The 72,089-nt window shown below is 46.9% G+C and overlaps 3 protein-coding genes across 7 annotated transcripts in view; 1 reads left to right on the top strand and 2 right to left on the bottom strand.

The window, feature by feature from the left end:
• Positions 1–9,922, bottom strand: part of iqch (IQ motif containing H) — a 111,516-nt gene extending 101,594 nt beyond the window's left edge. Inside the window, exons 1-6 of one of the 4 annotated variants that reach the window (XM_036968629.1) lie at positions 9,623–9,922; positions 9,260–9,382; positions 8,914–9,011; positions 8,757–8,832; positions 7,232–7,351; positions 1,527–1,644 (exon numbers count right to left, since the gene is read on the bottom strand). In XM_036968629.1, the coding sequence (XP_036824524.1) occupies positions 1,527–1,644; positions 7,232–7,351; positions 8,757–8,832; positions 8,914–9,011; positions 9,260–9,382; positions 9,623–9,676 (589 nt within the window). In that variant the 5' untranslated portion in view covers positions 9,677–9,922. The remainder of the gene's footprint in view (positions 1–1,526; positions 1,645–7,231; positions 7,352–8,756; positions 8,833–8,913; positions 9,012–9,259; positions 9,383–9,622) is intronic. The other 3 variants (XM_036968627.1, XM_036968630.1, XM_036968628.1) reach the window with 3 other exon arrangements.
• Positions 9,923–10,343: 421 nt separating this feature from the next.
• Positions 10,344–26,785, top strand: aagab (alpha and gamma adaptin binding protein). Of its 2 annotated transcripts, XR_005040863.1 has the most exons (11): positions 10,344–10,556; positions 10,856–11,046; positions 12,731–12,827; positions 12,949–13,038; positions 14,692–14,775; positions 22,406–22,491; positions 22,938–23,037; positions 24,169–24,267; positions 26,213–26,262; positions 26,546–26,690; positions 26,751–26,785. XR_005040863.1 is itself a non-coding variant. In XM_036968632.1 (10 exons), exons 1-10 carry the CDS (start codon positions 10,448–10,450, stop codon positions 26,621–26,623), a joined length of 984 nt encoding a protein of 327 aa, XP_036824527.1. In that variant the 5' UTR covers positions 10,344–10,447; the 3' UTR covers positions 26,624–26,773. The 2 variants fall into 2 exon arrangements, 1 of the variants encoding a protein (XP_036824527.1); XM_036968632.1 differs by having other exon boundaries at positions 26,546–26,773.
• Positions 26,786–35,040: 8,255 nt separating this feature from the next.
• Positions 35,041–58,081, bottom strand: smad3b (SMAD family member 3b). The gene is made up of 9 exons (XM_036968631.1): positions 57,627–58,081; positions 54,580–54,773; positions 44,703–44,837; positions 43,008–43,082; positions 42,835–42,915; positions 41,834–42,046; positions 40,305–40,442; positions 39,886–40,030; positions 35,041–35,685 (listed from the first exon to the last, which is right to left on the bottom strand). Exons 1-9 carry the CDS (start codon positions 57,830–57,832, stop codon positions 35,562–35,564), a joined length of 1,311 nt encoding a protein of 436 aa, XP_036824526.1. The 5' UTR covers positions 57,833–58,081; the 3' UTR covers positions 35,041–35,561.
• Positions 58,082–72,089: the final 14,008 nt, after the last annotated feature.

Here is a 72,089-nt window from a genome sequence, read left to right as displayed (position 1 = left end):
GGCTGCGATAATGATAATGATCATGTGGTTACGGCAATGATAGTGATGGTGCGGTTATGATAATGACAATGTGGCTGTGATAATGATAGTGTGACTATGAAAATGATCATGATAATGCGGCTGCGCTAGTGACAATGATAGTGCGGCTGCGATAATGATAGTGTGGCGGCGATAACGATAATGATAGTGCGGCTGCGATAATGATAGTGTGGCGGCGATAACGATAATGATAGTGCGGCTGCGATAATGATAGTGTGGCGGCGATAACGATAATGATAGTGCGGCTGCGATAATGATAGTGTGGCGGCGATAACGATAATGATAGTGCGGCTGCGATAATGATAGTGGGGCTGCGATAATGATAATGATAGTGCGGCTGTGATAATGATCGTGTGGCTGCGATAATGATAGTGTGAATGCGATAATGATAATGATAGTGCGGCTGCGATAATGATAGTGCGGCTGCGATAATGATAGTGGTAGTGCGGTTGGGATAATGATCGTGTAGTTGTGATAATGATAGTGAGGTTGGGATAATGATAGTGGTAGTGTGGTTGTGATAATGATAGTGTGATAGTGTATTTGGGATAATGATAGTGGTAGTGTGGCTACGATAATGATAGTGGTAGTGTGGTTGGGATAATGATAGTGGTAGTGTGGTTGGGATAATGATATTGGTGGTGTGGTTGGGATAATGATATTGGTGGTGTGGTTGTGATAATGTTAGTGTGGTTGTGATAATGATAGTGGTAGTGTGGTTGGGATAATGATAGTGGTAGTGCGGTTGGGATAATGCTACTGTTATAGTGATAATGTGACTAGGATGATGATATTGGTAGTGTGGTTGGGATAATGCTAGTGTTATAGCGATAATGTGGCTATGATAATGATAGTGGTGTGTGGTTGGGATAATGATAGTGGTAGTGTGGTTGGGATAATGATAGTGGTAGTGTGATTGGGATAATGATAGTGTGGTTGTGATAATGTGGCTACGATAATGATAGTGGTGTGTGGTTGGGATAATGATAGTGTGGTTGTGATAATGCGGATATGATAATGATAGTGTGGTTGGGATAATGATAGTGGTAGTGTGGTTGGGATAATGATAGCGTGGTTGGGATAATAATAGTGTGGTTGGGATAAGGATAGTGTGATAGCGATAATGTGGCTATGATAATGATAGTGGTGTGTGGTTGGGATAATGATAGTGCGGTTGGGATAATGATAGTGTGATAGTGATAATGCGGCTACGATAATGATAGTGGTGTGTGGTTGGGATAATGATAGTGTGGTTGGGATAATGATAGTGTGATAGTGATAATGTGGATATGATAATGATAGTGGTAGTGTGGTTGGAATAATGATAGTGTTATAGTGATAATGTGGCTATGATAATGATAGTGGTGTGAGGTTGGAATAATGATAGTGTGGTTGGGATAATGACAGTGGTAGTGTGGTTGGGATAATGATAGAGTGATAGTGATAATGTGGCTATGATAATGATAGTGGTGTGTGTATATGATCACCTGCTGTCATGTCTTCTTCAGACAGAGGTGGTACCAGGTACAGGTTGTTGCATGCTCCTCCTGGCACTATAGCCAGACTGCCCACCGTGGGACCAGTCACTACCCTTTGAGTGGGCCCCTGGAGACGAGAACAAAGGCAATGCTTTCCATTTTATTATTGACTGAGACGTTTTCTTGAGAGAGCTGGACTGGCTAGGTATGTCCAGATTATATAAATATGGCATCACAGATCACTGAAGTACCCTAAATGAGAGCATATGCCCAAATCATCCAAGTAGACATTATCCCTGTGATACAGTAGACACTAGTCCCTCCCTGTATCATCCAAGTAGACATTAGTCCCTCCCTGTGATACAGTAGACATTAGTCCCTCCCTGTGTAACAGTAGACATTAGTCCCTCCCTGTATCATCCAAGTAGACATTAGTCCCTCCCTGTGATACAGTAGACATTAGTCCCTCCCTGTGTAACAGTAGACATTAGTCAATCCCTGGACTGTGTAACAGTAGACATTAGTCCCTCCCTGTACTGTGATACAGTAGACATTAGTCCCTCCCTGTGATAAAGTAGACATTAGTCCCTCCCTGTACTGTGATACAGTAGACATTAGTCCCTCCCTGTGATACATTAGTCCCTCCCTATACTGTGTAACAGTAGACATTAGTCCCTCCCTGTGATACAGTAGACATTAGTCCCTTCCTGTGATACATTAGTCCCTCCCTGTACTGTGATACAGTATACATTAGTCCCTCCCTGTACTGTGTAACAGTAGACATTAGTCCCTCCCTGTGATACAGTAGACATTAGTCCCTCCCTATGATACAGTAGACATTAGTCCCTCCCTGTGATACAGTAGACATTAGTCCCTCCCTGTGATACAGTAGACACTAGTCCCTCCCTGTGTAACAGTAGACACTAGTCCCTCCCTGTGTAACAGTAGACACTAGTCCCTCCCTGTGATACAGTAGACATTAGTCCCTCCCTGTGTAACAGTAGACATTAGTCCCTCCCCGTGACACAGTAGACATTAGTCCCTCCCTGTGATACAGTAGACATTAGTCCCTCCCTGTACTGTGATACAGTAGACATTAGTCCCTCCCTGTGATAAAGTAGACATTAGTCCCTCCCTGTACTGTGATACAGTAGACATTAGTCCCTCCCTGTGTAACAGTAGACATTAGTCCCTCCCTGTGTAACAGTAGACATTAGTCCCTCCCTGTGTAACAGTAGACATTAGTCCCTCCCTGTGATACAGTAGACATTAGTCCTTCCCTGTCAATCCTACTGAGATGCCCAGGACTTCTGACGAGAAAACCTGGGAATTTTGTAGAAGTTATCAGACTTGTGCAACCCTAGCATTGAAACTTTAACTATAGGGATTCATGTTTCAAAGGGATGAAAGACTATAAACGTGTTCCTCTCCTTCACACAGGCAGGAAACACCTGCCTCAAAACACCTGCCTCAGAACACCTGCCTCAGAACACCTGCCTCAGAACACCTGCCTCAGAACACCTGCCTCAGAACACCTGCCTCAGAACACCGGCCTCAGAACACCGGCCTCAGAACACCGGCCTCAAAACACCGGCCTCAAAACACCGGCCTCAAAACACCGGCCTCAAAACACCGGCCTCAAAACACCGGCCTCAAAACACCGGCCTCAAAACACCGGCCTCTTGTGATTACAACCAACAGATGTCTCTGCATTCATTAACCAGAACAGGCGAATTACATTGTAAACCGGCCAATAAAGCCACTATCCCCTGCAGCAATCAATCACAACGCTGGCAATGCTTTGGAGAAAACAGTGGAAACATAGCAGGTTTGGTTTTAAACACGTGTAAACCTGTATCTGTCCTGTATGAGTTGGCCTTGACGTCTGTTCCTCCAGACTCCCGCCTTGGCCATGTTCAGATGACAAAACCTTGTTGCAAAGTTGCAGAGAGAAATACCAAGAACAGATCCGACATGATTCCTTGTTCTACACGGTCAGAGAGGCATGTGTGTTCTACGTACTATATTTCTATCTCGAACAGTTCCTAAAAATGATGTGTCCTGCTGAATTTTGCCCTGACGTTCAGCCTGCTTGTTTCAGTTCAGATTATTGATCTCTCTGACAGACCAGGCTGTCGGCAGCCAGGTGCTCAGGGAGACTCCCTTCTCCTCAAAGTCACACAGCTTTTTTAGGATGTGTCACAGTGGAAAGGTAGCCTGGGGTCCAGATATGTTTGTGTCCATCTCCTTTATGTTTAGCATGGCAAGACAGCACCAACCGATCTGACACCCAGGCTGGAGGAAAAGGCTAGTTTTCACCCCGGCAGGCAGGCAGGGAAACAGGGGAGGAGAGGAGGACATGAGGAGAGGAGCTGGGCACATCTGAGGTTTTAGGAGAAGGCAGAGAACAGGCTGGGCAGAGAGCCAGTGGTTACCAGAGGGTAGGCTTATCTACGGGCTACAGCTGTCTTGTCTTATTGGTATGCAGGAGGGAGGCAGCCAGGTACCCACTCCTCCACTCTTCCTCCTCCTCTCCTGTCCGGAGACAGCTGTAAAGCACCAGCCCATATCACAGCAATCAGGCAGCTCAGGGTTCCTGCAGAGAATGTTGATGTTCTGCAAGCTGCTGCTCTCCGGTGTCTCAGCTTCCAGCAGCCAACTCTTACAACTTCCTGTGTCTCCTCTTCCAGCAGCCAACTCTTACAACTTCCTGTGTCTCCGCTTCCAGCAGCCAACTCTTACAACTTCCTGTGTCTCCTCTTCCAGCAGCCAACTCTTACAACTTCCTGTGTCTCCACTTCCAGCAGCCAACTCTTACAGCTTCCTGTGTCTCAGTGACAGCAGCCAACTCTTACAGCTTCCTGTGTCTCAGCTTCCAGCAGCCAACTCTTACAGCTTCTTTTGTTTCCGCTTCCAGCAGCCAACTCTTACAGCTTCCTGTGTCTCAGTGACAGCAGCCAACTCTTACAGCTTCCTGTGTCTCAGCTTCCAGCAGCCAACTCTTACAGCTTCCTGTGTATCAGTGACAGCAGCCAACTCTTACAGCTTCCTGTGTATCAGTGACAGCAGCCAACTCTTACAGCTTCCTGTGTTTCCGCTTCCAGCAGCCAACTCTTACAGCTTCCTGTGTCTCCGCTTCCAGCAGCCAACTCTTACAACTTCCTGTGTCTCCGCTTCCAGCAGCCAACTCTTACAACTTCCTGTGTCTCCGCTTCCAGCAGCCAACTCTTACAGCTTCCTGTGTTTCAGTGACAGCAGCCAACTCTTACAGCTTCCTGTGTATCAGCTTGCAGCAGCCAACTCTTACAACTTCCTGTGTCTCCGCTTCCAGCAGCCAACTCTTACAGCTTCCTGTGTTTCAGTGACAGCAGCCAACTCTTACAACTTCCTGTGTTTCAGTGACAGCAGCGAACTCTTACAACTTCCTGTGTATCAGTGACAGCAGCCAACTCTTACAACTTCCTGTGTATCAGTGACAGCAGCCAACTCTTACAACTTCCTGTGTCTCCGCTTCCAGCAGCCAACTCTTACAACTTCCTGTGTATCAGTGACAGCAGCCAACTCTTACAACTTCCTGTGTATCAGAGTGACAGGCTCACTGCCCTTCCTAGTGTCATTACCAGAGAGGCATCCTAAATGGCCACCTATTCCCTACATAGTGCACTATTTTTGAGCAGCGCCCATCGCCGTGCTATGGGCTACTGCTCTACAGCTGTCCCATAGGGCCGTGGTCAATTTGTAATTTATTTTACCAGGTAAGTTGACTGAGAAAACGTTCTCATTTACAGCAATAACTTGGGGAATAGTTACAGGAGGAGGAGGGGGGGGGGGGGGGGGGGGGGTGACGGGGTAAAAGTAATGCATTATGTATGGAATAGAGGGTCATTTGAGACACGCACCAGGTACGGGAGCAGGGAAGAATGACAGAAATTAGACAGGAAAGCTGCTGTTGCAGGAAAAATAAAGCAACTGATCCTAAACTAATGGTGGAGAGATGAATGTGTTTTAACAAGAGACGTGCTGCCTGCTAGCTGTCTTCTCTGCCTGCTAGCTGTCTTCTATGCAGGCTAGCTGTCTTCTCTGCCTGCTAGCTGTCTTCTATGCCTGCTAGCTGTCTTCTATGCCTGCTAGCTGTCTTCTCTGCCGGCTAGCTGTCTTCTCTGCCGGCTAGCTGTCTTCTCTGACGGCTAGCTGTCTTCTCTGACGGCTAGCTGTCTTCTCTGCCTGCTAGCTGTCTTCTATGCAGGTTAGCTGTCTTCTCTGCCTGCTAGCTCTCGTCTCTGCTGGCTAGCCGTCCCTAATGGCACCCTATTCCCTATATAGTGCACTACTTTAGACCAGAGCCCTATTCCCTATATAGTGCACTACTTTAAACCAGAGCCCTATTCCCTATATATTACACTACTTTAGACCAGAGCCCTATTCCCTATTTAGTGCACTACTATAGACCAGAGCCCTATTCCCTATATAGTGCACTACTTTAGACCAGAGCCCTATTCCCTATATAGTACACTACTTTTAGACCAGAGCCCTATTCCCTATATAGTGCACTACTATAGACCAGAGCCCTATTCCCTATATAGTGCACTACTTTAGACCAGAGCCCTATTCCCTATATAGGGCACTACTTTAGACCAGCGCCCTATTTCCTATTTAGTGCACTACTTTAGACCAGAGCCCTATTCCCTATATAGTGCACTACTTTAGACCAGAGCCCTATTCCCTATATAGTACACTACTTTAGACCAGAGCCCTATTCCCTATATAGTGCACTACTTTAGACCAGAGCCCTATTCCCTATATAGTACACTACTTTTAGACCAGAGCCCTATTCCCTATATAGTGCACTACTTTAGGCCAGAGCCCTATATAGTGCACTACTTTAGACCAGAGCCCTATATAGTGCACTACTTTAGACCAGAGCCCTATATAGTGCACTACTTTAGACCAGAGCCCTATATAGTGCACTACTTTAGACCAGGGCCCTATATAGTGCACTACTTTAGACCAGAGCCCTATATAGTGCACTACTTTAGGCCAGAGCACATAGGTCTCTGGTGAAAAGTAGTAGCCTTGTTTGACCGTCCTGATCTTGAAAAACTTTAAAGTACATTTTGTTTCGCTACAACAGTCAGGGCTCAGTGGATCAGATCAGGCTACAAAAAGGTAGCGTACTATGTAGGGAATACTGTAGGATGCTATCTGATACACAGATAGCCTCTTCTCTGAGCAGAGTGACTACAGTCATCTGTTACTGTATCAACCTGTCCCATCACTCTTCACTCCAGCATGGGACAACAGATCAGCCTCGGGGTTAAAAAGCAACGCACGAGTCTGGGATGAAAGTCCCCCAACGAGTCCCTCAATTAACAATAAAAAAAAACATCCAATTTATCACAATAACAATTCCTGTAATACGTCCTAATCAAATCTTCCCCGGGAAGGTTGTTTTATGTTGGTATTGATTCGCTTTATCGATATTAAGGCTCAGAGAGCTGGGAATCAATAACTCACAATGTAGAAGAAAAGAAAACCAAAAGTAAAGTGAAATAGTAACAACATGGTCGGAAGCTCCCACATTCAATGATACCTCAAGTGTGGCACAAACCTCTACACTAAACTGAATGGAGGGAAGGGGATCACTGGTAATATTGACGTTTTGAATGCAGGGTAGCGCATGGGAAGATATGTTGTATTTACTCAGGTTTACTCACTGTCGTAGCCGATCTCTTACGTAGATCAGGAAGCTGAATTCCATAGTTTTGGTGCATCAGAGTCCTGTTCTTTGGATGAACGGGATTATACAGCAGACGCATGGCCAACGCAGCCTTGTGCTGAGAAAGAGAGAGAGAGAGAGAGAGAGAGACCGAGTGAGAGAGAGAGAGAGACAGAGTGAGACAGAGAGAGAGAGAGAGAGAGACAGAGACAGAGACAGAGAGACCGAGTGAGACAGAGAGAGAGAGGGAGAGAGAGAGAGAGAGACCGAGTGAGAGAGATAGAGAGAAAGACAGAGAGACCGAGTGAGACAGAGAGAGACAGAGAGAGAGAGAGAGAGAGAGAGAGAGAGAGACAGAGAGACCGAGTGAGACAGAGAGAGACAGAGAGAGAGAGAGAGAGAGAGACAGAGAGACCGAGTGAGACAGAGAGAGACAGAGAGAGACAGAGAGAGAGGGAATCACTCAAACAAGGAACAAAATCCCTCAAATCGTTGGTCTATCTTAGGTGCTAGTGCTACTGTCCCTACAGTATGACTTGCATTGTAGCCCACAGACTGCAGTACGACTTGCATTGTAGCTTCTTGACTTTAGTGCTATGTTATAGCCCACAGACTGTAGTGCTATGTTATAGCCCACAGACTGTAGTGCTATGTTATAGCCCACAGACTGTAGTGCTATGTTATAGCCCACAGACTGTAGTGCTATGTTATAGCCCACAGACTGTAGTGCTATGTTATAGCCCACAGACTGTAGTGCTGTTATAGACCACAGACTGTAGTGCTATGTTATAGCCCACAGACTGTAGTGCTCTGTTATAGCCCACAGACTGTAGTGCTCTGTTATAGCCCACAGACTGTAGTGCTCTGTTATAGTCTACTGACTGTAGTGCTATGTTATAGCCCACTGACTGTAGTGCTGTTATAGCCCACAAACTGTAGTGCTATGTTATAGCCCACTGACTGTAGTGCTATGTTATAGCCCACTGACTGTAGTGCTGTTATAGACCACAGAATGTAGTGCTATGTTATAGCCCACTGACTGTAGTGCTGTTATAGCCCACAGACTGTAGTGCTATGTTATAGCCCACTGACTGTAGTGCTATGTTATAGCCCACTGACTGTGGTGCTATGTTATAGCCCACTGACTGTAGTGCTGTTATAGCCCACAAACTGTAGTGCTATGTTATAGCCCACTGACTGTAGTGCTATGTTATAGCCCACAGACTGTAGTGCTATGTTATAGCCCACTGACTGTAGTGCTATGTTATAGCCCACTGACTGTAGTGCTGTTATAGCCCACAGACTGTAGTGCTGTTATAGCCCACAGACTGTAGTGCTATGTTATAGCCCACTGACTGTAGTGCTGTTATAGCCCACTGACTGTAGTGCTATGTTATAGCCCACAGACTGTAGTGCCCACAGACTGAAGTGCTATGTTATAGCCCACAGACTTTAGTGCTATGTTATAGCCTCCTGAAAATTGACAGGTGTGAGCAGTGAATGACTAGGCATATAGTATTTACCTTCTCCCCGGGTGAAGCCCCCACACTCTGACCTCTCTGATGATGCATGTCAGGGATACTCCCCAGGGGGGGCCTCCTGTATGACAAACTGCTGGTCAGACTCATGCTGTACTCAAATAATAATACTAATGTAGGTCGTCCTGAGAAAACCACTTACCATTTGGGAATCTGTACAGTCTTCTTCTCTAGGTCTTCAATGCTGGGAAGTGTCAGTACCTGCCTATTGACTGTCTTCTGATACTGCTCTGCACGCCTCTGAAAACAAATGTTGACGGGTTAGGGTTATATTGTAATGCTATTGACATCAGCGCTCAGTGTATTGTGTGAGAGAGAGAGAGAGAGAGAGAGAGAGAGAGAGAGAGAGAGAGAGAGTATTGTGTGAGTGTATTGTGTGTGTGTATGCTTAATGAACTTTCAAGAAGGTTATAAAGCCTTGTCTTTAGGTGACTTAGGTATAATGAAGATGTTTTCAGATGTGTACAGAAGACAGGTGTAGTCCTAACCCTGATCCCACTCTCTGTCCTGCGGATGGCAGCGTCCAAGGCCTGGAGGTCCACGGTTTCTCCCTTCTCGTGGAAGGTGATACGGCCAAGGCTACGCTTCAGCTGTCTCAAATCATCCTGGACCTGATGATGAACACCAAATTGCCAGACACAACATTAAAAAAATCTATACCATCACTGTTGATTCACCTTCAACATCCCAAAACAAGACAAACTCTTCATAAGACAAATGTGTAGCCTAACTTTAGCTAGATAACTATAAATAACTAGCTAATTCATACAAAATATAAACAATATAAACCAGTTAGCTAGCAAGAAAACAACAACACAACAAGTGTAGCTAGCTAACGTTAACGTCGTTACCTGGACTAAAACGTTTCCAAGCTCATCTGAGTGTTTATTAAGAATGTCAGCCATTTATTTGACAGTTTCTGTAAAAACACTTTCAAAGGATCAAAGTCTCATTGCATGTGACATGCGGCAATGGTTTGCTAATTGGCTAATTGGCTAGCTATTTATTGTGGTGGAAAGCGTTGACAACTTCCCATGTCAACAAACCCTTTCTCATCCTCTGCCTGGCCCCAGACGAAACGCTGTAACTAAGGCAACGAGACGCTACGTTCACGAAGTGGGGCGAATGGGAGAGGAGAAAAGAGAAGGTAAACAGACTACATATGTAGTTTTGCTAGGTTTTTTTTGTTGCTTTATAGTGTCTGAAAAATAATAATCGCATGAAATTTGCACTTTTATTAAATAGATAGCACATAAATCAGAAGTAGAATCCATGTTTTTTTTCTCATTTCGCGGTGGAATGTGATTGTTGGTCGTCACTAGTTACCACAGACACAAAGCCGTAATTATGGATAAACCCCGCATATTTTTTTTATTTTTTACAATTTATCTTCTTAAAATCTTATTTTAAGCCCAACCCTAATATAAACCACACTGCTAACCTTATGCATAACCCTAACATTAAATTAAGACCAAAAAAAGCACATTTGAGTTTTCATGAATTTTTTCGAAAGAGCAAACGTTAACTTTGTGTCTGACGTAACTATTTAGCAACCGTGATTTTACCTTTTGCACCGGAAGTGATAATGCGGTTTGAGTTGAAAGGTCATACTGACTAGGAAGGTTTGTTGTGCTAACTAGTTTTGCCATCTTTTTACAGCAAGGAACGCTTCAAATATGTCCGCGTCTGAAGATTACGAAGAACAAGAAGACACAGCGACCACTGTTCCATCCGTCCTCATTACGAGCTGTGACATTGGCTTTAATGAACAAGATTTGATAAAACGTAAGTAGATGCAGGGTAGCAAAATGGCCTAACTAGCTAACGTTAGCTAGCTTTAATAAAGCGCAAAATCACTCTTAACAGGCTGCCTAAATAGAAACACACAAACATGTATTATTGTTCATAGAAGCGGTTCATTACTTACATTGTGAATATGTAGTGAAGTTAGCTACTGTAACTAGTTGCTAAGTGATGTAGCCAGCCAGCCCTAGAGCTACCAGCTGACTGAAGCTAAATGTGGGAATAACGTTACAGCTTGTGTGACTGGGAAACATTGAAAAATGTCTGGGTTTTTTCCCCAGAGATTCTAGGCACCACATCGTTGCCAGAGCCGTCCAAGCAGGAGGATACGGTAGTGTGGTACCCATGGACTATCAACAACAAGTATTACACAGCAGACGTCAGCCTCTGTGTGGTGCCCAGTACCTACCAGATGACCTCGGAGATAGCCCAGTCCATGCAGGCTTTCATTGCTTACTTTGACAGCACAGTGGTAAGTTGTGTGTGTGTGTGTGTGTGTGTGTGTGTTCAGACCCCTTTACTTTTTCCACATTTTGTTATGTTACGAACCTTATTTTAAAATTGATTAAATTGTTTCCCTGCCCTCAAATCTACACACAGTAACCCAAAATGACAAGCAAAAACAGGTTTTTAGAAATTTTTGCAAATGTATTAAAAAAAAGACTGAAAAAACTATTGAAATATGACATTTACATAAGTATTCAGACCCTTTACTCAGTACTTTGTTGAAGCACCATTGGCAGTGATTACAGCCTCGAGTCTTCTTGGGTATGATGCTACAAGCTTGGCACACCTGTATTTGGGGAGTTTCTCCCATTCTTCTCTGCAGATCCTCTCAAGCTCTGTCAGGTTAGATGGGGAGCGTCACTGCACAGCTATTTTCAGGTCTCTCCAGAGATGTTTGATTGGGTTCAAGTCTGGGCTCTGGCTGGGCCACTCAAGGACATTCAGAGATTTGTCCCGAAGCCAGTCCTGCATTACCTTGGCTGTGTGTTTATGGTCGTCGAACGTTCCCCCAAGTCTGAGGTCCTGAGCGCTCTGGAGCAGGTTTTCATCAAGGATCTCTGTACTTTGCTCTGCTCACCTTTGCTTCGATCCTGACTAGTCTCAGTCCCTGCCGCTGAAAAACATCCCCAGAACTGTGTTGGTGCCCTTCCCCAGAATTGTGTTGGTGCCCTTCCCCAGAATTGTGTTGGTGCCCTTCCCCAGAATTGTGTTGGTGCCCTTCCCCAGAATTGTGTTGGTGCCCTTCCCCAGAATTGTGTTGGTGCCCTTCCCCAGAATTGTGTTGGTGCCCTTCCCCAGAATTGTGTTGGTGCCCTTCCCCAGAATTGTGTTGGTGCCCTTCCCCAGAACTGTGTTGGTGCCCTTCCCCAGAACTGTGTTGGTGCCCTTCCCCAGAACTGTGTTGGTGCCCTTCCCCAGAACTGTGTTGGTGCCCTTCCCCAGAACTGTGTTGGTGCCCTTCCCCAGAACTGTGCCTCGACACAATCCTGTCTCGGACCTCTACAGACAATTCCTTTGACCTCAATGTGGAGTCTCAAAGCAAAGGCTCTGAATACTTAAGTAAATAAGTTATCTCTGTTTTTATTTGTAATACATTTGCAAACATTTCTAAACCTGTTTTCGCTTTGTGATTATGGTTATAGTTGTGTGTGTAGATCGCTGTATTTAAAATAAAATTAAATGTTATGTTTTATCCGTTTTAGAATCAGGCTGTAACGTAAACAAAATGTGGAAAAAGTCAAGGGGTCTGAATACTTTCTGATGGCGCTGTATATCGGTGGGGTTGGGTACAGCAGGCTGCATCTCAATCGGTGATTCCTCGTATCCTTGCCTCCTACCTACTCAACCCCCGTCCCCTCAGACCTTCAGTGCATTTTGAGAAGGGAGGACCCAACAAGTGTAGGAAAGATATTAATTGAGAGAGCCAAAGACAGACCCGGGTATGTCTATGCTTTAGTAAATCACAGCTGTATTGGCTGGAAACCAAACGGAACCAAACTGGGAAATTTGTCCAATGGAAGCTCTCATTTTTGTTTTGCAAAACATTTTCCATTGCAAAAAGCTTTGCAAAAAAAGTCTGAAAGGTTTTGCAACAGTGTGCAACTAATGAACACACCCCAGGTAACCCTTGTCTCTCTGGGGTCCGACAGAAGGATGGTTTGGAGCGGCTGTCTCCCTGGATATCTGTGGTGGAAGACTTGGCTCCAGAGGTGCTCATCCTGGTCTGTGACCGCGTGTGTGAAAGCGGTGAGTGTTACACAACCTGGGTGGGTGTGTGTACCAGTGTGTACGAATTACTGTGTGTGTGAGGGAGAAACTTGTTCCAAAATTGAACTATACTACAACAACAACAACATCTCTTCTACAGGTGTCAGTAGACATGAGGCACATCAGTGGTGTTTAGCACATGCCTTTGAGTTGGTGGAACTCAGCCCTGAAGACCTGCCAGATGAGGAAGGTAAGAGTATTTGTGTGCTGTTTTTCAAGTAGCAGCAACATTCTGAATTGTGACCACATTTTAATTAAGAGGCTGACCTGCCCATGATACTGCCTCCCGAGTGGCGCAGTGGTCTAAGGCACTGCATCGCAGTGCTAGCTGTGTCGCTACAGATCCTGGTTCGAATCCAGGCTGTGTCGCTGACTGCTGTGACCAGGAGTCCCATGAGGTGGCGCCACAATTGGCCCAGGTTAAGGGAGGGTTAAGGGAGGGTTTGGCCTGGCAAGGATGTCGTTGTCCCATCGCGCTGTAGCGACTTCTGTGGCGGGCCGGGCGCAGTGCACGCTGACACGGTCGCCAGGTGTACGGTGTTTCCTCCGACACATTTCGGCTTTCGGGTTGAGTGGGCGTTGTGTCAAGAAGCAGTGGGACGACCCTCGACCTTCGTCTCTCCCGAGTCCGTTCGGGAGTCCCTGCCGCAGAAAAACATCTACACAGCATGATGCTGCCACCACCATGCTTCACTGTTGGGATGGTGCCAGGTTTCCTCCAGATGTGACGCTTGTTTCTGATGGTCTGAGAGTCTTTAGGGGCCTTTTGGCAAACTCCCTGACCAAGGCTCTTCTCCCCCAATTGCTCAGTTTGGCCAGGCGGCCAGCTCTAGGAAGAGTCTTGGTGGTTGCAAACGTCTTCCATTGAAGAACGATGGAACTGTGTTCTTGGGGACCTTCAATGCTGCAGAAATGTTTTGGTACCCTTCCCCAGATCTGTACCTCGAGACAATACTGTCTCGGAGCTCTACGGACAATTCCTTCGACCTCATGGCTTGGTTTTTGCACTGACATGTACTGTCAACTGTGGGACCTTATATAGACAGGTGTGAGCCTTTCCAAATCATGTCCAATCAGTTGAATTTACCACAGGTGGACTCTAATCAAGTTGTAGAAACATCTCAAGGATGATAAATAGAAACAGGATGCACCTGGGCTCAGTTTCGAGTCTCATAGCAAAGGCTCTGAATACTTATGTAAATAAGGTCTTTCTGTTTTTTATTTTTAATAAATGTGCAAAAATTCTAAACCTGTTTTCCCTTTGTCATTATGGGGTATTGTGATGTCATTATGGGGTATTGTGATGTCATTATGGGGTGTTGTGATGTCATTATGGGGTGTTGTGATGTCATTGTGGGGTGTTGCGAGGTCATTGTGGGGTGTTGCGAGGTCATTGTGGGGTGTTGCGAGGTCATTGTGGGGTGTTGCGAGGTCATTGTGGGGTGTTGCGAGGTCATTGTGGGGTGTTGCGAGGTCATTGTGGGGTGTTGCGAGGTCATTGTGGGGTGTTGCGAGGTCATTGTGGGGTGTTGCGAGGTCATTGTGGGGTGTTGCGAGGTCATTGTGGGGTGTTGCGAGGTCATTGTGGGGTGTTGCGAGGTCATTGTGGGGTATTGCGAGGTCATTGTGGGGTATTGCGAGGTCATTGTGGGGTATTGCGAGGTCATTGTGGGGTATTGCGAGGTCATTATGGGGTGTTGCGTTTAGATTGAGGATTGTTTTTTTTACATTTTAGAATAAGGTATTACATGAATCAGTCGAAGGCCACAGCTGTAGGTGTTCAGATCAGACTCAGTCTGAATGGTTGGTAGTTTACCGTCTGTCTGTCTGTCATTCCTACCAGATGACTTCCCAGAGTCTACAGGAGTGAAGAGGATTGTCCAGGCTCTCAGCGCCAACGTGTGGTCCAGTGTGGAGATGAAGGATGGTGAGATGGTTTCACAATATTATTTTTATATTGTCTCTGTCATGTTTATTTAAAAATATATATATATTCTACTGAACAGATGTAGGTGGACAGTAGGGATTGAATTGTAACCACGACGACACGGTAGACCAGCCAGACCACTGACATCACAATCTTTCCCTAGCAGGTGTGGTTTGGTGAAGCGGAGGTTGATGGACTAACTGTCACTCCTATGCAGACTCAGTGTCATCTCCTCAGCCGTGATCTGAAGCTTTGCCTCCGACTGGTGCTGCTGGGGAGAGAACCGCAGAAATAGAAAACTACTGTATCTCTATGGACAGAACATCTGAGCTCTTGTGTATTTCCAACACACATAATTAGTCTAGTCGAACATACAGACCGCTGTACAGACACTATGGAGACTCTAGTCTAACAGACACTATGGAGACTCTAGTCTAACAGACAGATTGCTGTACAGACACTATGGAGACTCTAGTCTAACATACACTATGGAGACTCTAGTCTAACAGACACTATGGAGACTCTAGTCTAACATACACTATGGAGACTCTAGTCTAACAGATACTCTGGAGACTCTAGTCTAACAGATACTCTGGAGACTCTAGTCTAACAGACACTATGGAGACTCTAGTCTAACAGATACTCTGGAGACTCTAGTCTAACAGATACTCTGGAGACTCTAGTCTAACAGATACTCTGGAGACTCTAGTCTAACAGACACTATGGAGACTCTAATCTAACATTCAGACTGCTGTACAGACACTCTGGAGACTCTAGTCTAACAGACACTATGGAGACTCTAGTCTAACAGACACTATGGAGACTCTAGTCTAACATACACTATGGAGACTCTAGTCTAACAGACAGACCGCTGTACAGATACTCTGGAGACTCTAATCTAACAGACACTCTGGAGACTCTAGTCTAACATTCAGACTGCTGTACAGACACTATGGAGACTCTAGTCTAACATACACTATGGAGACTCTAGTCTAACAGACACTATGGAGACTCTAGTCTAACAGACAGACCGCTGTACAGATACTCTGGAGACTCTAGTCTAACAGACACTATGGAGACTCTAGTCTAACAGACACTCTGGAGACTCTAGTCTAACATTCAGACTGCTGTACAGACACTATGGAGACTCTAGTCTAACATACACTATGGAGACTCTAGTCTAACAGACAGACCGCTGTACAGATACTCTGGAGACTCTAGTCTAACAGACACTCTGGAGACTCTAGTCTAACATACACTATGGAGACTCTAGTCTAACATACACTATGGAGACTCTAGTCTAACATACACTATGGAGACTCTAGTCTAACAGACAGACCGCTGTACAGATACTCTGGAGACTCTAGTCTAACAGACACTATGGAGACTCTAGTCTAACAGACACTATGGAGACTCTAGTCTAACAGACAGACCGCTGTACAGATACTATGGAGACTCTAGTCTAACAGACACTATGGAGACTCTAGTCTAACAGACACTATGGAGACTCTAGTCTAACATACACTATGGAGACTCTAGTCTAACAGACAGACCGCTGTACAGACACTATGGAGACTCTAGTCTAACAGACAGACCGCTGTACAGACACTATGGAGACTCTAGTCTAACATTCAGACTGCTGTACAGATACTCTGGAGACTCTAGTCTAACAGACAGACCGCTGTACAGACACTATGGAGACTCTAGTCTAACAGACAGACCGCTGTACAGACACTATGGAGACTCTAGTCTAACAGACAGACCGCTGTACAGACACTATGGAGACTCTAGTCTAACAGACAGACCGCTGTACAGACACTATGGAGACTCTAGTCTAACAGACAGACCGCTGTACAGACACTATGGAGACTCTAGTCTAACAGACAGACCGCTGTACAGACACTATGGAGACTCTAGTCTAACAGACAGACCGCTGTACAGATACTCTGGAGACTCTAGTCTAACAGACAGACTGCTGTACAGATACTCTGGAGACTCTAGTCTAACATACACTATGGAGACTCTAGTCTAACAGACACTCTGGAGACTCTAGTCTAACAGACACTCTGGAGACTAGTCTAACAGACACTATGGAGACTCTAGTCTAACAGACAGACCGCTGTACAGATACTCTGGAGACTCTAGTCTAACATTCAGACTGCTGTACAGATACTCTGGAGACTCTAGTCTAACATACACTCTGGAGACTCTAGTCTAACAGACACTCTGGAGACTCTAGTCTAACAGACACTCTGGAGACTCTAGTCTAACAGACACTATGGAGACTCTAGTCTAACAGACAGACCGCTGTACAGATACTCTGGAGACTCTAGTCTAACAGACACTCTGGAGACTCTAGTCTAACATTCAGACTGCTGTACAGACACTATGGAGACTCTAGTCTAACATACACTATAGAGACTCTAGTCTAACAGACAGACCGCTGTACAGATACTCTGGAGACTCTAGTCTAACAGACACTATGGAGACTCTAGTCTAACAGACAGACCGCTGTACATACACTATAGAGACTCTAGTCTAACAGACAGACCGCTGTACAGATACTCTGGAGACTCTAGTCTAACAGACACTATGGAGACTCTAGTCTAACAGACACTATGGAGACTCTAGTCTAACAGACACTATGGAGACTCTAGTCTAACATACACTATGGAGACTCTAGTCTAACAGACAGACCGCTGTACAGATACTCTGGAGACTCTAGTCTAACAGACACTATGGAGACTAGTCTAACAGACACTATGGAGACTCTAGTCTAACAGACACTATGGAGACTCTAGTCTAACAGACACTATGGAGACTCTAGTCTAACAGACACTATGGAGACTCTAGTCTAACAGACACTATGGAGACTCTAGTCTAACAGACACTATGGAGACTCTAGTCTAACAGACACTATGGAGACTCTAGTCTAACAGACACTATGGAGACTCTAGTCTAACAGACACTATGGAGACTCTAGTCTAACAGACACTATGGAGACTCTAGTCTAACAGACAGACCGCTGTACAGATACTCTGGAGACTCTAGTCTAACAGACACTCTGGAGACTCTAGTCTAACATTCAGACTGCTGTACAGACACGATGGAGACTCTAGTCTAACATACACTATAGAGACTCTAGTCTAACAGACACTATGGAGACTCTAGTCTAACAGACAGACCGCTGTACAGATACTCTGGAGACTCTGGTCTAACAGACACTATGGAGACTCTAGTCTAACATACACTATGGAGACTCTAGTCTAACAGACAGACCGCTGTACAGATACTCTGGAGACTCTAGTCTAACAGACACTATGGAGACTAGTCTAACAGACACTATGGAGACTCTAGTCTAACAGACACTATGGAGACTCTAGTCTAACAGACACTATGGAGACTCTAGTCTAACAGACACTATGGAGACTCTAGTCTAACAGACACTATGGAGACTCTAGTCTAACAGACAGACCGCTGTACAGATACTCTGGAGACTCTAGTCTAACAGACACTATGGAGACTCTAGTCTAACAGACACTATGGAGACTCTAGTCTAACATACACTATGGAGACTCTAGTCTAACAGACAGACCGCTGTACAGATACTCTGGAGACTCTAGTCTAACAGACACTATGGAGACTCTAGTCTAACATACACTATGGAGACTCTAGTCTAACAGACACTATGGAGACTCTAGTCTAACATACAGACTGCTGTACAGATACTCTGGAGACTCTAGTCTAACAGACACTATGGAGACTCTAGTCTAACATACACTATGGAGACTCTAGTCTAACATACACTCTGGAGACTCTAGTCTAACAGACACTATGGAGACTCTAGTCTAACATACACTATGGAGACTCTAGTCTAACAGACACTATGGAGACTCTAGTCTAACAGACACTATGGAGACTCTAGTCTAACATTCAGACTGCTGTACAGACACTATGGAAACTCTAGTCTAACATACACTATAGAGACTCTAGTCTAACAGACAGACCGCTGTACAGATACTCTGGAGACTCTAGTCTAACAGACACTATGGAGACTCTAGTCTAACAGACACTATGGAGACTCTAGTCTAACAGACACTATGGAGACTCTAGTCTAACATACACTATGGAGACTCTAGTCTAACAGACACTATGGAGACTCTAGTCTAACATACACTATGGAGACTCTAGTCTAACAGACACTATGGAGACTCTAGTCTAACATACAGACTGCTGTACAGATGCTCTGGAGATTAGTCTAACAGACACTATGGAGACTCTAGTCTAACATACAGACTGCTGTACAGATACTCTGGAGACTCTAGTCTAACAGACACTATGGAGACTAGTCTAACATACACTATGGAGACTCTAGTCTAACAGACACTATGGAGACTCTAGTCTAACATACAGACTTCTGTACAGATACTCTGGAGACTCTAGTCTAACAGACACTATGGAGACTCTAGTCTAACATACACTATGGAGACTCTAGTCTAACAGACACTATGGAGACTCTAGTCTAACATACACTCTGGAGACTCTAGTCTAACAGACACTATGGAGACTCTAGTCTAACATACACTATGGAGACTCTAGTCTAACATACACTATGGAGACTCTAGTCTAACAGACACTATGGAGACTAGTCTAACATACACTCTGGAGACTCTAGTCTAACAGACACTATGGAGACTCTAGTCTAACAGACACTATGGAGACTCTAGTCTAACAGACACTATGGAGACTCTAGTCTAACAGACACTATGGAGACTCTAGTCTAACAGACAGACCGCTGTACAGATACTCTGGAGACTCTAGTCTAACAGACACTCTGGAGACTCTAGTCTAACATTCAGACTGCTGTACAGACACTATGGAGACTCTAGTCTAACATACACTATGGAGACTCTAGTCTAACAGACACTATGGAGACTCTAGTCTAACAGACAGACTGCTGTACAGACACTATGGAGACTCTAGTCTAACATACACTATAGAGACTCTAGTCTAACAGACAGACCGCTGTACAGATACTCTGGAGACTCTAGTCTAACAGACACTATGGAGACTCTAGTCTAACAGACAGACCGCTGTACAGATACTCTGGAGACTCTAGTCTAACATACACTATGGAGACTAGTCTAACAGACAGACTGCTGTACAGACACTATGGAGACTCTAGTCTAACAGACACTATGGAGACTCTAGTCTAACAGACACTATGGAGACTCTAGTCTAACATTCAGACTTCTGTACAGATACTCTGGAGACTCTAGTCTAACAGACACTATGGAGACTCTAGTCTAACATACACTATGGAGACTCTAGTCTAACAGACACTATGGAGACTCTAGTCTAACATACAGACTTCTGTACAGATACTCTGGAGACTCTAGTCTAACAGACACTATGGAGACTCTAGTCTAACATACACTATGGAGACTCTAGTCTAACAGACACTATGGAGACTCTAGTCTAACATACACTCTGGAGACTCTAGTCTAACAGACACTATGGAGACTCTAGTCTAACATACACTATGGAGACTCTAGTCTAACATACACTATGGAGACTCTAGTCTAACAGACACTATGGAGACTAGTCTAACATACACTCTGGAGACTCTAGTCTAACAGACACTATGGAGACTCTAGTCTAACAGACACTATGGAGACTCTAGTCTAACAGACACTATGGAGACTCTAGTCTAACAGACACTATGGAGACTCTAGTCTAACAGACAGACCGCTGTACAGATACTCTGGAGACTCTAGTCTAACAGACACTCTGGAGACTCTAGTCTAACATTCAGACTGCTGTACAGACACTATGGAGACTCTAGTCTAACATACACTATGGAGACTCTAGTCTAACAGACACTATGGAGACTCTAGTCTAACAGACAGACTGCTGTACAGACACTATGGAGACTCTAGTCTAACATACACTATAGAGACTCTAGTCTAACAGACAGACCGCTGTACAGATACTCTGGAGACTCTAGTCTAACAGACACTATGGAGACTCTAGTCTAACAGACAGACCGCTGTACAGATACTCTGGAGACTCTAGTCTAACATACACTATGGAGACTAGTCTAACAGACAGACTGCTGTACAGACACTATGGAGACTCTAGTCTCACAGACACTATGGAGACTCTAGTCTAACAGACACTATGGAGACTCTAGTCTAACATTCAGACTGGTTAGAGCCTGTAACTAAGCATTTCACTGTAAGGTCTACGCCCGTTGTATTCGGCGCATGTGACTAATGACATTTGTTTTGAGAACAGAGGGAAGAGGTGGCTGGTGTTCCCTTCGTCTTAATCTCACCAGGATCCTGCCCAACTTACTAATAAAGTACAAACTAACTGTTCGCAGGTGTAAGGATCATAGAGCGCTTGTGGATTTATATGAGAGAGATCTCCTGGCATCCGCCAAACCCAGATTTTTGTCCGTCGGACTGCCAGATGGTGAAGCGTGATTCATCACTCCAGAGAACGCGTTTCCACTGCTCCAGAGTCCAATGGCGGCGAGCTTTACACCACTGCAGCTGACACTTGGCATTGTGCATGGTGATCTTAGGCTTGCGTGCGGCTGTTCGGCCGTGGAAACCCATTTCAGGAAGCTCCCGACGAACAGTTCTTGTGCTGACGTTGCTTCCGGAGGCAGTTTGGAACTCGGTCGTGAGGGTTGCAACCGAGGACAGACGATTGTTACATGCTATGCACGTCAGCACTCGGGAATTCCCGTTCTGTGAGTTTGTATGGTCTACCACTTTGCGGCCAAGCCGTTGTTTCTCCTCAACGTTTCCACTTCACAATAACAGCACTTTCAGTTGACAGGGGGCAGCTCTAGCAGGGCAGAAATTTGACGAATTTACCTGTTGGAAAGGTCACTGAGCTCTTCAGTAAGGCCATTCTACTGCCAATGTTTGTCTATGGAGATTGCATGGCCGTGTGCTCAATTTTTATACACCTGTCAGCAACGGCCGTGGCTGAAATGGCTAAATCCACTCATTTGAAGGGGTGTCCACATACTTTTGTATATATGTGCATTTTACGTTTGTTTAAAATACATCTTAAACTGTTTCTTCATATTGGTTATTGATTTGCACATGTTAAAACTTGTTTGACATTGGCATTTATCAAAATGTCTCGTCAACAGGAAGCCACAACATCATTTTCAAGTTTTAGGAATAGAAATTGATATTTGTATTGTACTTGAATCAGGTAAAAACTGCTGAATGAGTCAAAAAGAACCGCGATTGTTTGATTTTGATATACCAAAACGGTTTTGGTCTGATTCATTCTCTCTCTCTCTCTGTGTGTCTCTCTGTCTCTCTGTGTGTCTCTCTGTCTCTCTGTGTCTCTCTCTGTCTCTCTCTGTCTCTCTCTGTCTCTCTCTGTCTCTCTCTGTGTCTCTCTGTGTCTCTCTGTGTCTCTCTGTCTCTCTCTGTGTCTCTCTGTCTGTCTCTCTGTGTGTCTCTGTGTCTCTCTCTGTGTCTCTCTCTCTCTCTCTCTCTGTGTCTCTCTGTGTGTCTCTCTGTGTGTCTCTCTGTCTCTCTGTGTGTGTGTGTCTCTCTCTCTCTCTCTCTCTCTCTGTGTGTGTCTCTCTCTGTCTCAGAACACAGTGGGGGCTTTGGTCTTATGAGCAGCTTGGTGGCCTCCAGACATAACAACCCACGGCCCAGGCAGGATACACCCCCACCGGTCAGTGAACCAAAGCAGCCTTTATCAAACCTTTCCTCAGGGACCCCCAGCCGTTCCATCCATTTGGCCTGACATGTTCAACATGTCAACCAATCATCACACCTGATTCAACATGTCAACCAATCATCACACCTGATTCAACATGTCAACCAATCATCACACCTGATTCAACATGTCAACCAATCATCACACCTGATTCACCAATCATCACACCTGATTCAACATGTCAACCAATCATCAAGCCCGTCTACTTCAATTAACTACCCATTTCTGGCAAAACATTTCACCATAGTCATTGTTGTATTTTTACAATGGTGTGAATATTCTAAGATTTGACAAACCATTTTTTTCCCCACTTTAATTAATTGTATATTGATTATATTACATAGACCAACAGGTTTGCATTGGTACCCCAGTGCGGCATACTGACTTGTTTGTCTTGTCAGTCCTCCAGTCTGCCAGTAGAGGGTGTAGTAGACAGTGGGGAGCCTCACAGGACTGAACCCAACCCTGACGACCGAGACACACAGGTTGACACCATAGTAGGTGAGTGAGCTGGTTACATTTTAGGAGACGCTATTATCCAGAGAGACTTACAGTTGGTGCATTCATCTGGAGATGGCTACGGGAGAGGAAGCTAAACTTTGTCTCTAAAAACCCATATCGGCAGTCTGTGGGGGTTGGTTGACTATCGGCAGTCGGTGGGGGTTGGTTGACTGTCGGCAGTCGGCGGGGGTTGGTTGACTGTCGGCAGTCGGCGGGGGTTGGTTGACTGTCGGCAGTCGGCGGGGGTTGGTTGACTGTCGGCAGTCGGCGGGGGTTGGTTGACTGTCGGCAGTCGGCGGGGGTTGGTTGACTGTCGGCAGTCGGCGGGGGTTGGTTGACTGTCGGCAGTCGGCGGGGGTTGGTTGACTGTCGGCAGTCGGCGGGGGTTGGTTGACTGTCGGCAGTCGGCGGGGGTTGGTTGACTGTCGGCAGTCGGTGGGGGTTGGTTGACTGTCGGCAGTCGGCGGGGGTTGGTTGACTGTCGGCAGTCGGCGGGGGTTGGTTGACTGTCGGCAGTCGGCGGGGGTTGGTTGACTGTCGGCAGTCGGCGGGGGTTGGTTGACTGTCGGCAGTCGGCGGGGGTTGGTTGACTGTCGGCAGTCGGCGGGGGTTGGTTGACTGTCGGCAGTCGGCGGGGGTTGGTTGACTGTCGGCAGTCGGCGGGGGTTGGTTGACTGTCGGCAGTCGGCGGGGGTTGGTTGACTGTCGGCAGTCGGCGGGGGTTGGTTGACTGTCGGCAGTCGGCGGGGGTTGGTTGACTGTCGGCAGTCGGCGGGGGTTGGTCGGCAGTCGGCGGGGGTTGGTCGGGCAGTCGGCGGGGGTTGGTTGACTGGCGGCGGTCGGCGGGGGTTGGTTGACTGTCGGCGGTTGGTGGATGATAGATTCTGAGTATAAAGACGAGTGGCCATTTTTAAACAATTAAATGTATGGAATCTGAAGCATATTTATAAGGATAATATAATATATAATATATAATAATCCCATTTTAGCCAATGTTTTTATCCAAAGCGACTTACGTAGTCATGCAGGCATACATTTTTCTTATGGGAAGGGCGCAGCGGGAATCGAACCCGAGCGCTAAGCTTTACCAGCTCGCAAAGAGGTCCTTCAGTACGTGTTTTCTGTCTGTAGATCCGATGCTTGACTTGGACATCCAGGAGCTGGCTAACCTGACGGCTGGGGACGCGGAGAACTTCGAACGCCTCTTCACCAAACTGAAGGAGATGAAAGGTACCTGGCTGGAGACGCAAGGGCTGTTCCCTACACAGTGCACTACTGGCACCCTAATCCCTACACAGTGCACTACTGGCACCCTATTCCCTACACAGTGCACTACTGGCACCCTATTCCCTATACAGTGCACTACTGGCACCCTATTCCCTATACAGTGCACTACTGGCACCCTATTCCCTACACAGTGCACTACTGGCACCCTATTCCCTACACAGTGCACTACTGGCACCCTAATCCCTACACAGTGCACTACTGGCACCCTATTCCCTACACAGTGCACTACTGGCACCCTATTCCCTACACAGTGCACTACTGGCACCCTATTCCCTACACAGTGCACTACTGGCACCCTATTCCCTACACAGTACACTACTGGCACCCTATTCCCTACACAGTGCACTACTGGCACCCTATTCCCTATACAGTACACTACTGGCACCCTAATCCCTACACAGTGCACTACTGGCACCCTATTCCCTACACAGTGCACTACTGGCACCCTATTCCCTACACAGTGCACTACTGGCACCCTATTCCCTACACAGTGCACTACTGGCACCCTATTCCCTACACAGTGCACTACTGGCACCCTATTCCCTACACAGTACACTACTGGCACCCTATTCCCTACACAGTGCACTACTGGCACCCTAATCCCTATACAGTACACTACTGGCACCCTATTCCCTACACAGTGCACTACTGGCACCCTATTCCCTATACAGTACACTACTGGCACCCTATTCCCTACACAGTACACTACTGGCACCCTAATCCCTATACAGTGCACTACTGGCACCCTATTCCCTACACAGTGCACTACTGGCACCCTATTCCCTATACAGTACACTACTGGCACCCTATTCCCTATACAGTACACTACTGGCACCCTAATCCCTACACAGTGCACTACTGGCACCCTATTCCCTACACAGTGCACTACTGGCACCCTATTCCCTACACAGTGCACTACTGGCACCCTAATCCCTACACAGTGCACTACTGGCACCCTAATCCCTACACAGTGCACTACTGGCACCCTAATCCCTACACAGTGCACTACTGGCACCCTAATCCCTACACAGTGCACTACTGGCACCCTAATCCCTACACAGTGCACTACTGGCACCCTAATCCCTACACAGTGCACTACTGGCACCCTATTCCCTACACAGTGCACTACTGGCACCCTATTCCCTATACAGTACACTACTGGCACCCTATTCCCTACACAGTACACTACTGGCACCCTAATCCCTATACAGTACACTACTGGCACCCTATTCCCTACACAGTGCACTACTGGCACCCTATTCCCTATACAGTACACTACTGGCACCCTATTCCCTATACAGTACACTACTGGCACCCTAATCCCTACACAGTACACTACTGGCACCCTAATCCCTACACAGTGCACTACTGGCACCCTAATCCCTATACAGTACACTACTGGCACCCTATTCCCTACACAGTGCACTACTGGCAGATGTTGGCTCAATTGTAAATTATCTTAAATGTACAGCGTGCTATAGAGGTTTCTGATTGGATCCAGCCTGCTAGAGAGGTTTCTGATTGGATCCAGCCTGCTAGAGAGGTTTCTGATTGGATCCAGCCTGCTAGAGAGGTTTCTGATTGGATCCAGCCTGCTATAGAGGTTTCTGATTGGATCCAGCCTGCTATAGAGGTTTCTGATTGGATCCAGCCTGCTAGAGAGGTTTCTGATTGGATCCAGCGTGCTATAGAGAGGTTTCTGATTGGATCCAGCGTGCTGTAGAGAGGTTTCTGATTGGATCCAGCGTGCTGTAGAGAGGTTTCTGATTGGATCCAGCGTGCTGTAGAGAGGTTTTTGATTGGATCCCGGCCTTGGTTGTCATTGACATCCTCTGTATATTACAGAACAATGTCATACGACATTGACGGTCTGTTCTTCTCTCTACAGATAAAGCTTCCTGGTTACCTCCTGAACAGAGGAAACTTCATGCTGAGAAGGTAGATAAACACACCATTTTAAAAATGTTTTTTTTTATCAAATTATTATTTGATTTATTTAATTATTATTTTTTAATCAAATTATATTCATACCTGGTTCTTCTGACTGTCGGTGTCAAGCTGTAAATGTCCTCTCGTCATCTGTGTAGATTTTGTGTTTCCTCATCCTGTCCTGGGGGAGGACCAGGACTAATAAACCCTGTAATGGGTGTGAATGTCCTCTTGTCATCTGCATAATGTTGATTGAGGCCAAATGCCTGAAACCTGATTACTTGCTCTGCAGGTTGCCAAGGCGTTTTGGACGGCCATCGGAGGAGACCAGGATGAGATAGAAGGCCTGTCGTCAGGGGAGGAGAGTTAAAGGGAGACTGAGGAGTCACGCTCTTCCTTCCTGTCCCCAGTCCTCCCCTTCCTGTCCCCAGTCCTCCCCTTCCTGGGGCTCCTTTCCTTCCTGTCTCCAGTCCTCTCCTTCCTGTCCCCTGTCCTCTCCTTCCTGTCCCCAGTCCTCTCCTTCCTGTCCCCAGTCCTCTCCTTCCTGTCCCCAGTCCTCTCCTTCCTGTCCCCAGTCCTCTCCTTCCTGTCCCCTGTCCTCTCCTTCCTGTCCCCAGTCCTCTCCTTCCTGTCCCCAGTTCTCTCCTTCCTGTCCCCAGTTCTCTCCTTCCTGTCCCCAGTTCTCTCCTTCCTGTCCCCAGTCCTCTCCTTCCTGTCCCCAGTCCTCTCCTTCCTGTCCCCAGTCCTCTCCTTCCTGTCCCCAGTCCTCTCCTTCCTGTCCCCAGTCCTCTCCTTCCTGTCCCCAGTCCTCTCCTTCCTGTCCCCAGTCCTCTCCTTCCTGTCCCCAGTCCTCTCCTTCCTGTCCTCTCCTTCCTGTCCTTCCTGTCCTCTCCTTCCTGTCCCCAGTCCTCTCCTTCCTGTCCCCAGTCCTCTCCTTCCTGTCCCCAGTCCTCTCCTTCCTGTCCCCAGTCCTCTCCTTCCTGTCCCCAGTCCTCTCCTTCCTGTCCCCTGTCCTCTCCTTCCTGTCTCCAGTCCTCCCCTTCCTGTCCCCAGTCCTCCCCACCCTGGGGCTCCTCCCCTTCCTGTCCCCAGTCCTCTCCTTCCTGTCCCCAGTCCTCCCCTTCCTGTCCCCAGTCCTCCCCACCATGGGGCTCCTCCCCTTCCTGGGGCTCCTCCCCACCCTGGGGTTTTATTCACTAGGAAGCAAACAGAACAATAGGAACTTTTTATTTTTTTGTTGTAAAATGTTTGTCTACGGTGTTAGACTAATGAATATACGCATGGTCTGCTCCCAACTCAGGAACTGTGGACGATGGAGTAGAGACTGGGAGGGACTCTGGCCAGGTTGAAGAGAGGGGAGTGCTTATCGTCATATTATCAATTATTAGTTTCTCTTCCACATTTATTTTTTATTTATTTTTATTTTGTGACACTATCAAAAAGCTAGCTTGGTTCCCAGATCTGTTTAGTGCCATCTTCCCAACCCAGTGACCATACTGAAGGAGCTGGCAAGTCCGGACAAACATCTGGGACCAGGCTAGTAAGCTGTGGGGTGTCCAGTCTGCCCAGGTTCAGGAAGAGACTGAAAAGACTGGCTGTTCCATGGATGTTTAATTAGGATGTTTGGTGTTCATGTGTTTTTCCCTGGTAAAAAGGTCTCAATGTTTTTTGTATAAGTCTCATTTGCAAATGAGGAACAATACAGAAAATACAACTATACACAATTTCAAACCACAATTTTTAAACAGTTAATATTATTGGACTAGTAGCCGGAAGGTTGCAATTTCAAACCCCCCGAGCTGACAAGGTACAAATCTGTCGTTCTGCCCCTGAACAGGCAGTTAACCCCACTGTTCCTAGGCCGTCATTGAAACGGGGGGGGGGGGTCCCCAGGGAGAGGTTTGGAATGGCTGAGGGGGGGGTCCCCGGGGAGGTTTGGAATGGCTGAGGGGAGGTTTGGAATGGCTGAGGGGGGGTCCCCAGGGAGAGGTCCCCAGGGAGAGGTTTGGAATGGCTGAGGGGGGGTTCCCCGGGGAGAGGTTTGGAATGGCTGAGGGGGGGTCCCCAGGGAGAGGTTTGGAATGGCTGAGGGGGGGTCCCCAGAGAGGTTTGGAATGGCTGAGGGGGGGTCCCGGGGAGAGGTTTGGAATGGCTGAGGGGGGGGGTTCCCTGGGGAGAGGTTTGGAATTGCTGAGGGGGGGTTCCCCGGGGAGGTTTGGACACCACGGCCGTAGAATATGGGTTATATTGTGTGTTTTGTCCTTATGTTTGATCGTCCAAATGTTGTTCTGGGTTCCACAGTCACCTTGTAGAAAAGTTACAAAAACTAAAGTGATGTGCCTTTGTAATGTAATCATTAGCAAGACATTACAATTACACTCTGTCTGATTAAAGACCTAAATAAAATCATTAACTGGCGTGCGTTTTGTATTATATTTACACAAGTGGCACCAAATCACTGGAAATTATACATTTAGCACCCCCCGCCCCCAAGGAAGTGAAAATAAACTCTGGCATATTCTCCAACATCCTGCTCCCCCCCCAGTCTTAAGGGTCCATTCAATCTGCATTGTGGAAATGTATGTTTTACAGTGTGATAGAAATTTAAAGGGAATGTTCTTCCTTTAGTGGAGATTCACGGGTCAACCGCTGGTGATGTCGACGTCACATGTTTACGCTGGATCCAATCAGAAACCTCTCTATAGCACGCTGGATCCAATCAGAAACCTCTCTATAGCATGCTGGATCCAATCAGAAACCTCTACAGCACGCTGGATCCAATCAGAAACCTCTACAGCACGCTGGATCCAATCAGAAACCTCTAAAGCACGCTGGATCCAATCAGAAACCTCTAAAGCACGCTGGATCCAATCAGAAACCTCTAAAGCACGCTGGATCCAATCAGAATCCTCTCTATAGCACGCTGGATCCAATCAGAATCCTCTCTATAGCACGCTGGATCCAATCAGAAACCTCTACAACACGCTGGATCCAATCAGAAACCTCTAAAGCACGCTGGATCCAATCAGAAACCTCTAAAGCATGCTGGATCCAATCAGAAATCTCTCTATAGCACGCTGGATCCAATCAGAAACCTCTCTACAGCACGCTGGATCCAATCAGAAACCTCTCTACAGCACGCTGGATCCAATCAGAAACCTCTACAGCATGCTGGATCCAATCAGAAACCTCTACAGCACGCTGGATCCAATCAGAAACCTCTCTATAGCACGCTGGATCCAATCAGAAACCTCTACAACACGCTGGATCCAATCAGAAACCTCTAAAGCACGCAGGATCCAATCAGAAACCTCTAAAGCACGCTGGATCCAATCAGAAACCTCTACAGCACGCTGGATCCAATCAGAAACCTCTAAAGCACGCTGGATCCAATCAGAAACCTCTATAGCACGCTGGATCCAATCAGAAACCTCTAAAGCACGCTGGATCCAATCAGAAACCTCTAAAGCACGCTGGATCCAATCAGAAACCTCTAAAGCACGCTGGATCCAATCAGAATCCTCTCTATAGCACGCTGGATCCAATCAGAATCCTCTCTATAGCACGCTGGATCCAATCAGAAACCTCTACAACACGCTGGATCCAATCAGAAACCTCTAAAGCACGCTGGATCCAATCAGAGACCTCTAAAGCATACTGGATCCAATCAGAAACCTCTCTATAGCACGCTGGATCCAATCAGAAACCTCTAAAGCACGCTGGATCCAATCAGAAACCTCTAAAGCACGCTGGATCCAATCAGAAACCTCTCTACAGCACGCTGGATCCAATCAGAAACCTCTACAACACACTGGATCCAATCAGAAACCTCTAAAGCACGCTGGATCCAATCAGAAACCTCTAAAGCACGCTGGATCCAATCAGAAACCTCTATGGCACGCTGGATCCAATCAGAAACCTCTAAAGCACGCTGGATCCAATCAGTAACCTCTAAAGCACGCTGGATCCAATCAGAAACCTCTACAGCATGCTGGAGCCAATCAGAAACATCTCTACAGCACGCTGGATCCAATCAGAAACCTCTCTACAGCACGCTGGATCCAATCAGAAACCTCTAAAGCACGCTGGATCCAATCAGAAACCTCTCTACAGCACGCTGGATCCAATCAGAAACCTCTCTACAGCACGCTGGATCCAATCAGAATCCTCTCTATAGCACGCTGGATCCAATCAGAATCCTCTCTATAGCACGCTGGATCCAATCAGAAACCTCTCTACAGCACGCTGGATCCAATCAGAATCTATCGCTGTGGCTTTACAGACTGAATAGAGACTTAAATTAAGACAATCGGTGAGACCGTGTAGGAGCAGACCCTGCTAAGTTAGTGACTAATGCTACTATAATGTAGATGTTCATATCTCCATATGCTTTCTATAAATACAGTCTCCCAAGGCTTTTTTTTGGTGTGAATCACTCACCTGGAAGGTAAGAAGCAAAAACAAAAGTAGTGGGATTTAATTTTATTAAAAAGATTGTGGATAACAAAACAGATGAACACAGTAATACATACGTAACATTTTATATGACAATTAGAGGTTAAAAAAAAAGTGGACAAAAATAAGCATCAGTTTCAGAGGGGAAATAAGTACAGACAATAAGATGGTGATTACCTCAAACAGTTTATCTCCTTCTGGAGACAACCAATGGACTACTGGTATGGAGACAACCAATGGACTACTGGTATGGAGAGAACCAATGGACTACTGGTATAGACTACTGGTATGGAGAGAACCAATGGACTACTGGTATGGAGACAACCAATGGACTACTGGTATGGAGACAACCAATGGACTACTGGTATGGAGACAACCAATGGACTACTGGTATGGAGAGAACCAATGGACTACTAGTATGGAGAGAACCAATAGACTACTGGTATGGAGAGAACCAATGGACTACTGGTATGGAGAGAACCAATGGACTACTAGTATGGAGAGAACCAATAGACTACTGGTATGGAGAGAACCAATGGACTACTGGTATGGAGACAACCAATGGAATACTGGTATGGAGAGAACCAATGGAATACTGGTATGGAGACAACCAATGGACTACTAGTATGGAGAGAACCAATGGGCTACTGGTATGGAGACAACCAATAGCCTACTGGTATGGAGAGAACCAATAGACTACTGGTATGGAGAGAACCAATAGACTACTGGTATGGAGAGAACCAATAGACTACTGGTATGGAGAGAACCAATAGACTACTGGTATGGAGACAACCAATGGACTACTAGTATGGAGAGAACCAATAGACTACTGGTATGGAGAGAACCAATGGACTACTAGTATGGAGAGAACCAATAGACTACTGGTATGGAGAGAACCAATGGACTACTGGTATGGAGACAACCAATGGAATACTGGTATGGAGAGAACCAATGGAATACTGGTATGGAGACAACCAATGGACTACTAGTATGGAGAGAACCAATGGGCTACTGGTATGGAGACAACCAATAGCCTACTGGTATGGAGAGAACCAATAGACTACTGGTATGGAGAGAACCAATAGACTACTGGTATGGAGAGAACCAATAGACTACTGGTATGGAGAGAACCAATAGACTACTGGTATGGAGACAACCAATGGACTACTAGTATGGAGAGAACCAATAGACTACTGGTATGGAGACAACCAATGGACTACTGGTATGGAGACAACCAATGGACTACTGGTATGGAGACAACCAATGGACTACTGGTATGGAGAGAACCAATGGACTACTGGTATGTAGAGAACCAATGGACTACTGGTATGTAGAGAACCAATGGACTACTGGTATGTAGAGAACCAATGGACTACTGGTATGGAGAGAACCAATAGACTACTGGTAAATAGTGTTCCACTATAGAACCGCACAGAAATGGACCCGGATCCTCTTGAAGATGTCTCTAAAACGGGCCAGTTTCCCAGACCCACATTAAACCTCCTACTGGACTTATGCTCAATGGAATACCTCAAAATATTTAAAAAAATCACCCAGGACTAGGATGTAGCAGGGAGAAGTTGCCCCTAGACAGGGATCTTGGGTCAATTTTGCATTTCCCCACTAATGACTAGGATTGGGGGAAGGGAAGCTGACCCTAGGGGAAACTGCACCACGGAGCAGACTTAATCTGGGACTAGGAAACCAGCTGGAAATGACACCCCTGTACTAGGAGGGAGAAGACCCAGTAACCATAATGACACCCCTGTACTAGGAGGAGATAAGACCCAGTAACCATAATGACACCCCTGTACTAGGAGGAGAGAAGACCCAGTAACCATAATGACACCCCTGTACTAGGAGGAGAGAAGACCCAGTAACCATAATGACACCCCTGTACTAGGAGGAGAGAAGACCCAGTAACCATAACGACACCCCTGTACTAGGAGGAGAGAAGACCCAGTAACCATAATGACACCCCTGTACTTGGAGAGAAGACCCAGTAACCATAATGACACCCCTGTACTAGGAGGAGAGAAGACCCAGTAACCATAATGACACCCCTGTACTTGGAGAGAAGACCCAGTAACCATAATAACACCCCTGTACTTGGAGAGAAGACCCAGTAACCATAATGACACCCCTGTACTAGGAGGAGAGAAGACCCAGTAACCATAATGACACCACTGTACTAGGAGGAGAGAAGACCCAGTAACCATAACGACACCCCTGTACTAGGAGGGAGAAGACCCAGTAACCATAATGACACCCCTGTCCTGGGAGAGAAGACCCAGTAACCATAATGACACCCCTGTACTAGGAGGAGAGAAGACCCAGTAACCATAATGACACCCCTGTACTAGGAGGGAGAAGACCCAGTAACCATAATCAAACCAAGAACAATCTTTACAAAAACACACCTCTAGAGCTGCCAGCATTTATACCTACCTACCTTTTAGATTAAAAGATCTTAATCTGTATTAAAATAGATCATAATCTGTATTAAAATAGATCATAATCTGTATTAAAATAGATCATAATCTGTATTAAAATAGACCTTAATCTGTATTAAAATATACCTTATTCTGTATTAAAATGGATCATAATCTGTATTAAACCTAGTTACTGGCTAGCTAGGTCTTTATGTCTGTTGTTAGCTAGTTACTGGCTAGCTAGGTCTTCATCTGTGGCTGGTGTTAGCTAGTTACTGGCTAGCTAGGTCTTTATGTCTGGTGTTAGCTAGTTACTGGCTAGCTAGGTCTTTATGTCTGGTGTTAGCTAGTTACTGGCTAGCTAGGTCTTTATGTCTGGTGTTAGCTAGTTACTGGCTAGCTAGGTCTTTATGTCTGGTGTTAGCTAGTTACTGGCTAGCTAGGTCTTTATGTCTGGTGTTAGCTAGTGACTGGCTAGCTAGGTCTTTATGTCTGGTGTTAGCTAGTTACTGGCTCGCTAGGTCTTTATGTCTGGTGTTAGCTAGTTCCTGGCTAGCTAGGTCTTTATGTCTGGTGTTAGCTAGTTACTGGCTCGCTAGGTCTTTATGTCTGGTGTTAGCTAGTTCCTGGCTAGCTAGGTCTTTATGTCTGGTGTTACCTAGTTACTGGCTAGCTAGGTCTTTATGTCTGGTGTTAGCTAGTGACTGGCTAGCTAGGTCTTCATCTGTGTCTGGTGTTAGCTAGTTACTGGCTAGCTAGGTCTTTATGTCTGGTGTTAGCTAGTTACTGGCTAGCTAGGTCGTTATGTCTGGTGTTACCTAGTTACTGGCTAGCTAGGTCGTTATGTCTGGTGTTAGCTAGTGACTGGCTAGCTAGGTCTTTATGTCTGGTGTTAGCTAGTGACTGGCTAGCTAGGTCGTTATGTCTGGTGTTAGCTAGTGACTGGCTAGCTAGGTCGTTATGTCTGGTGTTAGCTAGTGACTGGCTAGCTAGGTCTTTATGTCTGGTGTTAGCTAGTTACTGGCTAGCTAGGTCGTTATGTCTGGTGTTAGCTAGTTACTGGCTAGCTAGGTCTTTATGTCTGGTGTTAGCTAGTGACTGGCTAGCTAGGTCGTTATGTCTGGTGTTAGCTAGTGACTGGCTAGCTAGGTCGTTATGTCTGGTGTTAGCTAGTGACTGGCTAGCTAGGTCGTTATGTCTGGTGTTAGCTAGTGACTGGCTAGCTAGGTCGTTATGTCTAGTGTTAGCTAGTGACTGGCTAGCTAGGTCGTTATGTCTGGTGTTACCTAGTTACTGGCTAGCTAGGTCGTTATGTCTGGTGTTAGCTAGTTACTGGCTAGCTAGGTCTTTATGTCTGGTGTTAGCTAGTGACTGGCTAGCTAGGTCGTTATGTCTGGTGTTAGCTAGTGACTGGCTAGCTAGGTCTTTATGTCTGGTGTTAGCTAGTTACTGGCTAGCTAGGTCTTTATGTCTGGTGTTAGCTAGTTACTGGCTAGCTAGGTCTTTATGTCTGGTGTTAGCTAGTTACTGGCTAGCTAGGTCTTTATGTCTGGTGTTAGCTAGTGACTGGCTAGCTAGGTCTTTATGTCTGGTGTTAGCTAGTGACTGGCTAGCTAGGTCGTTATGTCTGGTGTTAGCTAGTGACTGGCTAGCTAGGTCTTTATGTCTGGTGTTAGCTAGTTACTGGCTAGCTAGGTCTTTATGTCTGGTGTTAGCTAGTTACTGGCTAGCTAGGTCTTTATGTCTGGTGTTAGCTAGTTACTGGCTCGCTAGGTCTTCATCTGTGTCTGGTGTTAGCTAGTGACTGGCTAGCTAGGTCTTTATGTCTGGTGTTAGCTAGTTACTGGCTAGCTAGGTCTTTATGTCTGGTGTTAGCTAGTTACTGGCTAGCTAGGTCTTTATGTCTGGTGTTAGCTAGTTACTGGCTCGCTAGGTCTTCATCTGTGTCTGGTGTTAGCTAGTGACTGGCTAGCTAGGTCTTTATGTCTGGTGTTAGCTAGTGACTGGCTAGCTAGGTCTTCAGCCAACATGGAACAAAAGGAGGGTAAGGGTTGTTCAAAACTCAGATGCAGTTGTCATGTCAACACATCCGTCAGTGCTGCTGTGAACTGCATCACAAGGGACATGCCAAATGGTGGATGTATGAATTTTTGTTGTTGACATAATTGATGCATTTTCAATGCTGTTTGAGTTACCTTGTGTATCACCACATTAGCTGATGATGATTTTACTCCCAACACTGCTCACTGCATCCAAGTTGCTTGACATCGGCTTTCAAAGAGCTGTCAGTCAAGGCGAGATCATGAATATAAGCTTCCCCGGCCCACTCAGCCTGTCTTTTCAAACTTCCTAGTAAGTTAGTTAGCCATGAGAGAAAAGGTCCAGAATGACTGTTCTGTCTGCGCACCTGTGTGCGTGTATTTAGGAGACACTAGAACAGTGGATGCTGGGGGAGCCCATCTGTGTCAGTACTTTATCCAGCCACTGGAGGGGGCCATTGAGGTGCAGCTCAATCCAACAAGGGGTGCTGGTTACGGTCTGTCGCCTGAGGGAAGGAGGGAGAGGGAGATTAATGAAAATGTGTTCATCTTTTGTATAAAACAGCAACACAGCAAACCTGCTTAATCACTAGCTAGTAAACATTACAGATAACAATTCAACCAACATCAACTTGAATCAATAACATTTCATAAATCAAACCTTTTTTTTTTTTATCAAGAAGAAGTGGAATCTCATGTCTGTTTAACTGATGTTTAGCCTACATCTGAACTCTTAAGTTAAATTGTTCTACCTACATCTTGTGTGGTTCTATGAAGTCTGTTTTGCTAGTTGTGGTTTTGAAACATGACTCAAGGCAGTGAGGCCAGGGAGAGTCCAGTGGGAATCCCCTTCCATGTACTCTAGTCCGTCTGAACACGATCACCTCTGTCCCTCCCTCCCCCACATCCTCTGTCTCCTACATTCCTCCCCCGTTAGTCAACTCTCTCTCTCTCCCGCCGTCTCACACCCTATCCCCCCCATCCTCTCGCTCTCTCCCTCCTCTCCAAGTCTGTCGCCGCCGCAGAGCGCACACGCAAAGTGACCACACACACTCTCTTTTCCTGTCTTTATCCTCCTTCCTCCTCGTGGTTGCACAAATCCAGGATTCTTGGAGTCGACTCAGACTCCTGCGGTTTGACTCGAAGGAGTCGACTCTTGCTCGACTCCCAAAAACAGGCTGAAATGGATGAACACACACGTGCACACCAGCTCATGATTGCAGAATCGTACGTTTGGCGTTCTAGATGACTGACCTGAACAATGTGCTGTCCATCTGCTCTTCAACAACCAATAAAAATGGCTGTTTCAATATAGAAGGTGACGTGTAGGAAGTTGAATATTTCAGTGATATTTCTGCTATGTACATGAAGCCATGGGATGATGCGAAGCTCTACTCTGATCAGAATATTATTATATATTCTGCACATCTATCGTTGCAGTGTTTAATTGCTATATTGTAATTATGTCGCCACCATGGCCTATTTATTGCCAACTCCCTTATCTCACCCCATTTTCACTCACTGAATATAGACTTTTTGTTTTCTTTTGTTCTACTGTATTATTGACTGTATGTTTGTTTATTCCATGTGTAACTCTGTGTCGTTGTTTGTGTCAAACTGCTTTGCTTTATTCTTGGCCAGGTCGCAGTTGCAAATGAAAACTTGTTCTCAACTAGCCTACCTGGTTAAATAAAGGTGAAATAAATACAAAAAATCATATTATTATCCATGTTATGGAGGAAAGCTAAACATCTGGAGGACCCATCATCCTGCCACTCCCTCCTCTCTACATTATCTTCCTCTGGAGGACCCATCATCCTTCCACTCCCTCCTCTTCCTCTGGAGGACCCATCATCCTTCCACTCCCTCCTCTACATTATCTTCCTCTGGAGGACCCATCATCCTTTTACTTCCTCCTCTTCCTCTGGAGGACCCATCATCCTTCCACTCCCTCCTCTCTACATTATCTTCCTCTGGAGGACCCATCATCCTTCTACTCCCTCCTCTTCCTCTAGAGGACCCATCATCCTTCTACTCCCTCCTCTTCATCTGGAGGACCCATCATCCTTCTACTCCCTCCTCTTCCTCTGGAGAACCCATCATCCTTCCACTCCCTCCTCTCTACATTCTCTTTCTCTGGAGGACACATCATCCTTCTACTCCCTCCTCTCTACATCATCTTCCTCTAGAGGACCCATCATCCTTCTACTCCCTCCTCTTCCTCTAGAGGACCCATCATCCTGCCACTTCCTCCTCTTCCTCTAGAGGACCCATCATCCTTCCACTCCCTCCTCTCTACATTCTCTTCATCTGGAGGACCCATCATCCTTCCACTCCCTCCTCTTCCTCTAGAGGACCCATCATCCTTCTACTCCCTCCTCTCTACATTATCTTCCTCTGGAGGACCCATCATCCTTCTACTCCCTCCTCTCAACATTATCTTCCTCTGGAGGACCCATCATCCTTCTACTCCCTCCTCTCTACATTATCTTCCTCTGGAACACTAATGAATATAGGCCCAGACTTCAATATTCTGCCAATATTAACCAATGAATATAGGCCCAGACTACAATATTCTGCCCATATTAACTAATGTAATTAGGCCCAGACTACAATATTCTGCCCATATTAACTAATGTATATAGGCCCCGACTACAATATTCTGCCCATATTAACTAATGTATATAGGCCCAGACTACAATATTCTGCCCATATTAACTAATGTATATAGGCCCCGACTACAATATTCTGCCCATATTAACTAATGTATATAGGCCCAGGCTACAATATTCTGCCCATATTAACTAATGCATATAGGCCCAGACTACAATATTCTGCCCATATTAACTACTGTATATAGGCCCAGACTACAATATTCTTCACCACTTCCCCAGACTTCACAGCTTCCCCAGACTTCACAGCTTCCCCAGATTTCACCGCTTCCCCAGACTTCACAGCTTCCCCAGACTTCACCACTTCCCCAGGCTTCACAGCTTCCCCAGACTTCACCGCTTCCCCAGACTGCACCGCTTCCCCAGACTTCACCGCTTCCCCAGGCTTCACCGCTTCCCCAGACTTCACAGCTTCCCCAGACTTCACCACTTCCCCAGGCTTCACAGCTTCCCCAGACTTCACCACTTCCCCAGGCTTCACAGCGTCCCCAGGCTTCACCACTTCCCCAGACTTCACAGCTTCCCCAGACTTCACCACTTCCCCAGGCTTCACAGCTTCCCCAGACTTCACCACTTCCCCAGGCTTCACAGCTTCCCCAGGCTTCACCACTTCCCCAGGCTTCACAGCTTCCCCAGACTTCACCACTTCCCCAGGCTTCACAGCTTCCCCAGACTTCACCGCTTCCCCAGACTGCACCGCTTCCCCAGACTTCACAGCTTCCCCAGACTTCACAGCTTCCCCAGACTTCACCACTTCCCCAGGCTTCACAGCTTCCCCAGACTTCACCACTTCCCCAGGCTTCACAGCTTCCCCAGACTTCACCGCTTCCCCAGACTGCACCGCTTCCCCAGACTTCACAGCTTCCCTAGACTTCACAGCTTCCCCAGACTTCACCACTTCCCCAGGCTTCACAGCTTCCCCAGACTTCACCGCTTCCCCAGGCTTCACCGCTTCCCCAGACTTCACAGCTTCCCCAGACTTCACCACTTCCCCAGGCTTCACAGCTTCCCCAGACTTCACCACTTCCCCAGGCTTCACAGCTTCCCCAGGCTTCACCGCTTCCCCAGACTTCACAGCTTCCCCAGACTTCACCACTTCCCCAGGCTTCACAGCTTCCCCAGACTTCACCACTTCCCCAGGCTTCACAGCTTCCCCAGGCTTCACCACTTCCCCAGGCTTCACAGCTTCCCCAGACTTCACCACTTCCCCAGACTGCACCGCTTCCCCAGACTTCACCGCTTCCCCAGGCTTCACCGCTTCCCCAGACTTCACAGCTTCCCCAGACTTCACCACTTCCCCAGGCTTCACAGCTTCCCCAGACTTCACCACTTCCCCAGGCTTCACAGCTTCCCCAGACTTCACCACTTCCCCAGACTGCACCGCTTCCCCAGACTTCACAGCTTCCCCAGACTTCACAGCTTCCCCAGACTTCACCACTTCCCCAGGCTTCACAGCTTCCCCAGACTTCACCGCTTCCCCAGACTGCACCGCTTCCCCAGACTTCACAGCTTCCCCAGACTTCACCGCTTCCCCCAGACTTCACCACTTCCCCAGACTTCACCACTTCCCCAGACTTCACAGCTTCCCCAGACTTCACAGCTTCCCCAGACTGCACCGCTTCCCCAGACTTCACAGCATCCCCAGACTTCACAGCATCCCCAGACTTCACAGCTTCCCCAGACTTCACAGCTCCCCCAGACTTCACCACTTCCCCAGACTTCACCACTTCCCCCAGACTTCACCACTTCCCCCAGGCTTCACCGCTTCCCCCAGGCTTCACCGCTTCCCCAGACTTCACCGCTTCCCCCAGACTTCACCACTTCCCCAGACTTTACCACTTCCCCAGACTTCACCGCTTCCCCCAGGCTTCACCGCTTCCCCCAGGCTTCACAGCTTCCCCAGGAAACTCAACGTATTGTAGCGTCACGTGGACAAAAGAATAGCGTTCTTCTTCACGGTATAAAAACAGAATTAGAAAATGACCCGGTGTGGCGGTGCTTCAGGTTACTACGTCTGTGTGTGGTAGTCCTTACCGGTACTCGGTGCCCCAGCCCTTGACGAAGCTCATGCGTATGGTACACATCCTGGTGAGCTGGTAGACGGCCTCAAAGCCCTGGTTCACCGACTGGGCCAGCAGAGCTGCAAACTCCTGGTTATTGAATATCTTCAGGTTGCAGCCTGAGGGGAAATCACATCACACTATGTCCAGACATGTTCATCAGGAAATAAAACATGTTAACGTGTGTGTGTGTGTGTGACTGTGTGTGTGTGTGTGTGTGACTGTGTGTGTGTGTGTGTGACTGTGTGTGACTGTGTGTGTGTGTGTGTGACTGTGTGTGTGTGTGACTGTGTGTGACTGTGTGTGTGTGTGTGTGTGAGTGTGTGTGTGTGACTATGTGTGTGTGTGACTGTGTGTGTGTGTGTGTGTGTGTATGTGTGTGTGTGTGTATACCTGGAGGGACCTTGCAGACAGTGGCAGGGTGCCAGCCGTAGCGTTGATTACAGTTGGGACTCTGGACAAAGATGGCACTGTCACTAAGACACTCTGCAAACACCTCTCCTCCGATGTAGTACAACCTCACACCCCGGCCTAGAGAGAGAGAGAGAGAGAGAGGAAGAGGAAGGTTGAGAGAGAGGGAGAGGAACATGAGAGAGGGAGGAAGGGTGGGGGAGATAAGAGAGAGGAAGAGGATGGAGTGAGAGGAAGAGGATGGTTGAGAGAGAGGGAGAGGAACATGAGAGAGGGAGGAAGGGTGGGAGAGAGAGAGAGGAAGAGGAAGAGGAAGGTTGAGAGAGAGGGAGAGGAACATGAGAGAGAGAGAGGGAGGAAGGGTGGGAGAGATAAGAGAGAGAGAGAGGAAGAGGAAGTTTGAGAGAGACCAGAGAAAGAGAGGGAGAGGAGCAAGAGAGAGAGAGAGGGAGGAAGGGTGGGAGAGATAAGAGAGAGAGAGAGGAAGAGGAAGAGAGGGAGAGGAATGAGAGAGAGAGGGAGAGGAAGAGGAAGGTTGAGAGAGAGAGGAAGGTTGAGAGAGAGGGAGAGGAACATGAGAGAGAGAGAGAGAGACGGTACAGTAATGGTGGTAGGTGTGTAATGGTGGTAGGTGTGTAATGGTACAGTAATGGTGGTAGGTGTGTAATGGTGGTAGGTGTGTAATGAGGTGTGTATTGGTGGTAGGTGTGTAATGGTGGTAGGTGTGTAACGGTACAGTAATGGTGGTAGGTGTGGTAGGTCGGGTCAGGTTGGGGTCAGGTCAGGGTCAGGTTAGGTTCAGATCAGGGTCAGGTTGGGGTCAGGTCGGGGTCAGGTTGGGGTCAGGTCAGGGTCAAGTCGGGGTCAGGTTAGGGTCAGGTCAGTGTCAGGTTGGGGTCATGTCGGGGTCAGGTTAGGGTCAGGGTCAGGTTAGGGTCAGGTCGGGGTCAGGTTAGGGTCAGGGTCAGAGTCAGGTTAGGGTCAGGTCAGGGTCAGGTTAGGGTCAGGTCGGGGTCAGGTTAGGGTCAGGGTCAGGTAGGGGTTAGGTCAGGGTCAAGTCGGGGTCAGGTCAGGGTCAGGTTGGGGTCAGGTTAGGGTCAGGGTCAGGTTAGGGTCAGGTCGGGGTCAGGTTAGGGTCAGGTCGGGGTCAGGTTAGGGTCAGGGTCAGAGTCAGGTTAGGGTCAGGTCAGGGTCAGGTTAGGGTCAGGTCGGGGTCAGGTTAGGGTCAGGGTCAGGTAGGGGTTAGGTCAGGGTCAAGTCGGGGTCAGGTCAGGGTCAGGTTGGGGTCAGGTTAGGGTCAGGTCGGGGTCAGGTTGGGGTCAGGTCAGGGTCAGGTTAGGGTCAGGTTGGGGTCAGGTCGGGGTCAGGTTAGGGTCAGGTCGGGGTCAGGTTAGGGTCAGGTTAGGGTCAGGTCGGGGTCAGGGTCAGGTCAGGGTCAGGTTAGGGTCAGGTCAGGTCGGGGTCAGGTTAGGGTCAGGTCAGGTTAGGGTCAGGTCAGGGTGGTACTGTACCTATGTGTCTGCGTGTGAGCTCCACAGCAGCGTTGCGGTTGACGTTGGACAGTAGTCCCAGACAGAAGCGTTCTGAGTTGGAGGGGTCTGTAAACCCGTCGACAGTGAGAGAGGGCTGGGAGGCATGGAAGGTCTCGCCCACACGCTGGTTCAACTCATAATAGGACATAGAGCACCAGAACGCTGACTCACAGTACGTTACCGGCTGTAGGTCTGGAGAGGGACAGAGAGAGAGAGAGGGAGAGAGAGAGAGAGACAGAGAGACAGAGAGAGAGAGAGAGACAGAGAGACAAAGAGAGAGAGGGAGAGAGAGAGAGAGAGACAAAGAGAGAGAGAGAGACAGAGAGACAGAGAGAGACAGAGAGAGAGAGAGAGAGAGACAGAGAAAGAGACAAAGAGAGAGAGGGAGAGAGAGAGAGAGAGAGAGAGAGAGAGAGAGACAGGAGAGAGAGAGAGAGAGACAAAGAGAGAGAGGGAGAGACAGAGAGAGAGAGAGAGAGAGAGACAGAGAGAGATACAGAGAGACAGAGAGAGAAAGAGAGAGAGTCCATCAGGTGTTATTAGATGTGTTATAGGTCTGTGGACACAGACAGTTAACCAGACAGACAGTTAACAAGACAGCCAGTTAACCAGACAGCCAGTTAACAAGACAGCCAGTTAACCAGACAGCCAGTTAACAAGACAGACAGTTAACAAGACAGACAGTTAACCAGACAGACAGTTAACAAGACAGACAGTTAACAAGACAGACAGTTAACCAGACAGACAGTTAACAAGACAGACAGTTAACAAGACAGACAGTTAACAAGACAGACAGTTAACAAGACAGACAGTTAACCAGACAGACAGTTAACCAGACAGACAGTTAACCAGACAGCCAGCCAGTTAACCAAACAGACAGTTAACTAGACAGACAGACAGTTAACCAGACAGCCAGCCAGTTAACCAGCCAGCCAGTTAACCAGCCAGCCAAACTACTATTAAAATCAGTTGTTCCTTACCCAGGTTAGTGCTGTGTGTTGGTGAGGCTGATTCTAATGACAGGCTACAAGGTGATTCTGGTGACAGGTTACTAGGTGAGCCTACAGAGAGAGACAACAGGGTCAGGATGGACACGTGTGTGTGTGTGTGCGTGTGCGTGCGTGCGTGCGTGCGTGCGTGCGTGTGGTCTGACCTGTGTTCATCAGGTTGTTAAGATGGTGGTCGCTAGCCTCTCCATCCTCACTCAGATACCCAGGAGGAGGGGTCTCTGGAACAGGCAAAAACCCAACCGTCACATTCCCACAACATTCCCATGACATTCAGACAACCGTCCCACGACAGTCACATGACGTTCAGACAACCATCACATGAACTTCACACAACACCCCTATTTACACGATACTGCCCGTTACAACACCTCGCTACAAGGAGCTACTTTGATTCAAATATGAATCACGTCATCGTAAAGAGACATCGTTACCATGGAAACGGTCTCAAACAGAGTCTGTCTTCTTGATCTGAATGTCAGCGGTTCTACGTACCAACGTTTTAAACCGGGGTAGTTCTGTCCTGTCTGAACCGGGATAGTTCTGTCCTGTCTGAACCGGGATAGTTCTGTCCTGTCTGAACCGGGATAGTTCTGTCCTGTCTGAACCGGGATAGTTCTGTCCTGTCTGAACCGGGATAGTTCTGTCCTGTCTCTCCTTATGTTCGGCTGTCCTGTCTGAACCGGGATAGTTTTGTCCTGTCTCTCCTGATGTTCGGCTGTCCTGTCTGAACCGGGATAGTTTTGTCCTGTCTCTCCTGATGTTCGGCTGTCTTGTCTGAACCGGGATAGTTTTGTCCTGTCTCTCCTGATGTTCGGCTGTCTTGTCTGAACCGGGATAGTTCTGTCCCGTCTGAACTTGGCTTAAGAGGCATTGTAATAATATCAATACTCATGAGATCATAGCCTCACACCAAGTGGCCAATCTACTGAGGTTCATTAACCTAAGTTCATGTAGTTTATTGAATTTATTGCAACAACTTCCTCCAAGACGGCTGCACGCTACAGAAGACCTCAGGGTACACTTGTTCTTGCTGTGGGTAAGAGTGGGTCATGTCTGTTACTTGTTCCTGCTGTGGGTAAGAGTGGGTCATGTCTGGTATTGTTCCTGCTGTGGGTAAGAGTGGGTCATGTCTGTTACCTGTTCCTGCTGTGGGTAAGAGAGGGTCATGTCTGTTATTGTTCCTGCTGTGGGTAAGAGTGGGTCATGTCTGTTATTGTTCATGGTGTGGGTAAGAGTGGGTCATGTCTGTTATTGTTCATGGTGTGGGTAAGAGTGGGTCATGTCTGTTATTGTTCATGGTGTGGGTAAGAGTGGGTCATGTCTGTTATTGTTCATGCTGTGTGTAAGAGTGGGTCATGTCTGGTATTGTTCCTGCTGTGGGTAAGAGTGGGTCATGTCTGTTACTTGTTCCTGCTGTGGGTAAGAGTGGGTCATGTCTGTTATTGTTCATGGTGTGGGTAAGAGTGGGTCATGTCTGCTATTGTTCATGCTGTGGGTACGAGTGGGTCATGTCTGTTATTGTTCATGCTGTGGGTAAGAGTGGGTCATGTCTATTATTGTTCATGCTGTGGGTAAGAGTGGGTCATGTCTGTTATTGTTCATGGTGTGGGTAAGAGTGGGTCATGTCTGTTATTTTTCCTGCTGTGGGTAAGAGTGGGTCATGTCTGTTATTGTTCCTGCTGTGGGTAAGAGTGGGTCATGTCTGTTATTGTTCATGCTGTGGGTAAGAGTGGGTCATGTCTGTTATTGGTTCCAGGATGTTTCCTGGAATTAAAAATGGCGGAAGAGCAACCAGACCAGCACAGTATAGCTCGGCCCGGCTCAATTGTGTGACTCACCTGGGATGTAGTTGCTCTGTGGCTCGATGCCGGCGGGGAAGATGGTGTTCTCAGGGATAGAATGGCTGTAGTCGTCTAAAATAGGACACTCTGTAGAGATTTCTGTATGTCTAGGAACCAGGACAGGAGGGAGGACTGAGCAGGACAGAGAGACATTGTTATAACACTGTACACAGCCAACGATATGACATTTGTAATGTCTTTATTCTTTTGAAACTTTTGAGTGTAATGTTAACTGTAAATTTCGTATTATCTACTTCACTTGCTTTGGCAAAGTAAACATATGTTTCCTATGCCAATAAAGCTCTTTGAATTGAAGTGGGGAGGAGGGGACCGACCGACCGACAGACAGACCGACCGACCGACCGACCGACCGACCGACAGACAGACAGACAGACAGTTAGTTCTTTAAACAAGGACATATGCAGGATACTACCCTCTACAACATAACCGTCACTATGTCACCAGGACATATAAAGGATACTACCCTCTACAACATAACCGTCACTATGTCACCAGGACATATACAGGATACTACCCTCCACAACATAACCTTCACTATGTCGCCAGGACATATACAGGATGCTACCCTTCACAACACTATGTCACCAGGACATATACAGGATACTACCCTCCACAACATAACTTTCACTATGTCGCCAGGACATATACAGGATACTACCCTCCACAACACTATGTCACCAGGACATATACAGGATACTACACTCCACAACACTATGTCACCAGTACATATACAGGATGCTACCCTTCACAACACTATGTCACCAGGACATATACAGGATACTACCCTCTACAACACTATGTCACCAGGACATATACAGGATACTACCCTCCACAACATAACCTTCACTATGTCACCAGGACATATACAGGATACTACCCTCCACAACATAACCTTCACTATGTCGCCAGGACATATACAGGATGCTACCCTTCACAACACTATGTCACCAGGACATATACAGGATACTACCCTCTACAACACTATGTCACCAGGACATATACAGGATAATACCCTCTACATCATAACTGTCACTATGTCACCAGGACATATACAGGATACTACCCTCTACAACATAACCGTCACTATGTCACCAGGACATATACAGGATACTACCCTCCACAACATAACCTTCACTATGTCGCCAGGACATATACAGGATGCTACCCTTCACAACACTATGTCACCAGGACATATACAGGATACTACCCTCTACAACACTATGTCACCAGGACATATACAGGATAATACCCTCTACATCATAACTGTCACTATGTCACCAGGACATATACAGGATACTACCCTCTACAACACTATGTCACCAGTACATATACAGGACACTACCCTCTACAACACTATGTCACCAGGACATAGACAGGATGCTACCCTCCACAACACTATGTCACCAGGACATATACAGGATACTACCCTCCACAACACTATGTCACCAGGACATATACAGGATACTACCCTCTACAACACTATGTCACCAGGACATATACAGGATACTACCCTCTACAACACTATGTCACCAGGACATATACAAGATACTACCCTCTACAACACTATGTCACCAGGACATATACAAGATACTACCCTCCACAACATAACCTTGACTATGTCACCAGGACATATACAGGATACTACCCTCCACAGCACTATGTCACCAGGACATATACAGGATACTACCCTCTACAACATAACCTTCACTATGTCACCAGGACATATACAGGATACTACCCTCTACAACATAACCTTCACTATGTCACCAGGACATATACAGGATACTACCCTCTACAACATAACCTTCACTATGTCACCAGGACATATACAGGATACTACCCTCCACAACACTATGTCACCAGGACATATACAGGATACTACCCTCTACAACACTATGTCACCAGGACATATACAGGATAATACCCTCTACAACATAACTGTCACTATGTCACCAGGACATATACAGGATACTACCCTCTACAACACTATGTCACCAGGACATATACAGGATACTACCCTCCACAACACTATGTCACCAGGACATATACAGGATACTACCCTCTACAACACTATGTCACCAGGACATATACAAGATACTACCCTCCACAAAACTATGTCACCAGGACATATACAGGATACTACCCTCTACAACACTATGTCACCAGGACATATACAAGATACTACCCTCTACAACACTATGTCACCAGGACATATACAGGATACTGCCCTCTACAACACTATGTCACCAGGACATTTACAAGATACTACCCTCCACAACATAACCTTCACTATGTCACCAGGACATATACAGGATACTACCCTCCAAAACACTATGTCACCAGGACATATACAGGATACTACCCTCCACAACATAACCTCCACTATGTCACCAGGACATATAGAAGATACTACCCTCCACAACAGTATGTCACCAGGACACATACAGGATACTACCCTCTACAACATAACCTTCACTATGTCACCAGGACATATACAGGATACTACCCTCTACAACATAACCTTCACTATGTCACCAGGACATATACAGGATACTACCCTCTACAACACTATGTCACCAGGACATATACAGGATACTACCCTCCACAACACTATGTCACCAGGACATACACAGGATACTACCCTCTACAACACTATGTCACCAGGACATATACAGGATACTACCCTCTACAACACTATGTCACCAGTACATATACAGGATACTACCCTCTACAACACTATGTCACCAGGACATATACAGGATACTACCCTCCACAACATAACCTTCACTATGTCACCAGGACATATACAGGATACTACCCTCCACAACACTATGTCACCAGGACATATACAGGATAATACCCTCTACAACACTATGTCACCAGGACATATACAGGATACTACCCTCTACAACACTATGTCACCAGGACATATACAGGATACTACCCTCTCCAACACTATTTCACCAGGACATATACAGGATATTACCCTCTACAACATAACTGTCACTATGTCACCAGGACACATACAGGATGTTACCCTAACCAACATAACCTTCACTATGTCACCAGGACATATACAGGATACTACCCTCTACAACACTATGTCACCAGGACATATACAGGATACTACCCTCTACAACACTATGTCACCAGGACATATACAGGATACTACCCTCCACAACACTATGTCACCAGGACATATACAGGATGCTACCCTCTACAACACTATGTCACCAGGACATATACAGGATGCTACCCTCTACAACACTATGTCACCAGGACATATACAGGATACTACCCTCTACAACACTATGTCACCAGGACATATACAGGATATTACCCTCTACAACACTATGTCACCAGGACATATACAGGATATTACCCTCTACAACACTATGTCACCAGGACATATACAGGATACTACCCTCTACAACACTATGTCACCACGACATATACAGGATACTACCCTCCACAACATAACCTTCACTATGTCCCCAGGACATATACAGGATGTTACCCTAACCAACATAACCTTCACTATGTCACCAGGACACATACAGGATGTTACCCTAACCAACATAACCTTCATTCCAAATCAAAACTCCAAACCTGATTTTGGAAAGAATTACCTGGAAGGATTCAGACTTCCAAAGGACTTATACCCAAGGACTGGAAAAAGAAGCATAACAGAAACCTGAAAACACCATCCAACCTGGAACTGAGTGAGTAATGTTTAGTCTGAAGCTACTTTTATAAAGCCAAGGAGAGAAATAAATTACAATAATCTATTTTACTTTATAAGGACTGAATGCTAAGTTAATTAAGGCTACCAAGCTTGCTAGGACAGAACATATCTGACTGCAACTTCAGTTAGCACTGAGGTGTGAAGTGAGAGGTTTCAAAGCCCTTGAGCCCAACAATGGCAGGAGAGTCACACAGCCCCCCCCCCACCCCCCACCCCCCAACCATATGCAGAGGCCTTTGAAGCCTCCTCCCTCTGTGCAGATGGCATTACAAGGCACGGAAAGAGAACAAAAAATAACCTCCTCATGGACAATCTAGAGACTGGACGGCAGCGTAGTCTAGTTGTTAGAGTGTTGGACTAGTTACCAAAAGGTTGCAAGATCAAATCCCAGAGCTGACAAGGTAAACATCTGTTGTTCTGCCCCTGAACAAGGCAGTTAACCCACTGTTCCCCGGTAGGCTGCCATTGAAAATAAGAATTTGTTCTTAACTGACTTGCCTATTTAAATAAATGTGAAAAACAAACACTTTTAGCTGACTACTACAAACATGTGAATGTATGCAACTTAATCTTCCATACAGACCATCCCCTGGCATGGCGCAGTGCTATATTAACAAACTACCCCTCTGTCTAGAGGGGGGGGGGGGGGGGTGTTAGAAATGGTTGGAAACTCATTAAATTAGAAGACGAGGACTCTGAGTCAGCTAATGTCAACCTGTACAATTCTGGAACAGTAATGGTACAGGGCAACGCCAAAACAGTTTCAGCTGGACTTTCACGGAAATCAAAAGAGTGAGCGGAGCAGGAGGAGCAAACTAGAATGCTATCTGGCCCTAAACAGAGAGTACATAGTGGCAGAATACCTGACCACTGTGACTGGCCCTAAACAGAGAGTACACAGTGGCAGAATACCTGACCACTGTGACTGGCTCTAAACAGAGAGTACATAGTGGCAGAATACCTGACCACTGTGACTGGCCCTAAACAGAGAGTACATAGTGGCAGAATACCTGACCACTGTGACTGACCCTAAACAGAGAGTACATAGTGGCAGAATACCTGACCACTGTGACTGACCCTAAACAGAGAGTACATATTGGCAGAATACCTGACCACTGTGACTGGCCCTAAACAGAGAGTACATAGTGGCAGAATACCTGACCACTGTGACTGGCCCTAAACAGAGAGTACATAGTGGCAGAATACCTGACCACTGTGACTGGCCCTAAACAGAGAGTACACAGTGGCAGAATACCTGACCACTGTGACTGGCTTTAAACAGAGAGTACATAGTGGCAGAATACCTGACCACTGTGACTGACCCTAAACAGAGAGTACATAGTGGCAGAATACCTGACCACTGTGACTGACCCTAAACAGAGAGTACATATTGGCAGAATACCTGACCACTGTGACTGGCCCTAAACAGAGAGTACACAGTGGCAGAATACCTGACCACTGTGACTGACCCTAAACAGAGAGTACATAGTGGCAGAATACCTGACCACTGTGAATGTCCCTAAACAGAGAGTACATAGTGGCAGAATACCTGACCACTGTGACTGGCCCTAAACAGAGAGTACATAGTGGCAGAATACCTGACCACTGTGACTGACCCTAAACAGAGAGTACATATTGGCAGAATACCTGACCACTGTGACTGGCCCTAAACAGAGAGTACACAGTGGCAGAATACCTGACCACTGTGACTGACCCTAAACAGAGAGTACATAGTGGCAGAATACCTGACCACTGTGACTGTCCCTAAACAGAGAGTACATAGTGGCAGAATACCTGACCACTGTGACTGGCCCTAAACAGAGAGTACACAGTGGCAGAATACCTGACCACTGTGACTGGCCCTAAACAGAGAGGACATAGTGGCAGAATACCTGACCACTGTGACTGACCCTAAACAGAGAGTACATATTGGCAGAATACCTGACCACTGTGACTGGCCCTAAACAGAGAGTACACAGTGGCAGAATACCTGACCACTGTGACTGACCCTAAACAGAGAGTACATAGCGGCAGAATACCTGACCACTGTGACTGTCCCTAAACAGAGAGTACATAGTGGCAGAATACCTGACCACTGTGACTGGCCCTAAACAGAGAGTACACAGTGGCAGAATACCTGACCACTGTGACTGGCCCTAAACAGAGAGGACATAGTGGCAGAATAGCTGACCACTGTGACTGGCCCTAAACAGAGAGTACATAGTGGCAGAATACCTGACCACTGTGACTGGCCCTAAACAGAGAGTACATAGTGGCAGAATACCTGACCACTGTGACTGGCCCTAAACAGAGAGTACATAGTGGCAGAATACCTGACCACTGTGACTGGCCCTAAACAGAGAGTACATAGTGGCAGAATACCTGACCACTGTGACTGGCCCTAAACAGAGAGTACACAGTGGCAGAATACCTGACCACTGTGACTGGCTCTAAACAGAGAGTACATAGTGGCAGAATACCTGACCACTGTGACTGACCCTAAACAGAGAGTGCATAGTGGCAGAATACCTGACCACTGTGACTGACCCTAAACAGAGAGTACATATTGGCAGAATACCTGACCACTGTGACTGACCCTAAACAGAGAGTACATAGTGGCAGAATACCTGACCACTGTAACTGACCCTAAACAGAGAGTACATAGTTGCAGAATGCCTGACCACTGTGACTGACCCTAAACAGAGAGTACATAGTGGCAGAATACCTGACCACTGTGACTGACCCTAAACAGAGAGTGGCAGAATACCTGACCACTGTGACTGGCCCTAAACAGAGAGTACATAGTGGCAGAATACCTGACCACTGTAACTGACCCTAAACAGAGAGTACATAGTTGCAGAATGCCTGACCACTGTGACTGACCCTAAACAGAGAGTACATAGTGGCAGAATACCTGACCACTGTGACTGACCCTAAACAGAGAGTGGCAGAATACCTGACCACTGTGACTGACCCTAAACAGAGAGTACACAGTGGCAGAATACCTGACCACTGTGACTGTCCCTAAACAGAGAGTACATAGTGGCAGAATACCTGACCACTGTGACTGACCCTAAACAGAGAGTACACAGTGGCAGAATACCTGACCACTGTGACTGACCCTAAAAAGAGAGTACATAGTGGCAGAATACCTGACCACTGTGACTGTCCCTAAACAGAGAGTACATAGTGGCAGAATACCTGACCACTGTGACTGGCCCTAAACAGAGAGTACATAGTGGCAGAATACCTGACCACTGTGACTGTCCCTAAACAGAGAGTACACAGTGGCAGAATACCTGACCACTGTGACTGTCCCTAAACAGAGAGTACATAGTGGCAGAATACCTGACCACTGTGACTGACCCTAAACAGCGAGGACACAGTGGCAGAATACCTGACCACTGTGACTGACCCTAAACAGCGAGGACACAGTGGCAGAATACCTGACCACTGTGACTGACCCTAAACAGCGAGGACACAGTGGCAGAATACCTGACCACTGTGACTGACCCTAAACAGCGAGGACACAGTGGCAGAATACCTGACCACTGTAACTGACCCAAACTTAAGCTTTGACTATGTACAGACTTAGGCAGACCTTCTTTCAAGAGAAGACATATCTATTAACTCCATATCTACTGGGTGAAATACCACAGTGTGCCATCACAGCAGCAACATTTGTGACCTGTTGCCACAAGAAAAGGGCAACCAGTGAAGAACAAACACCATTGTAAATACAACCCATATTTATGTTTATTTATTTTCCCTTTTGTACTTTAACTATCTGCACATCATTACAACACTGTATATAGATATAATATGACATCTGTAATGTCTTTATTATTTTGGAACTTCTGTGAGTGCAATGTTTACTGTTCATTTTTTTTGTTGTTGTTGGTATTTCCTCAATTGGTATTTCCTCTCTCCGAGCATGACTTCCAAAATGCATTCGAGCAGGTCTGAGGGGAGAAACGTCTAAACCTTCTCCTCCAATAGGAGGCGAGGAGACGGGACGCAAGGAATGAAGAAAGATGACAAAGTAGAAAGCCAGTGCGATGCAGAAAACCTTTTGTTAGCTATTTAGCTGTAACAATATACAATAGAATAGATATAGAAAGGAGTAGATCAGCATAAGATATGAAGGAAAGAGACAGTGACTGTTAGAACACACCAGATGTAGTAGTATCATATAGTACTGTAGTAGTACCATAGTCCTGTGGTACTATCATAGTCCTGTAGTAGTACCATAGTACTGTAGGAGTATCATAGTACTGTAGTAGTACCATAGTCCTGTAGTAGTATCATATAGTACTGTAGTAGTACCATAGTCCTGTAGTACTATCATAGTCCTGTAGTAGTACCATAGTCCTGTAGTAGTACCATAGTACTGTAGTAGTATCATATAGTACTGTAGTAGTACCATAGTCCTGTAGTGGTACCATAGTACTGTAGTACTATCATAGTCCTGTAGTAGTACCATAGTCCTGTAGTAGTACCATAGTCCTGTAGTAGTACCATAGTACTGTAGTAGTATCATATAGTACTGTAGTAGTACCATAGTCCTGTAGTACTATCATAGTCCTGTAGTAGTACCATAGTTCTGTAGTAGTACCATAGTACTGTAGTAGTATCATATAGTACTGTAGTAGTACCATAGTCCTGTAGTGGTACCATAGTACTGTAGTACTATCATAGTCCTGTAGTAGTACCATAGTCCTGTAGTAGTACCATAGTACTGTAGTAGTATCATAGTCCTGTAGTAGTACCATAGTCCTGTAGTAGTACCATAGTACTGTAGCAGTATCATAGTCCTGTAGTAGTACCATAGTACTGTAGTAGTATCATAGTACTGTAGTGGTACCACAGTACTGTAGTAGTACCATAGTACTGTAGTAGTATCATAGTCCTGTAGTAGTACCATAGTACTGTAGTAGTATCATAGTACTGTAGTAGTATCATAGTCCTGTAGTAGCACCATAGTACTGTAGTAGTACCATAGTACTGTAGAAGTATCATAGTCCTGTAGTAGTACAATAGTCCTGTAGTACTATCATAGTACTGTAGTAGTATCATAGTCCTGTAGTAGTACCATAGTACTGTAGTAGTATCATAGTACTGTAGTGGTACCACAGTACTGTAGTAGTACCATAGTACTGTAGTAGTATCATAGTCCTGTAGTAGTACCATAGTACTGTAGTAGTATCATAGTACTGTAGTAGTATCATAGTCCTGTAGTAGCACCATAGTACTGTAGTAGTACCATAGTACTGTAGAAGTATCATAGTCCTGTAGTAGTACAATAGTCCTGTAGTACTATCATAGTACTGTAGTAGTACCATAGTCCTGTAGTAGTATCATAGTCCTGTAGTAGTACCAAGGTACTGTAGTAGTATCATAGTTCTGTAGTAGTACCATAGTCCTGTAGTAGTATCATAGTACTGTAGTAGTACCATAGTCCTGTCGAAGTATCATAGTCCTGTCGAAGTATCATAGTCCTGTAGTAGTATCATAGTCCTGTAGTAGTACCATAGTACTGTAGTAGTATCAAAGTCCTGTAGTAGTACTGTAGCAGTATCACAGTACTGTAGTAGTATCATAGTCCTGTAGTAATACCATAGTACTGTAGTAGTATCATAGTCCTGTAGTAGTATCATAATCCCTTTAGTAGTACTGTAGTAGTACCATAGTACTGTAGTAGTACCATAGTCCTGTAGTAGTACTGTAGTAGTACCATAGTACTGTAGTAGTATCATAGTAATGAGAGAGATGTAGTAGTACCATAGTTCTGTAGTAGTATCATAGTACTGTAGTAGTACTGTAGTCCTGTAGTAGTACTGTAGTAGTATCATAGTACTGTAGTAGTATCATAGTAAAGAGGGAGATGTAGTAGGACCATAGTACTGTAGTAGTACCATAGTCCTGTAGTAGTACTGTAGTAGTACCATAGTAAAGAGAGAGATGTAGTAGTACCATAGTTCTGTAGTAGTACCATAGTACTGTAGTAGTACCATAGTACTGTAGTAGTATCATAATACTGTAGTAGTATCAGAGTAAAGAGAGAGATGTAGTTGTACCATAGTTCTGTAGTAGTACCATAGTACTCACTTGGTGTCTCGACGCGTTGGTAATGGTAGGGGTTGACACACACCTCGTCCTTCTTGGTGTGGAAGGCGTACTCACACAGCTCTATGGCCCGGAGCTCGTGGGGCGACTGCAGGTCTGGCCAACGCCACAGACGAGAGTAAATGACATGGGGAAGGCCTTTGCGATGGGACACCTGGAGACGACCATCTAGAGACCTGGGGGGTTGGGGAGGGGGAGGGGGGGGACAGCAAGGATGTTAGAAGAAGGGGAATACTTTTTTTTATTTTTTATTGATTTAACCATTATTTAACTAAGCAAGTCAGTTAAGAACAAATTCTTATTTACAATGACGGCCTACCAGAAGGCAAAAGGCCTCCTGTAGGGACGGGGACCTGGGATTCAAAATTTAAAATTAAAAAAAAAATATAGGACAAAACACACATCACAACAAGAGAGAATACCCATGCAAGAAATTCTGGTAGCCTAGCTTGTTAGTTAGCTCAAGCTTGTTAGCTAGCTAGTTCATGCTTGTTAGTTAGCTAGCTCAAGCTTGTTAGCTTGTTAGTTAGCTAGCTCAAACTTGGTGGCTAGCTCAAGCCTGTTAGCTTCTTATCTAGCTTGCTTAAGCCTGTTAGCTTGTTATCTAGCTAGCTCAAGCCTGTTAGCTCAAGCTTGTTAGCTCGTTAGCTCAAGCTTGTTAGCTCGTTAGCTCAAGCTTGTTAGCTCAAGCTTGTTAGCTTAAGCTTGTTAGCTCAAGGTTGTTATCTTGTTATCTAGCTAGCTCAAGCTTGTTAGCTTGTTAGTTAGCTAGCTCAAGCTTGTTAGCTTGTTAGTTAGCTAGCTCATGCTTGTTAGCTTGTTAGTTGGCAAGCTCAAACTTGTTAGTTGGAAAGCTCAAACTTGTTAGCTAGCTCAAGCTTATTAGCTTTTTATAAAGCTAATAAAGCTAAATGTAAGCTTGTTAGTTAGCTAGTTCAAGCTTGTTATCTCACTCTTCTTAAAATAAAATAAAGGTAAAATCTAGCTAGCTCCCGCTTGTTAGCTTGTTTTTTCGTTAGCTTAAGCTTGTTATCTTGTTAGCTCAAGCTTGTTACATTGTTGGCTCGCTAGCTTGTTAGTTAGCTAGCTCCAACTTGTGTGCTAGCTTACTAACTTGCTTGAGCTAGCTAACTAACAAGCTAACAAGCTTGAGCTAAGTAGATAACTAACAAGCGTGTGCTAGCTATCTAGCTAGCTCGAGGGTGTTAGGTTGTTATCTAGCTCACTTGTTAGCTTGTTATCTATCTAGCTCACTCTTGTTAGTTTATTATCTAGCTAGCTCATGCTTGTTAGCTTGTTAGTTAGCTAGCTCAAGCTTGTTAGTTAGCTAGCTCACTCTTGTTAGCTTATTATCTAGCTAGCTCATGCTTGTTAGCTTGTTAGTTAGCTAGCTCAAGCTTGTTAGCTTGTTAGTTAGCTAGCTCAAGCTTTTTAGCTTGTTAGTTTAGTTTCTAACCCATGGTTTAAAACTAGGGTTGTCACAATACCAGTATCACGATACCGCAATAGACTACTCACCGAGACACACAGCCACACACACACACACACACACACGCACGCACACACACACACACACACACACACACACACACACACACACACACACACACACACACACACACACACACACACACACACACACACACACACACAGCCAGATATTCCCACACTTGACTTTCAGACACGCACTACAATATTTACAAAACTTAAAGTTAGACTAGTCAGACAGCATTCTGGGGAATCCCATTTTCCCACAGACACTCTCTCTTCCCCTCTTCTTTCTCTCCCCATGAGAGGGGAAGGACTCTTTCTCCAGTCTAAACAGTAGTCCTGTCCTGTGAATGGCTCAGAAGGTACCACCACACAGAAGCCACCCAGCCCTCAGGTCTCAAGACGTGTGTGGACAGGACATTAGGTATTTGTAGAATGTAACAAGACAGGAGGGGACATGACCAGGTTAGATGGTATCTCCTGGTACTGACTTAATGCTGACCAAAATAATTGCAAAATAATTGGAAATAGTTTTTCAATTATTGAATTAGAATTTGATTTAACTTCAAATTGACCCCCAAAGCTGCTGCTGGCTGACATCATGCCATGATGGACAGACTGACAGAGCGGACTTGAAAGGTGCAGGGCAGGCTACCTGACTCTCTTGGGAGAGGTGCAGAGCAGGCTACCAGGCTCTCTTGGGAGAGGGCCAGGCTACCAGGCTGTCTTGGGAGAGGTGCAGGGCAGGCTACCAGGCTCTCCTAGGAGAGGGGCAGGCTGCCAGGCTCTCTTGGGAGAGGGGCAGGGCAGGCTACCCGGCTCTCTTGGGAGAGGGGCAGGGCAGGCTACCCGACTCTCTTGGGAGAAGTGCAGGGCAGGCTACCCGGCTCTCTTGGGAGAGGGGCAGGGCAGGCTACCCGGCTCTCTGCAGCATAGAAAGAAGAAGGGACTGACAGAGCATTGATTTGGGTTGCAGTTTGTAGTCAGTCTGTAATCTAGCTAACATGTATTGTTTGGTGGGGTCAAAGAAACCCCTTCCTACTGTAACAGTATAGCTTCTGTCCCTCTACTCGCCCATTACTGGGCTCGAACCAGGGACCCTCTACACACATCAACGGTCACCCTCGAAACATCCTTACCCATCGCTCCACAAAAGCTGCGGCCCTTGCAGAGCAAAGGGGAACCACTACTTCAAGGTCTCAGAGCAAGTGACGTCACCGATTGAAACGCTATTTAGCGCGCATCAGTTTTTCTGGGACACTCAGACAAGAGTTTTCTGAAATCGGAGTAGATAGCCAGAGCGAAATTACGAACGCACCCAAATGCATATGCCAATTTAAGCATACTCATTGTTGATCACATAATGAAATCTTTCATGGTTATAAGGTTAAATAAAGTAGTTACTTACTGGTGGTGTAGTTGGCTTTGCTAGCTAGTTAACTAAATCACAACAGTATAACCAGAAGATAGCCTAGTTAAGTAGCTGGTTAGCTACCTGTCTGAGAGTTACTACAGTGGGGGGGGGGGGGGTCCTATACCTTGGTATGGTAATGCATTTGGTGTTGATATTCTGGGTCGTGATGGCTTTCTCCAACTCGTCCAGCTGTCCTGTCTTCTTCAATTTCTTTACGAGACTTTTCACTGCCTTTTCAGACCATTTCTCCTCTTGTCCATTTATCTGTTCGCCCTTTTTCCAGCCTAAAAGCCTCTTCACAATCGGGAAAGTGAATGGCAGTATAGACATCTTGAGATTGAGGTCAGTAAATATCCACTCGGTTTTCAGTATTCGGCCATAAAACGTTCATTATGGTCCTCCTGAAATGAACTACAAATAAGAATAAGAATTTACAAAAAAAACGTTATTTGTTGAAAGGTAGCAGGCTTGAAATGTTGTTGGTTGGATAGCTCTAGGCACTAATCGTTGAATGACAGTCTCTCCTTCTGTGAAGGGCTTTAGATAAAGGGCAGACAGATGAACATCCCCCCACTTCTCCGCCCCGTCTGCCTCTCCTCCCCGCCTGCCTCTCTGCCCCGTCTGGCTCTCTGCCTCTATAGCGGTAGAATCAGTACTTAATTATACAAGAATGTTATACAAGCATGATTTACACATGTAAAATAAAGGTTGAGACAGGGGGATAGCTAGTCAGTTGTCCGGCTGAATGTATTGTAACGACCCTGGGTTTATACGCGCTGATATCGACTCTGTCGATAGCGCGACGATAGCGCGCGACTGTCGATAGCGCGCCGGACCTCGTGGCCCAGAAGGTCGAGGGTTCGAGACCTGCTCCCTGCCTGTTTCATTACAGGATTCGACTGAAATGTGTCTTCCTCATGTAACCCAACCCCTCTGAATCAGAGAGCTGGGCTGCCTTATCGATATATTCGGCGACCGGATAGTGGGTTAACTGCTATGCTCAAGGGGTTGCAAACAATATTTGAAAACATGTAATTTATTTTGAGAACAAATTTCACAACACTTGCAAACAGGTAATGAATGATATGTGAATAAATTCAATAAGATTTGCATGCATGCATTTGAGAATAAATGTAAATCATTTACTAATTGCGACTTCTGTGAATCAAAACTATACTTGCAGATGTCGAATCTGCGCTCAGTTTTGGCGCTAACTTTGATTTGCAGTTGTAAAAAAAAAAATAAGAAGAAGAAGCACAGAAAAAGAGCTTTTAGTGGACATGGCTTTTTCTACCGACCTAATGGGTCGGGCCTTTTATTTTATTACCTTTATTTAACTAGGCAAGTCAGTTAAGAAAAAAATTCTTATTTTCAATGACAGCCTAGGAATAGTGGGTTAACTGCCTGTTCAGTGGCAGAACGACAGATTTGTACCTTGTCAGCTCGGGGGTTTGAACTTGCAACCTTTCGGTTACTAGTCCAACGCTCTAACCGCTAGGCTACCCTGCCGCCCCTTTCACGTTTTATAGGATTCCGGTCTGGAAGCACTGCCTTCTACTGTGATAAATATGGATACAAAATTTGTTGAAATGAATTGCTAGCTAACTAAATTATATTTACCGAATTTGAAAGCAATACATGAAGGTTTTGGTGAAGAAGATGAAGGAAATAATTAAAACAAGTGTTTCCACATAGCATAACTGCTACAAAGCTAATGCTTTTCTATTGGCATAACATGGCTGGTTATCTAGCTAGAGCCTTCTGGCTAGCCTGTATCTAGCCTCAGTGTAATGTACTTCAGAGGAGGCTGCTGATGGGAGGAAGGCGCATAATAATGTCTGGAATGGCATCACCATGGAAACCACGTGTTTGATGTATTTGATACCATTCCAATAATTACACTCCAGCCAATACCACGATCCCGTTCTCCCCAATTAAGGTGCCACCAACCTCCTGTGATGGACTTGTCATTTTGTTGAGATTAACATTAGATAATTATTGTTTGTGATGTGTGTATGTGAGTAACAATATACAGACAGAATATACAGACAGAATATACAGACAGAATATACTGACAGAATATACAGACAGAATATACAGACAGAATATACAGACAGAATATACTGACAGAATATACAGACAGAATGTACTGACAGAATATACAGACAGAATGTACAGACAGAATATACTGACAGAATATACTGACAGAATATACAGGCAGAATATACAGACAGAATATACTGACAGAATATACTGACAGAATGGACTGGCAGAATGGTCTGACAGAATATACAGACAGAATATACAGACAGAATGGACTGTCAGAATATACAGACAGAATATACAGACAGAATATACTGACAGAATATACTGACAGAATATACTAACAGAATGTACTGACAGAATATACAGGCAGAATATACAGACAGAATATACTGACAGAATATACTGACAGAATGGACTGGCAGAATGGTCTGACAGAATATACAGACAGAATATACAGACAGAATGGACTGTCAGAATATACAGACAGAATATACAGACAGAATATACTGACAGAATATACTGACAGAATATACTGACAGAATATACAGGCAGAATATACAGACAGAATATACTGACAGAATGGACTGGCAGAATGGTCTGACAGAATATACAGACAGAATATACAGACAGAATGGACTGTCAGAATATACAGACAGAATATACTGACAGAATATACTAACAGAATATACTAACATAATGTACAGACTGAATATACAGAGAGAAAATAGACAAAACAATTTACACATAAATATCTTTTTTTAGAGAATCCCTATGGGAGAATTTCTATCCTTCCAGTAAGGAAACTAGCAAAAAGATCACAGCATCGTCTTGGCACCATTTAGGGAATGCACACTGTGTTATACACATCAACTGTGTTGTTACGTCGTGTAGTTCCAATGTATTGGCCTTCATGGGCATGGCAGTCAAACTGTGCTAATGGTTTGTTTACCTGTTGTGCGTCATCATCACCACCTTGTTTAGTCTAACTGACATGTCGTATCCTGTCCCAGTGTGGTGAGTCATATTCTAGAATATAACTTTTTGCCTAAAATACAATTTTATGATGTTCCCCTTTTTATTTATTTTTTAATCGTTTAATCGTTGGAACTACTATTTGGGCAACAGCCACAGAGAAAGAGAGAGAGAGAGAGAGAGAGAGAGAGAGACTGATAACTCTGGAGAGAGAGAGAGAGAGAGAGAGAGAGAGAGAGAGAGAAGGGGGGAGAGAGATAGAGAACGGGAGAGAGAGAGAAGGAGAGAGAGAGAGAGAGACTGATAACTCTGGAGAGAGAGAGAGAGAGACTGATAACTCTGGAGAGAGAGAGAGAGAGAGAGAGAGAGAGACTGATAACTCTGGAGAGAGACAGAGAGAGAGAGAGAGAGAGAGAGGATATGACCATACCAAAACAGTCTAAACAGGAAACGGCAACAATAACAACAACCACAACAACAGGAAGTTCATGTGTCTCCAACAGTAGCAGGTTGGATTGTTGACGTGTGCTGCCAAGTGTCAAGTGGTCTACTGAGGCCTGCACCGCTCCAACCCAGACAGGACCTGTTAACACTCTGGGGACTGGCACGGGACAGATGATTCAACCTGTTAACACTCTGGGGACTGGCACGGGACAGATTCATCGACCTGTTAACGCTCTGGGGACTGGCACGGGACAGATTCATCGACCTGTTAACACTCTAGGGACTGGCACGGGACAGATTCATCGACCTGTTAACACTCTAGGGACTGGCACGGGACAGATTCATCGACCTGTTAACACTCTGGGGACTGGCACGGGACAGATTCATCGACCTGTTAACACTCTGAGGACTGGCACGGGACAGATTCATCGACCTGTTAACACTCTGGGGACTGGCACGGGACAGATTCATCGACCTGTTAACACTCTAGGGACTGGCACGGGACAGATTCATCGACCTGTTAACACTCTAGGGACTGGCACGGAACAGATTCATCGACCTGTTAACACTCTAGGGACTGGCATGGGACAGATGATTCAACCTGTTAACACTCTACGGACTGGCACGGGACAGATTCATTGACCTGTTAACACTCTAGGGACTGGCACAGGACAGCCGGTGTGAAGTGTGTGTGTGTGTGTGTATTTGTTTGTGTGTGTGTGTGTGTGTGTGTGTTTGTAAGTGAGAGCAATGGGGGCTGGTGTGTGTGAGAGACAGAGTGATGTGTGAAAAGGTATTTGCACTCAACTTACAGTCAATAACTGGTTGTTCCACCTTTGGAATGACTCCAGCCAAACACTTCCTGTAGTTATTGACCAACCAAACACTTCCTGTAGTTGTTGACCAACCAAACACTCCCTGTAGTTGTTGACCAACCAAACACTTCCTGTAGTTGTTGACCAACCAAACACTTCCTGTAGTTATTGACCAACCAAACACTTCCTGTAGTTGTTGACCAACCAAACACTTCCTGTAGTTATTGACCAACCAAACACTTCCTGTAGTTATTGACCAAACAAACACTTCCTGTAGTTATTGATCACTCTCTCACGTCGCTGTGGAGGAATTTACTGTAGCTGCAATGACTCCAACCAACCACTTCCTGTAGTTATTGATCTGTCTCTCACGTCGCTGTGGAGGAATTGTGGCCCACTCTTCCATGCAGTACTGCTTTAACACAGAGACATTTGTGGGTTTTCAAGCATGAACTGCTCATTTCAAGTCCCCCCACAACATCTCAACTCGGATTAGGTCTGGACCTTGACTAGGTCATTCTTACATGTGTTGCTTTTTTAACCATTTTCATGTAGATTGGATTGTGTGTTTTGGATCATTGTCTTGCTGTGTTACCTGACTGGGCTTCAGCTTCAGCTCCAGCTCACAAACAATATGGCCTGATATTCTCTGATACAGAGCAGAATTCATGGTTCCTTCTATTAAGGCAAGTCGTCCAGGTCCTGAGGCAGCAAAGCATCCCCAAAACCATCACACTACCACCACCATGCTGCACCCCAAACCATCACACTACCACCACCATGCTGGACCCCAAACCATCACACTACCACCACCATGCTGGACCCCAAACCATCACACTACCACCACCATGCTGGACCCCAAACCATCACACTACCCCCAACCATGCTGACCCAAAACCATAACACTACCACCACCATGCTGGACCCCAAACCATCTCACTAACACCACCATGCTGGACCCCAAATCATCACACTACCACAACAATGCTGACCCCAAACCATCACACTACCAACACCATGCTGACCCCAAACCATCACACTACAACAGCCATGCTGACCCCAAACCATCACACTACCACCACCATGCTGACCCCAAACCATCACACTACCACCACCATGCTGACCCCAAACCATCACACTACCACCACCATGCTGACCCCAAACCATCACACTACCACCACCATGCTGGACCCCAAACCATCACACTACCACCACCATGCTGGACCCCAAACCATCACACTACCACCACCATGCTGGACCCCAAACCATCACACTACCACCACCATGCTGACCCCAAACCATCACACTACCACTACCATGCTGACCCCAAACCATCACACTACCACCACCACACTACCACCACCATGCTGGGCCCCAAACCATCACACTACCACCACCATGCTGACCCCAAACCATCACACTACCACCACCACACTACCACCACCATGCTGGGCCCCAAACCATCACACTACCACCACCATGCTGGACCCCAAACCATCACACTACCACCACCATGCTGACCCCAAACCATCACACTACCACTACCATGCTGACCCCAAACCATCACACTACCATCACACTACCACCACCATGCTGACCCCAAACCATCACACTACCACCACCATACTGACCCCAAACCATCACACTACCACCACCATGCTGGACCCAAAACCATCACACTACCACCACCATACTGACCCCAAACCATCACACTACCACCACCATGCTGGACCCCAAAGCATCACACTACCACCACCATACTGACCCCAAACCATCACACTAACACCACCATGCTGACCCCAAACCATCACACTACCACCACCATGCAGGACCCCAAACCATCACACTACCACCACCATGCTGACCCCAAACCATCACACGTCCATCACACTACCACCACCATGCTGACCCCAAACCATCACACTACCACCATCATGCTGGACCCCAAACCATCCCACTACCACCACCATGCTGACCCCAAACCATCACACTACCACCACCATGCTGGACCCCAAACCATCACACTACTACCTCCATGCTGGACCCCAAACCATCACACTACCACCACCATGCTGACCCCAAACCATCACACTACCACCACCATGCTGGACTCCAAACCATCACACTACCACCACCATGTTGACCCCAAACCATCTCACTACCAACACCATGCTGACCCCAAACCATCACACTACCACCACCATGCTGACCCCAAACCATCACACTACCACCACCATGCTGACCCCAAACCATCACACTACCACCACCATGCTGGACCCCAAACCATCACACTACCACCACCATGCTGGACCCCAAACCACCACACTACCACCACCATGCTGACCCCAAACCATCACACTACCACCACCATGCTGGACCCCAAACCATCACACTACCACCACCATGCTGGACCCCAAACCATCACACTACCACCACCATGCTGACGCCAAACCATCACACTACCACCACCATGCTGACCCCAAATCATTACACTACCACCACCATGCTGGACCCCAAACCATCACACTACCACCACCATGCTGGACTCCAAACCATCACACTACCACCACCATGTTGACCCCAAACCATCATACTACCACCACCATGCTGACCCCAAACCATCACACTACCACCACCATGCTAACCCCAAACCATCACACTACCACCACCATGCTGACCCCAAACCATCACACTACCACCACCATGCTGGACCCCAAACCATCACACTACCACCACCATGCTGGACCCCAAACCATCACACTACCACCACCATGCTGTCCCCAAACCATCACACTACCACCACCATGCTGACCCCAAACCATCACACTACCACCACCATGCTGACCCCAAACCATCACACTACCACCACCATGCTGACCCCAAACCATCACACTACCACCACACTACCACCACCATGCTGACCCCAAACCATCACACTACCACCACCATGCTGGACCCCAAACCATCACACTACCACCACCATGCTGACCCCAAACCATCACACTACCACCACCATGCTGACCCCAAACCATCACACTACCACCACCATGCTGACCCCAAACCATCACACTACCACCACCATGCTGACCCCAAACCATCACACTACCACCACCATGCTGACCCCAAACCATCACACTACCACCACCATGCAGACCCCAAACCATCACACTACCATCACACTACCAACACCATGCTGACCCCAAACCATCACACTACCACCACCATGCTGGACCCCAAACCATCACACTACCACCACCATGCTGACCCCAAACCATCACACTACCACCACCATGCTGACCCCAAACCATCACACTACCACCACCATGCTGGACCCCAAACCATCACACTACCACCACCATGCTGACCCCAAACCATCACACTACCACCACCATGCTGGACCCCAAACCATCACACTACCACCATGCTGGACCCCAAACCATCACACTACCACCACCATGCTGACCCCAAACCATCACACTACCACCACCATGCTGACCCCAAACCATCACACTACCACCACCATGCTGACCCCAAACCATCACACTACAACCACCATGCTGACCCCAAACCATCACACTACCACCACCATGCTGGACCCCAAACCATCACACTACCACCACCATGCTGACCCCAAACCATCACACTACAACCACCATGCTGACCCCAAACCATCACACTACCACCACCATGCTGACCCCAAACCATCACACTACCACCACCATGCTGACCCCAAACCATCACACTACCACCACCATGCTGACCCCAAACCATCACACTACCACCACCATGCTGGACCCCAAACCATCACACTACCACCACCATGCTGGACCCCAAACCATCACACTACCATCACACTACCACCACCATGCTGGACCCCAAACCATCACACTACCACCACCATGCTGGACCCCAAACCATCACACTACCACCACCACGCTGGACCCCAAACTATCACACTACCACCACCATGCTGACCCCAAGCCATCACACTACCACCACCATGCTGACCCCAAACCATCACACTACAACCACCATGCTGACCCCAAACCATCACACTACCACCACCATGCTGACCCCAAACCATCACACTACCACCACCATGCTGACCCCAAACCATCACACTACCACCACCATGCTGGACCCCAAACCATCACACTACCACCACCATGCTGACCCCAAACCATCACACTACCACCACCATGCTGACCCCAAACCATCACACTACCACCACCATGCTGACCCCAAACCATCACACTACCACCACCATGCTGACCCCAAACCATCACACTACCACCACCATGCTGACCCCAAACCATCACACTACCATCACACTACCACCACCATGCTGACCCCAAACCATCACACTACCACCACCATGCTGGACCCCAAACCATCACACTACCACCACCATGCTGACCCCAAACCATCACACTACCACCACCATGCTGGACCCCAAACCATCACACTACCACCATGCTGGACCCCAAACCATCACACTACCACCACCATGCTGGACCCCAAACCATCACACTACCACCACCATGCTGGGCCCCAAACCATCACACTACCACCACCATGCTGGACCCCAAATCATCACACTACCACCACCATACTGACCCCAAACCATCACACTACCACCACCATGCTGACCCCAAACCATCACACTACCACCACCATGCTGGACCGTTGGTAGGAGGTTCTTACTGTGGAATGCAGTGTTTGGTTTTCGCCAGGCATAATGGTACCCATGTCGTCCAGAGTTATACTTTTAATTCATCTGTCCATACAATATTCTTCCAAGAGTCTTGATGATCTTCCAGGTGCTTTTCGGTAAACTGGAGTCAACTTTGTGGACGACATGAATCTCATTACGCCGAAACCCAAAACACTGCATTCCACAGTAAGAACCTCATACCAAATGTCAAGCATGGTGTTGGCGGTAGTGTGGTGGTATGGGGAGGCTTTGTTGCCTCAGGACCTGGTGAAGGACCTGGTGAAGGACCTGGTGAAATCGGAGCTGCACTTCCTAACCTCCTGACCATATTAGAGACACATATTTCTCTCAGATTACACACACATCCAATTTTGATAAACTCCCATATCTACTGGGGGAAATACCACAGTGTGTCATCACAGCAGCAAGATTCGTGACCTGTTGCCACAAGAAAAGGGCAACCAGTGAAGAACAAACACCATTGTAAATACAACCCTTATTTATGTTTATTTATTTTCCCTTTTGTACTTTAACCATTTGTACATCGTTACAACACAGTACATACATTTATAATATGACATTTGTAATGTCTTTATTCTTTTGAAACTTCTGTGAGTGTAATGTTTACTGTCTATCCAATACCTTGTCTGTCCCTGTCTATCCCATACCTTGTCTGTCCCTGTCTATCCAATACCTTGTCTGTCCCTGTCTATCCAATACCCTGCCTGTCTGTCCCTGTCTTTCCCTCTTGTCCCTGTCTGTCCCTGTCTGTCCCTGTCTTTCCCTCTTGTCCCTGTCTGTCCCTGTCTGTCCCTGTCTTTCCCTCTTGTCCCTGTCTGTCCCTGTCTTTCCCTCTTGTCCCTGTCTGTCCCTCTTGTCCCTGTCTGTCCCTGTCTTTCCCTCTTGTCCCTGTCTGTCCCTGTCTGTCCCTCTTGTCCCTGTCTGTCCCTGTCTGTGCCTGTCTGTCCTTGTCCCTCCTGTCCCTGTCTATCCAATCAAATTTATTTATATAGCCCTTCGTACATCAGCTGATATCTCAAAGTGCTGTACAGAAACCCAGCCTAAAACCCCAAACAGCAAGCAATGCAGGTGTAGAAGCATGGTGGCTAGGAAAAACCTAGAGAGGAACCAGGCTATGTGGGGTGGCCAGTCCTCTTCTGGCTGTGCCGGGTGGAGATTATAACAGAACACGGCCAAGATGTTCAAATGTTCATAGATGACCAGCAGTGTCAGATAATAATAACCACAGTAGTTATCGAGGGTGCAACAAGTCAGCAACCCAGGAGTAAATGTCAGTTGGCTTTTCATGGCCGATCATTAAGAGTTGAAAACATTAGGTCTGGGACAGGTAGCACATCCAGTGAACAGGTCAGGGTTCCATAGCCGCAGGCAGAACAGTTGAAACTGGAGCAGCAGCACGGCCAGGTGGAGTGGGGACAGCAAGGAGTCATCATGTCAGGTAGTCCTGAGGCATGGTCCTAGGGCTCAGGTCCTCTGAGAGAAAGAAAGAGAGAAAGAGAGAATTAGAGAGAGCACACTTAAATTCACACAGGACACCGAATAGGACAGGAGAAATACTCCAGATATATCAGACTGACCCTAGCCCCCCGACAGAAACTACTGCAGCATAAATACTGGAGGCTGAGACAGGAGGGGTCAGGAGACACTGTGGCCCCATCCGAGGACACCCCCGGACAGGGCCAAACAGGCAGGATATAACCCCACCCACTTTGCCAAAGCACAGCCCCCACACCACTGAAGGGTTATCTTCAACCACCAACTTACCATCCTGAGACAAGGCTGAGTATAGCCCACGAAGATCTCCCCCACAGCATGAACCCGGACAGGAAGATCACATCAGTGACTCAACCCACTCAAGTGACACACCCCTCCTAGGGACGGCATGGAAGAGCACCAGTAAGCCAGTGACTCAGCCCCTGTAATAGGGTTAGAGGCAGAGAATCCCAGTGGAGAGAGGGGAGCCGGCCAGGCAGAGACAGCAAGGGCGGTTCGTTGCTCCTGAGCCTTTCCGTTCACCTTCACACTCCTTTATTTATCTAGGCAATGAGTCAGTTCGGAACAAATTCTTATTTTCAATGACAGCCTAGGAACAGTGGGTTTAACTGCCTTGTTCAGTGACAGAACGACAGATTTTTACCTTGTCAGCTCGGGGTTTCGATCCAGCAACCTTTCTAACCACTAGGCTACCTGCCACCTCTACACTCTAACCACTAGGCTACCTGCCACCTCTACACTCTAACCACTAGATTACCTGCCACCTCTACACTCTAACCACTAGGCTACCTGACCCCTCTACACTCTAACCACTAGGCTACCCTGCCACCTCTACACTCTAACCACTAGGCTACCTGCCTCCTCTACACTCTAACCACTAGGCTACCTGCCACCTCTACACTCTAACCACTAGACTACCTGCCACCTCTACACTCTAACCACTAGACTACCTGCCACCTCTACACTCTAACCACTAGGCTACCTGCCACCTCTACACTCTAACCACTAGGCTACCTGCCACCTCTACACTCTAACCACTAGGCTACCCTGCCACCTCTACACTCTAACCACTAGACTACCTGCCACCTCTACACTCTAACCACTAGACTACCTGCCACCTCTACACTCTAACCACTAGACTACCTGCCACCTCTACACTCTAACCACTAGGCTACCCTGCCACCTCTACACTCTAACCACTAGACTACCTGCCATCTCTACACTCTAACCACTAGACTACCTGCCACCTCTACACTCTAACCACTAGACTACCTGCCACCTCTACACTCTAACCACTAGACTACCTGCCACCTCTACACTCTAACCACTAGGCTACCTGCCACCTCTACACCTCTGCCTGCCACCTCTACACTCTAACCACTAGATTACCTGCCACCTCTACACTCTAACCACTAGGCTACCTGCCACCTCTACACTCTAACCACTAGGCTACCTGCCACCTCTACACTCTAACCACTAGGCTACCTGCCTCCTCTACACTCTAACCACTAAGCTACCTGCCACCTCTACACTCTAACCACTAGGCTACCTGCCACCTCTACACTCTAACCACTAGGCTACCTGCCACCTCTACACTCTAACCACTAGGCTACCTGCCACCTCTACACTCTAACCACTAGACTACCTGCCACCTCTACACTCTAACCACTAGGCTACCTGCCACCTCTACACTCTAACCACTAGGCTACCTGCCACCTCTACACTCTAACCACTAGGCTACCTGCCACCTCTACACTCTAACCACTAGGTTACCTGCCACCTCTAAACTCTAACCACTAGGATACCTGCCACCTCTACACTCTAACCACTAAGCTGTCCTTGTTGTCCCTGTGTAACCCTCCTCTCCCTGTCTGTCCCTCTCTGTCCCTCCTGTCTCTGTCTGTCCCTGTCTGTCCCTGTCTGTCCCTGTCTGTCCCTCCTGTCTCTGTCTGTCCCTGTCTGTCCCTCCTGTCTCTGTCTGTCTCTGTCTGTCCCTGTCTGTCCCTCCTGTCCCTGTCTGTCCCTCCTGTCTCTGTCTGTCCCTGTCTGTCCCTCCTGTCTCTGTCTGTCCCTCCTGTCCCTGTCTGCACCTCCTGTCCTTGTCTGTCTCTGCCTGTCACTGTCTGTCCCTCCTGTCCCTGTCTGTCCCTTCTGTCCCTGTCTGTCCCTGTGTAACACTCCCATCCCTGTCTGTCTCTGCCTGTCCCTGTCTGTCCCTCCTGTCTCTGTCTGTCCCTGTCTGTCCCTCCTGTCCCTGTCTGTCTCTGTCTGTCCCTGTGTAACACTCCCATCTCTGTCTGTCCCTGTCTGTCCCTCTCTGTCCCTCCTGTCCCTGTCTGTCCCTTCTGTCCCTGTCTGTCCCTGTGTAACACTCCCATCCCTGTCTGTCTCTGCCTGTCCCTGTCTGTCCCTCCTGTCTCTGTCTGTCCCTGTCTGTCCCTGTCTGTCCCTGTCTGTCCCTGTGTAACACTCCCATCCCTGTCTGTCTCTGCCTGTCCCTGTCTGTCCCTCCTGTCTCTGTCTGTCCCTGTCTGTCCCTGTCTGTCCCTGTCTGTCCCTCCTGTCTCTGTCTGTCACTCTAACCACTAAGCTGTCCTTGTTGTCCCTGTGTAACCCTCCTCTCCCTGTCTGTCCCTCTCTGTCCCTCCTGTCTCTGTCTGTCCCTGTCTGTCCCTGTCTGTCCCTGTCTGTCCCTCCTGTCTCTGTCTGTCCCTGTCTGTCCCTCCTGTCTCTGTCTGTCTCTGTCTGTCCCTGTCTGTCCCTCCTGTCCCTGTCTGTCCCTCCTGTCTCTGTCTGTCCCTGTCTGTCCCTCCTGTCTCTGTCTGTCCCTCCTGTCCCTGTCTGCACCTCCTGTCCTTGTCTGTCTCTGCCTGTCACTGTCTGTCCCTCCTGTCCCTGTCTGTCCCTTCTGTCCCTGTCTGTCCCTGTGTAACACTCCCATCCCTGTCTGTCTCTGCCTGTCCCTGTCTGTCCCTCCTGTCTCTGTCTGTCCCTGTCTGTCCCTCCTGTCCCTGTCTGTCTCTGTCTGTCCCTGTGTAACACTCCCATCTCTGTCTGTCCCTGTCTGTCCCTCTCTGTCCCTCCTGTCCCTGTCTGTCCCTTCTGTCCCTGTCTGTCCCTGTGTAACACTCCCATCCCTGTCTGTCTCTGCCTGTCCCTGTCTGTCCCTCCTGTCTCTGTCTGTCCCTGTCTGTCCCTGTCTGTCCCTGTCTGTCCCTGTGTAACACTCCCATCCCTGTCTGTCTCTGCCTGTCCCTGTCTGTCCCTCCTGTCTCTGTCTGTCCCTGTCTGTCCCTCTCTGTCCCTCCTGTCCCTCTCTGTCCCTCTCTGTCCCTCCTGTCCCTGTCTGTCCCTCCTGTCCCTGTCTGTCCCTCCTGTTCCTGTCTGTCCCTCCTGTCCCTGTCTGTTCCTCCTGTCCTTGTCTGTCCTCCTGTCCATGTCTGTTCCTCCTGTCGTTGTCTGTCCCTGTCTGTCCCTCCTGTCCCTGTCTGTCCTCCTGTCCCTGTCTGTTCCTCCTGTCCTTGTCTGTCCCTGTCTGTCCCTCTCTGTCCCTGTCTGTCCCTCCTGTCCCTGTCTGTCCCTCCTGTCCCTGTCTGCTCCTCCTGTCCTTATCTGTCCCTGCCTGTCCCTCCTGCCTCTGTCTGTCCCTGTCTGTCCCTCCTGTCTCTGTCTGTCTTTGTCTGTCTCTCTCTGTCCCTCCTCTCCCTGTCTGTCTCTCCTACTATTGTCTGTCCCTGTCTGACAAGATACAGGAGTGATAAGAGACACCCTGGTCTCAGATACAGGAGTGATAAGAGACACCCTGGTCTCAGATACAGGAGTGATAAGAGACACCCTGGTCTCAGATACAGGAGTGATAAGAGACACCCTGGTCTCAGATACAGGAGAGATAAGAGACACCCTGGTCTCAGATACAGGAGTGATAAGAGACACCCTGGTCTCAGATACAGGAGTGATAAGAGACACCCTGGTCTCAGATACAGGAGTGATAAGAGACACCCTGGTCTCAGATACAGGAGAGATAAGAGACACCCTGGTCTCAGATACAGGAGTGATAAGAGACACCCTGGTCTCAGATACA

This window comes from Oncorhynchus mykiss, chromosome 30 (genome assembly GCF_013265735.2).
Source record: "Oncorhynchus mykiss isolate Arlee chromosome 30, USDA_OmykA_1.1, whole genome shotgun sequence".
In the NCBI taxonomy this organism is placed as follows: domain Eukaryota; kingdom Metazoa; phylum Chordata; class Actinopteri; order Salmoniformes; family Salmonidae; genus Oncorhynchus; species Oncorhynchus mykiss.
Note: the sequence above shows the minus strand (reverse complement) of the source record. Positions and strands in the feature narration are given on the sequence as shown.

What these genes read in the sequence shown, in the direction of transcription:
- aagab (XM_036968632.1), top strand. Translation starts at nt 10,448, where the DNA reads ATGTCCGCGTCTGAAGATTACGAAGAACAAGAAGACACAGCGACCACT. An exon ending in TGAACAAGATTTGATAAAAC is followed by an intron (nt 10,557 to 10,855) that starts GTAAGTAGATGC and finishes TTTTTTCCCCAG; the next exon opens with AGATTCTAGGCACCACATCG. An exon ending in CAGTGTGGAGATGAAGGATG is followed by an intron (nt 14,776 to 22,405) that starts GTGAGATGGTTT and finishes TCTCTGTCTCAG; the next exon opens with AACACAGTGGGGGCTTTGGT.
- smad3b (XM_036968631.1), bottom strand. Translation starts at nt 57,832, where the DNA reads ATGTCTATACTGCCATTCACTTTCCCGATTGTGAAGAGGCTTTTAGGC. An exon ending in TGTCTGCAAGGTCCCTCCAG is followed by an intron (nt 40,031 to 40,304) that starts GTATACACACAC and finishes ATTTCCCCTCAG; the next exon opens with GCTGCAACCTGAAGATATTC. An exon ending in GGCTGGGGCACCGAGTACCG is followed by an intron (nt 35,686 to 39,885) that starts GTAAGGACTACC and finishes TCCTTCCCTCAG; the next exon opens with GCGACAGACCGTAACCAGCA.